This window comes from Sturnus vulgaris, chromosome W, assembly GCF_052056855.1.
Source record: "Sturnus vulgaris isolate bStuVul1 chromosome W, bStuVul1.hap1, whole genome shotgun sequence".
Lineage (NCBI taxonomy): Eukaryota > Metazoa > Chordata > Aves > Passeriformes > Sturnidae > Sturnus > Sturnus vulgaris.
This window is the reverse complement of record NC_142282.1, coordinates 63,465,950-63,538,038: the sequence shown is the minus strand read 5'-3', so window position 1 is coordinate 63,538,038 and position 72,089 is coordinate 63,465,950. Positions and strand designations below refer to the sequence as shown.

Below are 72,089 nucleotides of genomic sequence, written 5' to 3'. Positions count from 1 at the left end.
TTAGAGATAATTAGGAACTGGCCAGAAAGTGAAAACTTCGGTCTTGCTGACAAAGAGGAAAAGGAACCAGTGACCCGGGCCAAAGAAGCCCCACCATATAACCAACTGCCAGCAGATGAAACAGGCTATTCTGTTTTCACCGATGGTTCCTGCAGCATCGTGGAGATAAACTAGAAGTGGAAAGCAGCCGTATGGAGCCCCACATGACAGGTTGCACAAGCTACCAAAGGAAATGGTAAATCAAGTCAACTTGCTGAACTAAAAGCTGTTCAGCTGGCCCTGGACATTGCTAAAAAAAAAAGGTGGCCAAAGCTCTACCTTTACACTGATTCATGAATAATAGCCAATGCTCTGTGAGGTTAGCTAGAAAAGTAGAAAAAGGCTGGCTGGCAACATAGAGAAAAATCAATTTAGGCTGCTAACGAGTATAAAGACATTGCCACTCGGGTAGAAAAGCTACCTGTGAAAGTCCGTCATATAAATGCCCATGTCCCCAAAAGTAAAGCTAATGAAGAGCATCAAAACAACAAGCAAGTAGATCAGGCTGCAGAAATAGAAGTGTCAAAGATAGACTTAGACTGACAGCACAAAGGAGAGTTGTTCCTGGCTCAATGGGCCCATGATGCCTCAGGTCACCAGGGTAGAGATGCTACCTGTAAGTGGGCACAAGACCGAAGAGTAGATCTAACCATGGACAGTATTTCTCAGGTTATCCATAACTGTGAGATGTGCGCTGCCATCAAGCAGGCCAAGCAGGTGAAGCCCCTCTGGTATGGGGGCCAATGGTCCAAATATAAGTATGGGGAGGCCTGACAGATTGATTACATCACACTGCCCCAGACACGCCAAGGTAAGCGCTATGTACTGACTATGGTGAAAGCCACCACTGGATGGTTAAAGACCTACCCTGTGCCTCACGCCACTACTCGGAACACCATCTTGAGCCTTGAGAAACAAGTTTTGTGGAGGCATGGTACTCCTGAGAGAATTGAGTCAGACAATGAGACTCATTTCAAGAATAACCTTATCAGCACCTGGGCTAAAGAACATGGTATTAAGTGAGTGCACCATATTCCCTACCATGCACCAGCTGCAAAAAAAGTAAAAAAGTACAATAGACTGTTAAAAAACACTTTAACAGCATTGGGTAGGGGATCTTTTAAGAAGTAAGAGCAGCATTTAGCAAAGGCCACCTGGTTAGTTAATACCCAAGGTTCCACAAATCAAACAGGCCCTGCCCAGTCTAAGTCCTTGCATACAGTAGATAGAAATAAAATCCCAGTAGTGCATGCCAGAAGTTTGTTAAAGAAGTGCGTTTGAATCAATTCTGCCTTGAATACAAACAAACCCATTCATGGGATTGTTTTTGCTCAAAGACCAGGTTGCACATGGTGGATAATGCAGAAGGATGGGACAACACAATGTGTACCTCAGAGAAATCTAATTGTTAAGTAAAAACCATATGTAAATATTACTATTGAATATCACTGTCATTGTCTGTCTATAGCTGTATCTTGTATATATATGTGTATGATGTATGTGTTTATAGAACTAGAGTGTGTATCAGATATGGTAGTAAGCTGACGATATGGGGATAAGGGGTGGAATGTCTTGGGGTGACTGTATGATGCCTATATCCCCAAATCGTCTGTTCTGTTGGTGTTAAATATTAAATTCTGCAACTTTAAGACTGGTTCCAGGAGTAAAGAGATGGAAAGAAGAAGTGCAGAGTTTGTTATCAGAGACTGCACTGTCTCCCCCGCATTCCTGCACACGGACTGTGTTGTCTGCGGTGGACAGCAAGAGAGAGCTCTCCTTTGCTCTTGGTTAGTTTTCTGGCTAGCTGAGGCAGAGAAGCCCCCTGGATTGTTTTTTTTCCTTTTTCTGTTTTAAACCAGGACAAAAGGAAAACAAACATTTTAAAGCACATTAAAGGTCGTTATTTCTGCCGGAATGTACCCAGATTTTAGGAAGGTTTTCTCTCCTCTTTCCGTCAGCGTCTTCTTTTTGAAGCAACTGCTACTTGCTTCTTATCCCCTTCTGCTGGAGCTGGATTTTTGGGGACAAAAGGTTTTACCCACTTTTGGGGTATCCAACGTGGCCCTGAGGGGGTGGATAGCATGCATAGTCACGCCCCCAGGTAACAAGTTCATAAGGGCCCTTGGTCTCCCAAGTTTCTGGGTCCCTAATTAGGACAGGTGGACGCTGGGACAACTTAAACTGATCACTGCTCTTCAAGTGATGTACCACCCGAGGACTCATATTTTCAAATGAACAATTTAGAAAATTGATGGTAAACATGGCTTTGCAGAGCTTTTGTTGTGGTGACATGCACGCTGTTGAACTGTTCTGTCTAGCCAGGACTTGCTTGAGCGTCTGATGGGCATGCTCAACCACGCCTTGGCCTATGGGAGAGTGGGGGATGCCAATTTTATGTTCCACTCCCCACTGCTGGACAAAGTCTAGGAACTCCTTGGATTTATACACTGGGCCGTTATCGGTCTTGATTTCCCTAGGGATCCCCAGCACTGAAAAGCCTTGCAATAGGTGTTGTTTGGCATGCACAGCCCTTTCTCCTGTGTGGGCAGAGGCATAAACCGCACCTGAATAAATGTCAATGCTTGTATGTACATACTTGTGGCGACCAAAACTGGGAATGTGTGTTATGTTTGCCACACTTCGCAGCTCCCAAGGCCTCGGGGGTTAACCCCAACACCCAGCGATGGCATGGCCTGGAGCTGGCAACTGGGACAGGTAGCCACAATGGCCTGGGCCTGACTCCATGTTAGTTGGAACTGCTGGATCAGACCTGGCACATTCTGATAGTATTGCTGGTGACTCAGCTTTGCCTGTTGAAAGATGTCTGGGAGGTGTGCCTTTTCATCTAGGTTAGCAAGGGAGTCTTCTTTATGATTCCCTTCTGCAATTTCACCTGGCAAATCGGTATGTGACCTCACATGCATGACATAGAACAGATGCTCTCTATGCAAAACTAAATAAATTAGTTTCGAGAGCAATCTGGAAAGATTCTCGTTCTCGATGTCTTTGAGAACTGCCTGCTCCGCCCTGGACACTACCCCTGCCATGTAGGCTGAGTCAGTGTAAGAGTTGGTCCGATGTTTCCCTCGTTTTTGCCTCACGACCGTCGCAGGAAGAACCCGATGACCCCACCAAGGTTGGCTTTGGACAGTGGTTTTCTGGCCTGGTCGAGGTGGATGCAGATTGTTATGTTCACTGGACTGTGCTGTCATGGTACCAACTGAGGACTGCATGTACTGCACGTCTGCACCTGCCTCTCGGAGCACCTCACAATGGTCCATAAATCTCCCTATCTCTTGGCCAGAAGCTACTCGCATTGGAAAAGGACTATAAAAGAGCGACCCTCTGGAAAAGCTTTTGGGATCTCCCCATGAATGAAGACCCGTCTATTGGCTGGTCCATGAGGACGTCCATCTCATCTGTTGGTAGCTATTCCCCCATCCCCCTCTCTTTCTCTCTCTACTTTCTTTCCTATATCTCTCCCCTCTATCGCAAGTGAGTTGTTAGCATTCAATAAAAATGCATTGCTGTGAGTAAACTGATTTGTCCCCTGCTGTTTGCCTTTTGCACCTCCGAGATCCAAAAACAAACCATAACGACCCCTGGCTTGTATTAAGCGAATTGTGACAGTCAGTTACCAAAGTAATTGGCTCTGAGAACTTCTCAAAGGCTCACACAAACTCAACATCAGCTTCCCAATGCTGAGTCTGGGGCTTTCTCCAAGTCATCACCGACTTGTGGGATTCCCCAGACGCATCACTGAACACTGTGAGAGCTTTGAGCAGCCTACGACTCCTTTTCTCATGAGGAATAAGGTGGAATTCCTCATTAAATAGCCTATGTGATAGGGTGTGGACTGATATGTGTCCACTGTAGCTGTCCAGAGATAACTGGAGGTTGACATTGCTCTGGAGCAGGTGCTCAAACATCTCCTTGGTCAACTTCTAGGGAGAATTCTTTCCCTCCTCAGAAAGTTTGACTGGGAGGTGAATACACACAAAGTCACAACCAGCCAGCTCACGCAGTCTTACCTGGGCTTTCCTGATCAGCTCAGCCATCAGCTCTTGTGGCTTGGTGATGGTCTTGAATCATTGATGGGCGAGGAAAACCCACTCTAAGATGAAGAGTGGATCTTTCTGCCCTTTGATCCATTGGAATATTAAACCATGCAAGTGTGGCAGCTTTCCCAGGACAATGAATTTGAAAGGCAGCTCTGGTTGATAAGTGAGCCTTCTTCTCAGCCAAAGCCTTCTGTGCCTTTTGGATTGCGGCTTTTGCCTCTGGAGTTACTTCCCTGGGAGAGACCAGCTCTCTCTCTCCCTTCAATAAATTGAGGAGGGGGCCTAGATCCTCATTGGTGAGACCTAACCAAGGCCTGACCCAGTTCAAAGACTCACACAGGGAATGGAGATCTGCTAGGGTTTTGGGATCACTAACGATTTCCAATTTCTGCAAAACAACAGTCAGCACAGTGATCTCCAAACCCAGGTACTTCCAAGGTGGCATCCTTTGGACCTTGTCTTCCTGCAGTTGGAATCCAGCAGAGGTTAAAACTTTAACCACTAGGTCAAGTGTGTGTTGGAGTATAGAGTCATCGGGGCCGCAGACAAGCGCATCATCCATGTAGTGGAGGATGATGGCCTCCGTTTTTGGGCATGCCCCGGGGACAGCAATGAGGCCACATACCACTGGCAGATGGAAGGACTACACTTCATGCCCTGCGGCAAAACTTTCCATTGAGGCTTCTCGATTGATGGTAGGAACCGAGAAGGCAAACCGTGGGGCATTTTCTGGGTGTAGGGGCATTTTGAAGAAACAGTCCTTGATGTCCAGGACAGCCAATTGCCAGTTTTGGGGAAGGAATCCCAGGTTGGAGGGACCCTATGTCATCAATTACTTTGTTTATTTCCTGGAGATCATGGAGGAGCCGCCATTTATCCTTCCCTGGCTTCTTAATCACGAAGACCAGGAAATTCCAAGAGCTAGTTGTCTCTTCTATGTGGCCTTCGGCTAATTGCTCCTCCACGAGCTCCTTGAGAACCTTAAGCTTTTCCTTAAGCACCTTAAGCTTATCCTTTCTTAATGGCCACTGACCTACCCATCTTGAAGTGTCATCCAGCCATGTTAACTTGTGGGTAGGGCGCTCCACAGTGGTCGCCTCTTAAAATCCTGGGGAGTCTTAGGGGTAACTAATTTGACCCCTCCACTGGGACATGGTGTCTCTCCGCCACAGGAGGCACTTGTAGTCAGTGACAAAAGGAGGGACACTGGCCAATTTCCCGTCCAGCCCTTTGATTTGCACAATGCTTTTTGAAATCTTTGCCAATTTGATACCTCCTATACCTTGGATTTTGCCAGCCACGGGTTGTAACTCCCAATATGACGGCCACATCCTTTCAGGTATGATCATCACATCTGCCCCCATGTCAAGCAACCCTTCCACGAAGAGATGGTCTGACCCATGGGTTAGGTTGCATGCCATAGAGGGTTTGTCCTCTCCAACCACTTCTGCCCAGTCGACTTCAGGTGCTTTTTCATCTACTGGGACCTCAGCTGGAATAGGAATGGCTTGGTCAAGGATTTGCCCCTCGGCCAAATAGAAGGGTGACTGAGGGCAGCGCACCAGGAGAATGAGGTGAGTTATGTCTCCTTTGATGGTCATGGGAGCCACCTCAATCTCCAGGGTTGTGTATGCAGTGTCCCCGATAACAAAATACTCACTGCTGTCTAGTCCTGTGTGGTTTATCATCACGTCCTGTGAATTGTCCAGCAGGTCCACTGCAATGACCCTTCAACCAGTAGATCTGAAAAGAAAAGCTTTGGAAGACATGAGCCTGAAACGCCTATGAGGCTTCTAAATTTTGTTCAGTAAAGGTTTGTAATTTATATTTTCCAGCTGTCCTGTACCCTGCTTCCCTTCCTCCCCGTTTTTTGTTAAGGGAGAGGCTTTCCCCACTGTGGAGTCCGCTGTATTTATATTATGGCACTGGGCGGGTCCATGCTCAGGTCTTAGTTTTTTTGTTTGTTGGTGTCTCCTTCTCTTTGATTTTTCTTCTTGTGTTTCTGGCTTTCAGGACAGTCTCTGGCAAAGTGTCCTGGCTTCTTGCACTGGAAGCAGATGACATGTTGGTGCTGCTCTGGGGACATTGGTTTCCTCTTCACTCCTGATGTTACAGCTGCTGCAGTCTTTGGGTTTGCCAGTCCAAGCCTTTTCTATGGTGCACAGAACAGTTCTGCCTTCTTAGCACAGGCTCCGATCATCTGTGCTAGTGTAGGCCGAGGATTGATAGGCAGACCTAGGATTACCCCACGGCAGGCTTCGTTGGCATTTCTCTGAGCCATCTCCTAATAAGTTCTGCCTGTTCCACTGGATTGTCTACTTGTCTTTCCACCTGTCCATGAAGCCGGTCCAAAAAATGCAAGAAACCTTCTGAGGAATATTGTTTATTATTAATATAACTACCTTTAGTTTCAACCATTGGTAATTGGTTAAAAACCTTTTCTGCCATCCCATAGATTTTATCCAGAATTAATTTGGGTAACACCCAGGCTTGGTCCTCGGGGTTAGCCCACTCCCCTTCACCACATAGATGTTCATAGGTGATGTTATTCCCATCAGCATCTGTTGTACCCTGGGTGCTTTGCTTAAGTTCCCCCAGGAGTCCGTTCAGAGATCTCTTCCAAGTGTTTTCCCAGAGGTCAAACTCTGAGGGGTTTAGGAGACACTGGAAGAGATCTCAGAGGTCGACCGGGACTAATTCGTGGGATGTTAGGGTAGCTTTCAACATTCCCTTAAAGATTCCACTACCTCGGCCAAACTCCCTTTGGGTCTTACAAATTTCCTTTTTGTTTTGGTAGGAGAAATCCTGATAGCTTCTAATTCCATTTCTCCTACTGATACAGGGAAAAGACTATAACTCGTAGAGAGTTATAAAGTAGGTATGCATTTATTCAGCGCTGAGGTGCACAGGGATAATTCCTCCCAAAGCATGCACACCGAAACTTCAAACTTCTGCTCTACTTATTCCCTAAAAGCTTAGGATTACACAATACACCTAATACATATTTATGTCCTAGCCCCGCCTATTCTCGCTTCATATTCAAATGAACCAAAAGTCCTTTTACGCTTGCGCTTCCCCAATTCAGGGGTCGTCAGGGGTCTCTGATGAAGGCTTCTAAACTCTTCATCACACTTGAACTTTTCAACTTTGTCTCCGGAGCATGCGTCTTAGCCTTTAGGGCACGTTCCAGACCTTGAGATTAGTTCTTGCTGGTTTAGGGTTTTGGATTTCTCACTTATCACTGGTAGCCTTGCACACCTCACCCTGTTTGCAAGTCCTGGCTCCATTTATCACAAAGCAGTCTGCCTCTCCTCCTGATTTTTGCAAGTATGTAAATGTCAGGCATTCCTCATTGCCTTGGTTTTTGATGAACTATTCCTTACTTTTCAATTCCCTGTCTCACTACCAGTATATATGACAGGAGCAGCTGAGGGTATGGCTTCCTCTACCTGGCTTTGATCCCCAGGATACCTTCCCCGGGGGTTCCTCCTCCGCCCCCACCACCGCAGGGGCCAGGAAGGGGCCCTTCATTCCCGCGAGAATGGGGAGGCTGCTCCGCCCCCCCTGCACTGGGATTAGGAAAGGGTCTATTCCCCCCTGCACTGGAGAAGGGAGACAGGCTCCCCCATCTCCCCACCGTGTGGACCGAGAGACAGGGTATCACCTACCCCTGCCCCCACATGGGAATCAGGAGGCCCCTCGCCCCCCCACCCCCTGTTGGAACCAGGAGGCAGAGCGCCGCACCCCCTACCCTCGTTTCTGTGGCAACCCGGAGGCAGGGCGTGGGGAACTGGAACAGGAGAAGGGGTGGAGCCACTCGGGAGGGAGAGGCAACCGTGGGAACCAGGATTGCAACACATGGGGGAAGGGGTTGCAGGATGATGTCATGCAGGGCGGGAACATGGAGGAGGGAGGGGGCGTGTTCAAGGGGAGGAAGGGGTTATGAGAGGGGAAAGAGTTGGGGACAGGGACGAGCGGGTAAAAGCGATTGTGGGAAGAAGAAAGGTAAGATGGAGGATCAACCATGTGACCGGCGCCATTTTGGACCCCCGCCATGTGGTTGGCGCCATATGGGTAGAGGGGTTCATGTTTACGCTGAAGCAGGGGTGTAGGAACTGGGGTAGAGGGGTGCAGGGAATGTATTCTGTTAGTCTGCGCACAATTGCCAGAGTCAGGGTGCTGGGCGGGAGGCGAGGCACCAGGAAAGCTGCGGCTTTTCCGGGTTCCCTAGGTTTCTTGGGGTGTCCCGCATCTCATCCAGCTCAGGGACTGAGGGCTTTGGAGGAGGGTTAGGGGAAACCAGGGTTATTTGCTGTGGCTGTCTCTTTATTTCCCTTTTTATCAATTCTTTTCGAATTAAAATAAACAAAGGAAAATATTTTGATACTGTTTTGTCTCCCTGCTCCACTTTGAGATTAAGAAGTTTCCAATTTCATCCCAGGAAAAGATCGAAGCTACATTTTGCAGGGTATCTTGAGGGAAATGAAGAGATAACCAGCACACAAATCGCTTTAACTGTTTCCTAGAGATGGTAACATTCCCACTATTTGAGAGATCCCGAACTTGGGAATATATGCTCCTTTGTTGTGTAGAAAGTTGAGAGCCCATTTTGATGTTAAAAACAAACTACGCAAACTGGTTTACCTTTCTTTGCAGTACAACCAGGGCAGGGACGGGTTCGCCGCCTTCCCCTCCCCCCTATCACGTGGGGGAGACACTACACTAGTGAGCGCACTAGTTTTAATTGGCAACTGGCAAAACGCGTGCTGCCGCTGTTGATGCTTGCGCTCTGGTGCCACCGCCACTTGTAAGTGCATGCGCTGCTGCAGCTTGCTACTGCTTGCCGCTGCTGCTGCCAGCAGCTCCCGGCGCTGGCTGCACCGCATCACCCGTGCCGCTCTGCGCCGCTGTGGGTGCTGCCTATAGCTGCGCACCCTGTGTACCTGCCGCGCTGGAACCCACTGTGCTGCACTAACTCTGAACTCACGCCGCTCTGGCCCCATGCCGCTTTTGTCTTCCGTGCGGGAACCCACTCCCGCTGCAACCGAGGGCTATTTCGGGGTCCCCACTACCACTTGCAAGGGATACTCACCCCTTCCTGGGGTCCTCGGCATTGCAAAGTCATTGCAAAGAAAGTCCCCATCTAGATTGACCCGCCTCTGGGCTCAGGCGAGCTACCGGTCTCATCCCTGTCAGTAATCGCTGCGGAAAAAGCAGCTCCTCGCTGCCGGGGTCGCTGTACAATCTAAAGGCTTATAATTCACAAGTGGAATCCAGCCATTCTCGTGGGCCTCTCACCTTATGGGAAGCCTCACGTTGGAGCGCCAACTGAGGCAAACCCCTTTTTCTCTCCGGTCCTCTGGCTAGCTCTGGACCAGAGAGGGGTGGGAAATCCTCATAGACAAAGGCAAAAAACCAAAGAAGGCTCTTTTCTCACGTGGGAAGATGATCCACACTTTATTGTGTCTCACACATGGCGAAAGGAGAAAGAGAGAGAGAGAGAGAGGATGGCAGGCACTTTTAAACTCAGGGAAAGGGGAGGGGAGGAACAGACCCGCAACCAATGGGACACTGCCAACGGGGAGGGGTTAAGGGAGGGCTGAACCAACTTCTCAAGCTCCGGGGGATACAGAGCAAACCATTTTCTCAGTTCAATATAAAAACATAACAGTGTGAGATAGAACCATGAACAGTGCAACTTACAAACAAACAATGCAATACAACAGTGTCCATCTCGACATAACTGCAACACCCCAGTGCTTCAGAGGCAGATGAGCATCAGCTCTCGAAATTCCAAGGTCAGCCAGACCTGTCAGGTGGCCAGCTAGCCGCACCTGTTCCATGTTCTCTTGATTCCATGGGGTCCCGTAGTGTCACAATAGTCTCCTTACTTCTGAAGTGTCACAAAGTTCCCTTGCTTCCATAAGGTCTTGCCGTGTCACAATGGCCCCTCATTTCCACGTGGTCTCATTGTGTCACAATGGCTCCTCTGTGACACTACAGGCTCCACAGTGTCACCCTGGTCTCTTGGTTCCATGAGGTTCTCTATTGTCAGCAATGGTCTCCTTGGTTCTTCAGTGTCACAATGGCCACATGAAGGCCCAGGGGTTTAAAAGACGGAGAACAAGTTCTGCCCCTGGTCTGGACCCCTCCTTTTCCTGGGGTTTGTGTTTCACACACACTGGAACTCTAAAAGTTGGTAGCCATGTGTGTGTCTCTCCATAGATCTTCTGACTTTGTCTTTCTTTATTCTCCTTCTAATCCTATTTACCGGAACATTTTTGGGTAACCTAACATATTAAGTTTTTAAAGGTTTCCAGCTGTAATGCCTTAAGTTAATGAAGTTACTGCTCTACATGTTTTATGTTGAGTTGGATGTTGTAATAAATGCTTTATCGAAGTTCCTTTGTTATCTATTTTTTGCCAGTAGAATTTTTTGTCATTTTGACCTCTTGAGAATATCTGGCTGGGGTTTCTCCTGTGCACCAAACTCAAGTAAAGCAACCTTTGATGGCCCCCAGCATTTCAGTGTTCTGAGGTGTTACAGCCCTTCAGACTCACAGTGGCCTTTTATTTCTATGAGGGCCTGCTGTGCCACACTGGCTCTTGGTTCCATGAGCAGCTGGAGTGTCACACAAGTTTATGACATTTGTCCTTGTTGCCCCTCACATCCCACTGCCCCACAAACAGCCCCTAGTCACTCGTGAGAGACAGGCCCTGTTGGCCCAGGCCTGGGCTCAGGGCTTGGCCTTTCTGCTTCCTCCAACCAGCCCAGGCCTTGCTCAGCATTGCAGTTCCCTGCTCAGAGCCTTTGGCTCCTGCAATCCTGGCCTCAAGGATCTGCTCTCATGAGTCCCTGGGGAAGCTTTGGCAGTCCCTGCCCTCAGTGGGGCCATTAATGCTCCAAGGGACTTGGAGTTTTGCTTCTGACTCTTTGAGCAGCTTCTTCAGCTTTCTCTCAGTGCCTGGGGGTCCTGGACTCAGCCCCAAATCCACCATGGGACTCATTAAAATACAGAAAGCCCTCAGGAGCTCTTTGTTTTCTTCCAATTTTCTTCAAGTCTCCAGGGCTTGTGCAGCTCATTGGAGTCAGTTTGGAGTCCTGTTAAGGAGGAATATTTAAAACTGTACCTCATGATTTTTGTTTTTAATCAAGGGCATATTATTATGCTTTTTTCAGTTCATTGCAGAGGTGACTGAAGCATTCTTTAAGTGATCTTGATGCTGAATGTCTCCTTAGGATGTCTGGGCATGGAGCAGAATGAGGCCCTTGCAAGCTGACCCTGTTTGGGCAATCTGTTCCTCACCCCCAACCTCAACATGTCTGACATTGCCCATCTGGGACTGACATCCTGAAACATTAAAAAAATGCTATAAATTTCTCTTTATAATTAAATTTTAATTAAATAATAAAATTAAAAATATTTTTTCTTTTTCTAATAATATAATTTTTATTACCTATTTTTTATTTTTCTATTAAAAAATCTATGCATTTTCAGCAACCAGAAAAATTATCAGTCATTGGTTCTAAGTAACACAATTCTCTTCGTTAATTAATTGACCAGTATTGGCAATTGATTTCTCCCTCTTTATGATAAGTCCTATTTTTAGTCCCTTTGTCATCTTTTTTACCATTTTCTCAGACAGGGTAAAAGGGACCACTTTGGAGTCCATGGAGACATTTCTAAGGTACATTTGGGGCAGTTTTGGGTCTGGGGAGGTAAATTAGAAAGAACTTGGGGGTCTGGAGGACACTTGGGGGAGCTGGGTGGACACTTGGAGGGGCATTGATGGATTCTGATGGATACTTTGGGATCCAGGGGAACTCTTGGTCATCCAGGGGAGCACTTGGAGGTCAGGGAGGGGAATCTGGGGCCCTTCAGGGTCTGGGAGGGCACTTGGAGGGCTCTAACGGGGCTCTCTGGGGTGTGGGGGATGATGGGAGTTGTAGGCGTGGGTATAATATGGTTTAATAGAGCTGCAGAGCATCATAGGAGTTCTAGGTGCAGCTACAATGTCTCTTAGTGGGGCATGACGGGAGATGAAGTCATAGCTGGAATAGTGCTCCACAGGAACCACAGAGCATTATGGGAGCTGTAGTTCCAGAAGTTGCTTGGACGGGGCGTTCTGGGGTCGGGGAAGGCACTTGGAGGATGCTTTTGCATCCGAGCCACAACTTGAGGTTCTCGGAGGGGAACGTATATGGTTCGGGAGCACTTGGAGGGAGTTTGGTGAGCTCTAACCGGACTCTTTAGGGCGTGGGGCACAGCAGGAGTTTTAGGTGCAGAAACTGTCTTATGAGGGACTCTGAGGCCGTGAGGGATGACAGGATATGAATTCCCAGAAGTGGCTGGAACAGGCATCTAGGGAATTTGGAGCATTCAGGGCATCTGGAGACACTTTTGTGGGGTCCCGAATGGGCGCTGAGGGGGCACTTAGGGATCCTAGAGGGTCCGAGGGACACTTATGGGACATGTGGGGGGAAGATATCGGGGTTCTCTGGAATGTGGGATATGATGGGCGTTGTAGTTCTGGCTCCAATGGGGCTCTATTGAGCCACGGAGAACAACGGGAGTTATAGGCAAGAAGAAAAGGTGGTGCCCCAGGCACCACCCCCAACGCCCCGATCCCCAGGGCTGATTGGCTGCGGGCAGTGATAGGTGGAAGTGTCGGCAAATGGGAGGCGGCTGAGGCCATAACAGCCCCTTAAACACCTCCAGTCTCTCCCAGTACAGCCCAGTACAACCCCAGTGCCCCTCCAGGCCCTCCCAGTATAATCCAGTCCCTCCCAATACACCTCAGTTCATTCCTATTCCCTTCCAGTTCCCCCCAGTGTCATCCATAGTATGCCTCAGTGTCCCCCAGCCTTCCCCACAGTGTTCCAAGTGTCCCCAGGTTTTCCCAGTGTTGCCCAGTATCACTCCCAGTATGTCCTGGTATGTCCCAGTGTGTGTCTGTGTACCCCAACAGTCCCCCCAGCATTCCCCATGTTCCCCAGTACGTCCCAGTCCTCCCCAGTATCACTCCCAGTATGTCCCAGTGTCTCCCATAACATTCCCAGTGTTACCCAGTATGTCCCAGTCCTCCCCAGTGTTTCCAAGGAGACTTGAATTTCTCACGGTTGCTGTGGCCCCCAAACCCAGCAGTAGGGGTCAGTGCCCCTGGCAGTGGCCCAGTGCAGGTTGGGATGATGATCCACCCTCACAGCTGGCCCAAGGCAGCTCTGGAGTGGTTTTGGTAGCACCATGGACTGGCACACACCTGAGGAGCATGTCTATTTTCAGTGGGGGAAATTAGGAGTTTTAGATTGCTTAAAAAAAAAAAAAAAGGTAAAACATCTCTTTTCCTGAGTGCAACTAGTTGTCCAAGCAAAGCAGGTCCCAGGTGAGTGTGGACAGACAGGATGAGGTTGGGGAATGTGGAGCAAGGTTGCCCACACTGAGTCAGATCTCAAGGCACAGCTTCTCTGAGCAGGCCAGACCTCCTGAGCAGAGACCCTTGATCAATATAAATCACAGAATGCTGCAATCACTTCTTCTCCAAAGAGAACAGTAATAAAATACACCCTTGAAAATAGGAATGTGTATTTCTTAGAAGCTCTTTGAAATATTTATCCATAACTGGAGTTGAAAACCTTCCTGATGAACTGCACCAGACCAGCAGGAAATCAAGGCAGAGCCATGGTTTGTTAGGAAACCTCTCAGGAATTAATTCATAATTGAACTCCAAAGTTTCAGATACCGTTCATGGGTCCCACTGAGGGACATGACTGAGAAAGTGTCCCCAGGTTCCAGTTAGAGCAGGAAATTGGAAGCAGAGATGACAGGTGGGGACAAAGAGAAGCCAAGTCTTGGTGCCCTGGGGCACAGCAGCATCTGTGCCACCAAGGGCTGTGAGGAGAGACCTTGTCCTGAGGCACTGGGGCCTCCTGGCACAGCCCCACCAAGGCTGGGCACTGTCACCCCTTGTCCTGCCCTCAGCATCTCACACACATCCCAGTGACCTCAGGGATCTGCTGGGACAAGTCCCTGAGGAGCCTTGGTCAGGAATAGCCCTGGGGGCTCCTTAATGCTTCCAGGGACTACAGGTTTTTCAGAGGACTTTGGGTTCTGCTTTTGCCTTGGAGTCTCTGAGAGCTTTGTGCAATCACAGCCTCCACTTATCTGCTTTAATTAGTCTCTTGAGAGCTTCTGTCAGTAACAATACTCAGTGGGGCTCATTAATGCTTCAAGATTCTTCAGTTTTTTAAGGTACTTTGCTTTTTCCTTTCCTCTCTCAGTCTCTGAGAGGTTTTTGGGCAATCAGCCCCCATTCTCTCCTCCAAGGAGTCCATGAGGAGCCTGTGTTGGGGATGGACCTCAGTGAGACCCATTAATGCTTTGAGACACTTTGGATTTTTCTTCTGACTTGGACTCCTGGAAAGGTTTGTGCAATCTCCTCTCAGGCCCTGAGGTTCAAGGGCTCTGCACCAAATGCAGCACAGGGCTCATTGGGATCAAGCAAGTCCTGACAAACCATGGCTCTGCCTTGATTTCCCTCTGGTCTGGTGCAGTTCACTAGGAAGGTTTCCTACTGCAGTTATGGAGAAATATTTTTAAGACCTTATTAGAAATACACTTTCATATTTTAATGGATGTATTTTATTACTGTTCTCTTCGGAGCAGAGGCGATTGCAGCATTCTGTGACTGACATTGATCCAGGATCTCTCCTCAGGAGGTCTGGTCTGCTCAGAGAAGCTGTGCCTTGAGGTCAGACCCAGTGTGGACAACCGTGATCCACATTCCCCAACCCCATCCTCTCTCTCCACACTCACCTGAGACCTGCTTTACTTGGAAAACTGTGGCAGTGAATATTGCAGATTTTTTAAAAGATGCAATTTGAAATCTAGCCAGCCTGTTAAGCAGGCAAGTACCTAGGTGAATATCCCAGCCCATCTATTGGACACTAAGTGCTAATGTATCACTGATTGAGGAAAAAAGTGACAGAAACTGTAACCAAGCACGTGTGTGAGCCCGGGAAAGCTTAAAGACCCTATTTAGGTGTGCTCAAAAATAATAAAGTTGCTTAAGTCTTGTTACAGTGAACCACAAGTGCCGTGTCTTTGTCTCCAACCCGGCAACTCCCTGACAGCCCAACCGATGCCACAACAGAAACTACTCTAACAACTGTAGCAGAAGACTGTTTGCATTCACGGAAACAGGGGTTTTCCCTTCTTTGTTTTTGAAGCAATCTAAAACTCCTAAGTTTCCCCATTGGAAACAGAGACACTCCTCTGGTGTTTTCTAGCCCACAGTGCCACACAGTAGGTTCCCCTTCCCCAAGGCAGAACCCTGCAAATAATGTTTGAGACCTTTGGACTCCTTGGTTCCCTGAAGCCTTGAAGTGTCACAAAGGCCCCTTGGTTCCATGACGTTCCATACTGTCACAATGGAGATTTGGGATCCATGGGGCCCCACGGTGTCACAATGCTCTTTTTGGTTCCATGAAGTTCTATACTCAACAATGGTCTCTGTAGTTCCAAAGTGCCACAATGGACCCTTGGTTCCATGAGGTTCCTGCAGCAGGACTTCCCCTATGGCACAGCAGAGCTCATCTGTTCTGTCCATCAGCTGGGGCCATCACTCAGGGCATCTTCCCCCTCTCAGGAATTGGTGAGATAAGCCAGGCCGGACATCTGTCCTGTCCTGAGTTATCTCTGGTGCCAGGGAGGTGGAATTCCCAGCTGACCATGAACATCTTGCCTTGAGAGCAGACTGAAGGGAGATAAGCCTTGAATGTCTGAGTGACACACACTTCACTTTGCAAACTATAAAAGCTACACAAAACTTTCACAAAGTCTTCTGCATAGTCCCTGCAAATGGGTAGGGCTTGTCCCACAAGTCTGGATGCATCTTTGTGGTTACGTCTCTGGAAGCTGAGGGAAAGGGCTCCATGTGTACTCCCTCATGAATTCAGTGGTAAGTTACATTGACTCCTAATCTATGCTATTTCTTCTATAGCTGTAATGTAGGTAACTTTATTGTGCAGTGTGTTTGTATCTACCTGTACTTCTTTTGTTTATCCTGTGTAGTGAGTAGTCCATTTAAAGTCTCTTGTCTGTTAATCTTGACTCCATTCAGTAAGTAATTAATTTTATAATAGACCTAATCAGCTGTTCTTACAAACTTGTGAGCAAGAGCTATTTGGGGTGCAGGTTGCCTGAAACAGAGCTACTGCCAGAAACCTGAGCATAAATCAGGACTTGTCTAAGCTTTCACTCCATGTGTAACAACACATTACCTAAAAAAAACCCAAAAAACAATGAGAGAAGAACTTTCCCCCCATTTATTCTTTTCCTGTTTATCCTCCTATATCAGAAATCTCTAATTGATATTGATCCCCAGCCCCTCCTAACCCAGTCTGAATTGAGATGAAAATCAAGACCCTTTATGGCTGACAATCAATCACACTTTGTCCCTACCCCCACCCCACCAATGCCCTCATCCAGCCCCTGGGACTCAGAGCAGCCTTGTTCAAATCTGAGCTTACTCCACTCCAGGCTGTGCCTGCAGCTTTCAGCTCCTTGGCACCAACTCCCACCTGCTTTCCTTGGAGGAGGAGCTGCCCAAGACACAGAGGGATGTTCATTTATTGTCAGCAAACAAAACCAAGGGCAGGCACAGCTCCATAAAAAACAGACATCCATCCCAAGGAGTGCTGGGCAATGGAATCACACCCAGGGGTGTCCCCAGGGCTCAGGATTGGAGCCAGGTCAGTTAAATCTCTTTATTGCTGATCTGGGCAAGGGCATCGAGGGCACCCTCAGTCAGTTCCCAGGTGAGCCCAAGGTGGGTGGGAGTATGGCTGTGCTGCAGGGCAGGAAGCTCTGCAGAGGGATCTGGACAGACTGGAGCCATGGGCCCAGGACAATTGGATGAGGTTCACCAAGGCCAAGGGCCAGGTCCTGCCCTGGGCTCACAACCACCCCAAATCCCTGTCCGTGCTCTGCCCCTGATCCCCACAGCCTGTCCTGTTTCCTTCATGCCTGCATTGCCAGAGACTTTCTGGGACAAGGGAGCTCTGCTGTGGGTATGGAGGGAGGTCTAAGTGCCACCACTGCAGTGGGCACCACAACTCTTCAGGTTTGTGTTCTTTGGGGGTCAGGAACTTGTAAGACTCAGAGGCACAGAAGGTTTCTCTTAATGACCAAGATAAAAAACTGTAAATATCATAAAATTTTAAAAACATCAAAACTCTTCCCTCAGCAATATGAGATGACCCAGCAGCATCTGACGTGCCCACAATCCACAAGGGATATCCATACAGCAACAATTTTATATAAAGACAAAGGTAACTGTAAAAGACATAAACACAATTAAGATGTTGACTAATGTGTTACTTAAAGTTCTGAAAGACTGGGCAACTCCCTGAAGCGCAAATTGGGAAACTACTCAATTGAGAAACATTGGAATGCCCAGAGTGGAGCTAGAGGACGAAATCTGGGAGCAATAGGAAGGACATAGATACAGCTGGTCTAGTTAAGAGATGTCCTTAGACATGGCCATTTAAACAGGACAGGTGGAAACTCATGAATGAAGAAGAACATGAAATAATAGACAGAATATTGGTGATGCAAATAGAGGGAAAGATCAATATTTCTTGTCCTGCCATTGTACAATGAAATTGTCCAGGAAATTCTTGCTCTCTCTTGGTGGGAAAACTTTGATGTTTCTTAAAATTACTCAAATGACCCAGCTAAGTACCTTGCAAGCTGAAGGTCCTGTACAGCCCTGGAGGCCTCCTGTCCCAAAAATATTTACTCCTATCTAAAATGGGGACCAGCATTGTCCCAGGATCATCAGAGAGTGGAATTGGAAAGGACCTCAGCAAGTCAGCAGCCCAACCTGTAAGAAACAGTCCCAGACCAAGTGTTTCAAGGCTTTATTTGGTCTGAATTTGAAAATCCCAAAGGACAGGGACAGGGAGCCGCATCTCAGAACCTGTCTGAGCCCATGGGAACAAAGGTTTTCCACATGTCCTGTCTGATCTCCCCTCATTCCCATTCCACCCATTGTCTTTTGTCTCCCCCGAGGCCCCCTGGTGAAGAGGCTGGCTCTATGTTCTCCATCACCTCCTGGGTGGCACTGCCAGGCTGGGATGAGGAGCCCCTCAGCCTTCCCTGCTCCGGGCTGGACAAGTCCAGCTCCCTCAGCCTCTCCTCACTGCCAAAGGGCTCCAGTCCCACCTTGGAGGCCCTTCCCTCACCCTGCTCCAGCTGCCAGACATCTTTCCTGCTCTGGGGAACCCAAACCAGACCACAGTGACCTCTATAATCTATGTCCTTGATGTCCTGGTCACACAGCCCTGGGTGCACCTGGCCTGAGTTGCTGCCAGGGCACACAGCTGCCTCCTGCCCCGCTCCTTCCAACCAAGAGTTTTCTGCCAGGGCCTGGTGGATGCAGCTAGGGCTGTGGATGTTGTCTACTGGAACTTTAGCCTTTGACACCATATCCCAGAGCATTCCCTGGAAAAGATGAAGCCTGTGGCTTGGACCGGTTCACCCTTCCCTGGACTAAGAACTGGCTGGATGTCCGGGCCCAGAGAGTGGTGGGGAATGGTGCCACATCCAGCATACGTGCAGTGGTGTCCCGCAGCGATCAGTGTGGGCCCAGTTCTGTTTAACATCTTTACTGACGATCTGGAGAAGGGACTTGAGCGCACCATCAGTAAATTTGCAGATGAAACCAAGCTGGGTGTGAGTGTGGATCTGCTGGAGGTCAGGAGGGCTCTGCAGAGGGATCGGGAAAGGCTGGATCCACGGCCCAAATCCAACAATGTAAGGTTTAGCAAGACCAAGTGCTGGGTCCTGCACTTTGGCCACAACAACCCCTGCAGTGCTACAGGCTGAGGAAAGAGTGGATGGACGGTGGCCAGGCAGAAAAGGGATCTTGGGGCACTGATGGACAACAGGTTGGACATGAGCCAGCAGTTTTCCCTGGTGGGCCACTGGCACCTGGCCTGGATCAGTCATAGTGTAGAGCAGAACTGCTGTACCAGCAGTGATCTGCCCCTAGCTCTGCACACAGACATTGCTGCTGCAGCTCCAGAGAAGGGAACAAAAGGGGAGTCTCTGGAGAAAACTTTGTTAGGAGAGAGATCCTTTCGTTCGATTAAAGCCACCAAGAGTGCATCCCCTCATTGACACAGTCTGTGGCCACAGCAAAGGTGGAGAGAAACAAAATGCGGAATGGCACAATGACATTTCTTTATGGACAATATTAAAAAAGTAAAACAAAGGAATGAAAATTTAAAAAGCCACCATCAAACCCAACAAGAAGTATCAAAGTTGACTTTTATTACAAGTGATTTGCAAAAACTAGCCCACAGTTTAATGTCCCTGAAATCCTCCAGTCATCAGTCTCCACAAAGCAGCCTTGAGCTCCTGGTTCCTCAGGCTGTAGAGAAGGGGATTCAGGGCTGGAGGGACCACCGATTACAGAAGTGACAGTGCCAGATCCAGAGATGGGGAGGAGATGGAGGAGGGATTCAGGAAGGTAAATATACCAGTGCTGAGGAAGAAGGAGAGCATAGCAAGGTGAGGGGGGCAAGTGGAAAAGGCTTTGTGCTATCCCTGCTAAGACGGGATCCTCAGCACAGTTCTGAAGATCTGCACATAGAAGAAAATAATGAACACAAAAGAGCCAAACTCTAAACAGAAAGTGACCACAAGAAGCCCAACTTCCCTGAAGCTGGAGTGTGAGCAGGAGAGCTTGAGGATGTGTGGGACTTCATAGAAGAACTGGTCCAGGGCATTGCGCTGGCACAGGGGCAGGAAAAATGTATTGACCGTGTGCAGCAGTGAAAAGAGAAAGCCACTGGCCCAGGCAGCTGCTACCATGTGGGCAAAAGCTCTGCTGCCCAGGAGGGTCCCGTAGTGCAGGGTTTTGCACAAGGACGCATAGTGGTCATAGCGCATGATGATCAGAAGGGAAAACTTGGATGAAATGGAAAAGACAAAAAAATATAGTTGGACTGCACATCCTGTGTAGGAGATGGTCCTGGTGTCCCAGAGGGAGTTGTGCATGGCTTTAGGGATGTTGGGGGTTGAATTTTTCCCTTTTCTTCCTGTGGAATTTCTCCCATTGTTATGCTAAGAAGTTGTGGCTACACCTTCAAACGATAGAAAATGTTCTCTCGTAGGGGGTGGGTGGAGGGGGAGGGGGGGGACCGGAAAAGGAAAGATGGGACAGGGGTCTGGAGCGAGCTGGACTCTCTCGCTTGGCTCGTGGAGGGAAAGGACGCTCTGTGCTCCTATCTGTCATCTCCCCTGCCATCCCAGCACTGAGATCCACGTTCCCTGCCGTTGGACATTGCTCTGCTGCTCTCCCACCTCACCCTACTACCTCCGGACACTCTGCCGAGCACCACGACCGACACCGTGAGGGGGAGCCACTTCCCCATCCGTCTCACCCCTGGGCCTCTGCCACCATCACTCCAGCCCTCTTCAACAGCGCAGGACCTGCCCTGCCCGCAGCATCGGTAACTGAGCGCAGGGAAAGAGGGCCTTGGTTAAAAGGGACTGGAACTGAGCTATACTGTTCTGTTTTGTTGCCAATTTTTGTAACTGTTGTTGTTTTCTGCTATTTTGCCTTGTTAGATATCAGTAAAGAACTGTTATTCCTATCCCCACATCTCCTGCCTGAAGGCCTCTGATTTGAAACTAAAATAATTAAAAGGGGGGGGGTTGCACTCTGCATCTCAGGAAAGGGGCTCTTGCCTTTCCTTAGAAAATATCTGTCTTTCAAACCAAGATAGATTTTGGCGCCCAGAACGTGGAGCATTGCCTGAGGGCATTGAGAGAGGGGTAGAAAAGGGAATAACAGTTCTTGAATTACCCAAGCTTGTGGTAGGTGACACCATGCTGTCCAGCTTACCCTGGATTGGCCTCCATGTGGTCACTGCTATATCTCTCCCATTTGCAAGCCCTTTTTTAAACATGAGTCTCATAACCAAGGTTACTGTGGCTATTATCCAGTTCATTTTGTGGGTTGATCAGTTGAGGAATTCATGGATTTTTAATTTTCTCTGCCAGATGGCCACATGGATTCAGAGCTATCGCACTCTAAGTGTGTGTTTCTGGGGCTACTTCAATAATGGTACTTACTGTGAGGAAGTGGCAGCAGGTGAAATTTTCTCACAACCTATTAAACGGTTTTTGAAGTTCACCCCACCAGTCTTCAAGGGATTCAAATCCGCTCTAAATGCTAATGACATTATACTGTGGCTGGTGTTGCTGATATCCCTGTTAAACCTGTTCTATTTAACATTCAGAGATAAAGGGAGATTGACTTGGATAACAACCCTGATACCTACCCCAGGGATTAGTGATGTTACTCCAGAGCCTGACCCTGTTCCAAAGACTAGGGATATTAACCCAGAGTTTGACCCTGCCCCACAGCCCACCTCGGAAAGGAACCACCCAGAATGGGTGGGGGTGCTAGCGAAGGAGATACATGAGATGCTGAAGGAGTACCTTTCCCCAGCTGGTGAGAAACCCTCCCCCTGCCTTAAAGAGGGAGACTCTGATGGTGCAGCAGTGGGACCCACAGACATTACATCTGTCCAGGTTCCAGCTGAACTGCAAGGGCACTCAGCAGCAGGAGTTGCCCCTGTGGAAACTAGGAAGTCTAAGATGAAAACAAGGCACCTAGATAATAAGGGTCAGGAAGGGGGCCCCTCACAACCAGCAGGGGAGCCAGAAGTTGAGATCATCACCGAGTCCCTGTCATACGAGAGTCTCCGTAACCTGCGAAAAGACATTGTACGACGGAGCCGTGAGGCTTTTACAACCTGGTTACTGCGGGTCTGGGACCTTATGGGTACAGGTGTGCAAGTGGGTGGTACTGAGGCAAGGAATTTGGGAGCCTTGACCCAGGACTCAGGTGTGGACCAGGTATTTTTAAGGGAGCCAGGTCTCCTTTCCCTCTGGGAGCAACTTTTAATGAGTGTGAGAGAGAGGTTTGTCCACAGAGAGAGAATGCAGGAGCACCACCATAGACCCTTGAGGAAGGGATCCAACAGCTGAGAGAAGTAGCAGTACTGGAGGTGCTCTTGGGGAGGGATGGACAGCATGACAATGACCCTGATAAGGTCAGGTGCACAGGGCAGATGTTGCAGAATCTGGCAAACATAGGGCCAGCTCAATACACCTCTTTTATTGCAACAATTAAGGTTGATGATAATCGAGAAATAGTGGGCTCTGTTGCTAACAAGCTTAGAAGTTTTGACAGTATGATCAATGGCCCGATGCCGGCCCGTGACTCTATCATAATTAAGACCCTCCAAGAGGAAGTGAGGTAGGTGAGGGAGGAGGTGAGGAGGAAGAATTCCCATGCAGCACCAGTGCGAGTCACAGACCCCAGGTTAGAGACCAACGTCCCCCAGTTAGAGTGACAGGGTACACCCCACGAGCTGACCTGTGATTATTTTTTCACGACCATGGGGGAGACATGAGAAGGTGGGATGGGAAACCCACTTCTGCCCTAGCAGCATGGGAGCATCAAATCAGGGAGGTAAACACTAACCAAAGATATTCCACTAAAGTGAAAGTAGCCTCCAGCTCCACTGACCAAAGTGCTGGGTATTGCAGAAGGGAGGATGATCTGTCGGATCCCCTTGAAGGAAGATCCAGTATGTATGCCCAGGAGAGAAATAATAACCAGGGCTAGAGGGGCCCTGCCTCTAGCCAGGTAGAGGCACAGGAAAACCGCATCTTTTGGACGGTGTGGATCCGATGGCCTGGCGCATCAGAGCCACAGAAATATAGGGCGTTAGCACAGAAATATAGGGCGTTAGTTGATACTGGTTCACAGTGTAAACTAATGGCATTGGGACATGTGGGGGCAGAATCTGTTTCCTTTGCCAGCATAATGGGGGAATCTCAGGAATTGACTTTGATGGAGGCTGAGGTGAGCCTGACTGGGAAACAGTGACAGAAACATCCTACTGTGACTGGACCAGAGGTTCTGTGTATTCTAGGCATAGACTTCTGCCAGAACAACTTTTACAAAGAACCAAAGGGACTCAGGTGGGCTTTAAGAATTGCTGCTGTAGAGACAGTGGGCATTAAGCAGTTGAACATGTTGCCTGGACTATCAGAAAACCCATCTGCAGTAGGACTCCTGAATGTGGAAGCATAACAGGTACCAATTGCCACCTCGACAGTGCACCGCCAGCAGTACCAGATGAATCGAGATGCCGTGATCCCTATCCACAAGATTATCCATCAGATGGAAAGTCAAGGGGTGGTCAGCAAAGCCCATTCACCCTTCAACAGCCTCATCTGGCCTGTGTGCAAATCTCATGGAGAATGGAGATTGACTGTGGACTATTGTGCATTGAATAAAGTGACTCCACTGCTGAGCGCTGCTGTGCCGGACATGCTAGAACTCCAGTACGAGCTGGAGTCCAAGGCAACAAAGTTGCACGCCACCATTGACATGGCCAATGCATTTTTCTCCATTCCTCTGGCAGCAGAATGCAGGCCTCAGTTTGCCTTTACATGGAGGGGGGTGCAGTACATCAGAAACCGACTGTGCCAGGGGTATAAACGCAGCCCCGCCATCTGTCATTGACTGATCCAGACTGCACTAGAGAAGGGTGGAGCTCCAGAACATCTACAGTACATTGATGTCATTGTGTGGGGGAAAACGGCAATGGAGGAATTTGAGAAAGGCGGGAAGATCATTCAGATTCTGCTGGGAGCTGGCTTTGCCATTAAAAAGAGCAAAGTCAAAGGGCCTGCCCGAGAGATCCAGTTCCTGGGAGTCAAGTGGCAAGATGAGGTCATCAATAAGATCACTGCAATGTCTCCACCAGCCAGCAAGAAGGAAATATAAGCTTTCCTAGGTGCCATAGGTTTTTGGAGAATGCACATTCCTGAGTACAGCCAGATTGTGAGCCCTCTCTACCTAGTCACCCGCAAGAAGAACGATTTCCACTGGGGCTGTGAACAGCAACAAGCCTTCACCCAGATCAAGCAGGAGATCACTCACGCGGTAGCCCTTGGCCCAGTCAAGACCAGAAGTGAGGAATGTGCTCTACTCTGCAGCCAGGAACCATGGTCTCTCATGGAGCCTTTGGCAGAAGGTGCCTGGCGAGACGTGAGGGCGACCTCTGGGATTCTGGTGCCAAAGTTACGGAGAGTCTGAAGCCAACTACATTCTAACAGAGAAGGAGATCTTGGCTGCCTATGAAAGAGTTCAAGCTGCCTCAGAGGTGGTTGGCACAGAAGCACAGCTCCTCCTGGCACCCCGACTACCAGTGCTGGGGTGGATGTTTAAAGGAAAGGTTACCTCTACTCACCATGCCACCAATGCCACATGGAGCAAGTGGATTGCCTTCATCATGCAACTCGCCTATATTGGAAACCCAAATGGCCCTGGGATTTTGGAGATAATTACCAACTGGCCGGAAGGTGAAAACTTTGGTCTCGCTGAAGAAGACGAGCAGGAACAAGTGACTCGGGCCGAAGAAGCCCCACCATATAACCAACTTCCAGCAGATGAAACATGCTATGCTCTTTTCACCAACGGTTCCTGCTGCATTGTGGGGATGAAGTGGAAAGCAGTCGTATGGAGCCCCACACACCCGGTTGCACAAGCTGCTGAAGGAGAAGGTGGATCAAGTCAACTTGCTGAATTCAAAGCTGTTCAGCTGGCCCAGGATATTGCTGAAAGAGAGAAGTGGCCAAAGCTCTACCTTTACACTGATTCATGGATGGTAGCCAATGCTCTGTGGGGATGGCTGGAAAGGTGGAAAAAGGCTAACTGGCAACGTAGGGGAAAACCACCCTGGGCTGCAGATGAGTGGAAAGACATTGCCACCTAAGTAGACAAGCTTGTTGGAGTCAGTAAGTCAGGAGTTTCTCTGATTTCTTCAGAGAGAGATCAGAATGCAGGGATTGAGTAGAAACCTTTAGATGAATTGAAGTATATTAGGTCTCTCACTTATATGGCAGAGGTGAAGATTTAGGCTGTAACATAAGTGAGAGAAAATAAGTCAGTAAATTGAATAAGTTTTAAGTGCTTTTAGTAAGCAAAAGGTCTTATATGCCTGAGAAGTAGTACATGTTCTAGTGAAGGTTGGAAAACATGCTCGTGTTTTCTTAGAGGCTCCAAGAACCTAGCTTCAGACATAATAGAGTTAAGAATATTGCTTACATTTTTCAGTTAGAACAAGATAGGCCATGAACGTAGTCTATATGTAGCCTGGCGTGCTAAGAAACCAGAATTCTAATAGGTTAAGAAGTAGTGGTTCGAGTTGGGTCTTAGCTAGCTGGAAAGTTTCTATAAAAGAACATGCATCAGGGAGAGCTGGTGCTCTATGCCATGGCTTTATGCCATGTGCATTTTGCCATTGCATTTTGCCACTGCAGGTTTGCCATTGCTTTAGCCATTGCTTTGCCTTGCTTTGTATTTGCTTTTGAGACTGATGTGCTTCTGCAATAAATAACTTTATAGCAACTATTAGCCGCTTCGCTTTATAAACAATAATAGAAGAAGTAGCCCGACAGTGTGGGTGCACAAGAGGCACCTGGAGGTTCCCCGAAACCTCACAGAAGCTACCTGTAAAAGTCCACCATGTAGATGCCCATGTCCCCAAGAGTTGGGCTAATGAGGAACACCGCCACAATGAGCAGGTAGATCAGGCTGCACAGATAGAGGTGCCAAAGATAGATTTAGATTGGCAACACAAGGGAGAGTTGTTCCAGGCTCGATGGGCCCATGATGCCTCAGGTCATCAGGGTAGAGATGCCACCTATACGTGGGCACGAGATCAAGGGGTAGATCTAACCATGGATGGTATTTCTCAGGTTATCCATGACTGTGAGATGTGTGCTACCATCATGCAAACCAAGCAGGTGAAGCCCCTCTGGTATGGGGGGCGATGGTCCAAATATAAATATGGAGAGGCCTGGTAGATTGACTACTTCACACTGCCTCAAACCCACCAAGGCAAATGCTACGTGCTGACCATGGTGGAAGACACCACTGGATGATTGGAGACCTACCCTGTGCCTCATGCCACTGCTCAGAACACCATTTTCGACCTGGAAAAGCAAGTCCTGTGGAGACATGTGTAAGAGTAGGTCCGATGTTTCCCTCATTTTTGCCTCACAACCATAGCAAGAAGACCCCGAGGACCCCCACCCGGGCTGACTCTGGACAATGGTTTTCTGGCCTGGTCGAGGTGTATGCTTGCCAAGGGACTGTTTGCAGGTGTGTTGTTCTCACTGGACTGTGCTGTCATGGTACCATCTGAAGCCTGCACGTACTTGACGTACGCACCTGTCTCTCCAAGCACCTCACAGTGGTCCATAAATCTTCCAACTTCTTGGCCAGAAGCCACTCGCTTTGAAAAAGGACTATAAAAGAGCGATCCTCTGGAGAAAACCCTTGAGTATTCCCCATGGATGAAGACCCGTCCATTGGCTGGCCTATGAGGACGTCCGTCTCATCTGTTGGTAGGTATTCCCCCATCCCTCTCTTTCTCTATATATACTCTGTTTCCTATATCTCTCCAATCTATCGCAACTGAATTGTTGGCATTCAATAAAAATGCATTGCTGTGAATAAACTGATTTGTCCCCTGCTGTTGCCTGTTTGCACCTCTGAGATGAAACGGACCATCACGACCCCCACCCTGTGTTGGCGGATTGTGACAACATGGTACATCTGAGAGAATTGAGTCAGACAATGGGACTCATTTCAAGAACAGCCTTATAAACACCTGGGCTAGAGAACACGGCATTGAGTGGGTGTACCATATTACCTACCATACACCTGCTGCAGGGAAAATTGAACGGTGCAATGGCCTGCTTAAAACCACCTTGAAGGCACTGGGTGGGAGAATTTTCAAGAACTGGGGGATTAATCTACCAAAGGCCACATGGTTAGTGAACACCTGAAGTTCCAGTAATCAAGCCGGCTCTGCCCAATCTGGGCCCTTGGGAACACCAGATGGAGATAAGCTTCCAGTGGTACACATGAGAGGCATGCTAGGAAAAACTGGATGAATTTTGCCTCCAGCAAAGACAATTCCATCCCTGGGATTGTTTTTGCTCAAGGACCAGGTTGCACCTGGTGGGTGATGCAAAAGGATGGAGAGACCCGATGCATACCTCAAGGAGACCTTGTTTTAGGGTGAACTACCTATGATACTGTGCCTGTATCTGTAACTGCATGTATGCATATAATTTAAAGGTTTTAATTTGATGTAGTATATTGGTATGGGAAAATTTCAGGGGCGGATAATGTTGCGGGTTGGGTCTCTTAGTGGAATTTTCCCCATTGTCATGTTGAGAGGTTTGCAGGCTACACCCTGGCACAGGTGGATGGTGATGGGGCAGTGGGGCAAAAGAGGAAGAACACCGCGAGATCAGGGGGGCAGCTGTGCCCTCTTGCTTGTCTGGCTCGGGGAAGGATGGTTGCTAGAAAACTCTGCTCTGCCATATCGACGTAGGGGAGCTGCTTTCCTTGGCTGTGGGATGCCACACCGGCCTGCTCGGACGCTCTTCCACATCTCCTGCTGACTCCAAGCCTCCTGTTTGGCACACCGGGACCGACACTGCCCTGGGACCCGTTAGCATCATCTCTCTCCTCCGCCCTTCTGATCTGGGACACAGACGCCATCACCGCAGAGCCCCTGCAGCCACGTGGGATAACCGCATCTCTTCCCTGCTCACCAGGAGATGGCCGGCACTGCTTGCCAGCTGGGACGGTAACTGCATCACACGGGAAACATGTCCACAACCGAGAGAACTGTTGCTGTGTTTCTGCTCTGTTATTGTTAATTTTGTTGTTATTGTTATTGTGGTTTGTTTGCCTTGTTATATATATATATATATATATCTGGATTTCTCCAGTCAGATTTCTTATCATATACCAAGCCACAGACTGCTTACGTTAAGTGGGGAGGCTGCACTATCTCTTAAACCTCTCAGTAGCCGCACACCCCAAAGAGTATTACAGTGTTCACAGATGGCTCTGGGAGAACAGGAAAAGCCATTGTAACATGGAAAGAGGGAAGTGATTGGCAAACCCTAGAGGGATATGAGAGTGGATCACCTCAAATGGTAGAGCTACGTGCTGTAGCTATGGCTTTCCAACATTTTCCCCACACTCCTTTAAATGTGGTAACTGATTCTGCATATGTAGCCAATATCACTCTGTCCCGGGGTACAATGCAAAAATGTGTATTCTATCACCATCTGTTAAAATGTGGGAGGGGTGGTGATCCTTATCTCTGTGGGAGATATCCTCTCCTAATGTGCCATCTGATAAGATCAGGGGGGATGATCATCGTTATCTTTTCACAACCCATCCTTCCTCCAGAAGATATATTCTGTTAATGGGCCAATAAGTCCTCTTGTGTGACTGATAAGATTACATCATCCCATTGGGAGATGCCCCAGCCAGGGGCAGGAGCCAAGCTTTTCCTACGTAGAAAAAAACCTGGGGTTTGGGACGCGAAGGCAGACCTTTCCACTGAATCCCAGAGGAAAGTCGGATCATTTCCACATCATTGCTGGACCTTCGGAGGAAAACTGCACTTTCTACAGGAGCACTGCTTCAACGGAACCACATCTGTCATCCAGGAGGACTGCAGCCACCATTTATACGGACTGCTACCAACACCCTGACTGACAGGGTGTCAGGTTGTATTTCTGACTGTGTTGGTGGTTGTTTCTTTTATATTATTGCATGTATTTTATTTTTTTCTCTTTTCTCTTATTAAATTGTATTACTGACTTGGAGTCTTGCACTGGGTTTACTTTCAAACCAACACATTTATTGGCGCCCAACGTGGGGCATGAAGGGTACTGAGAAAAGTCAGTATTACAATTTAGTTTTCACCATGATTCTCAACATGCTTACATGGGTTTTATATCTTGCTCTCTATATTTTTCCACACATGGGGAACTATCTGCCAGCTGTAATGCTCCTGTGTAGACCAGGATATGGTATAAAAATTGCTTTATTGGCCTATTATGTCTACTGCATGATAACCTCTGAGGTAATGAACATAATTCGGAATATATACTCGACTTTGTTTGCTTGTCCTAGTCTAGGTTGCTACATCCGGGGTTTTAACAATCACACACAGCCCTTGGGGGGAGGGGTAAAGGATGATTTTTTCCAATCTTTCTGGCCTGATACAGTAGTTTTTGGAAAGGTTGAGTTCCCGCTGGATGCTAAGGACAGCATAATATTGTTGTTAGTTCTGCTTTGTCTCCTCTGCACAGCCTACAACATGCTTTGAAACAAAACACTATATGGTGTACTGCAGCATATTCTTGAGGAAGAGGAAAAAAGAAACAAATCAACTTCGTCCACGTCTGCACAGAATGTCACAAAGAGGAGAAGAACCAAACAAAAAGCAACAGTGCCCATGTCTACGCAGACTGCCACAGAGGAGAAAAAAGCCAGAAGCGCCATCAGCATCTCCACACAAACCATCACTGAACCAGAAGAGCCTAGACCAGTAGCAGTTGCCCCCGTTCAGAAGAAGAAATCAAAGAGCAAATCAGTCCGCATAGTGACAGACGAAGACGTGGCAGGACCTCCGCACCCCGCGGAAGTGACAGATCCAGAAATCATCACTCGCTCTCTATCCCTGGGTGAGCTGCGTGACCTGCGGAGGGAATTCACCCGCCAGACAAATGAGTCCATCTTGACCTGGCTGCTCCGCATCTGGGACGCTGCAGCCAATGACACCATTCTGGATGGAAGTGAGGCCAGGCAAGTGGGATCTCTGTCCCGGGATGTGGTCATTGACCAGGGGACTGGGAGAACCCAAGAAACTCTCAGCCTCTGGCGGCGACTGCTGACAAGTGTGAAGGGCAGATACCTTTGTAAAGAAGATCTTCAGGTGCACCAAGGAAAATCGAGCACAATAGAACAAGGTATCCGATGCCTGAGGGAACTGGCCGTACTGGAGATCATTTTCTCAGAAGATGAGATATTTCCTAAGAGCCCAGACTGTGTCCAGTGCACGTCACAAATGTGGTTGAGATTTGCACGGCTCAGACCAGAGATGTATTCCCGTTACCTGGCAACACTGCAGTGGAGGGAAGGTGAGGACATGGTAGGCGTCTTGGCCAATAAACTAAGAATTTATGAGGACACTGTCACAGCCCAATTTCGTACCCATGTCTCATCCATGGAAACAAGGCTGGTGGAGCAAGTCCGAAGCTTGATTGAAGAGGGCCATCAGAAACTAAAAAAAGAACTTAAGGAAAACAACTACCAGATCTCTCCTGAACCAACAAGAGTTTCTGCCATTAGGAGCCAGCGTTCCTCAGGCAGGGAGAGAGGACACACTCCACGAGGTAACCTCTGGTTTTTCCTTCAGAAGCATGGAGAAGACATGAGGAAGTGGGATGGAAAACCCACCTCCTCCTTAGCAGCCCGGGTACATGAGCTGAAAAGAGGGACACCTACCCCAAGAAGTTCATCTAGAGTCAATGCTGCTCCAGTCTCTCGTGTACAGAACTCCAGACAGTATCAGAATGATGATATGACTGATCCTCTTGAAGGAACCTCAAGAACCTATTTACAGGGAGAGAGCAACGTGTAGCAAGATCAGGAATAGAGGAGCCCTGCCTCTAGCCAGGTAGAGGAGAGGGATAATCAGATCTATTGGACTGTGTGGATCCGATGGCCTGGCACATCCGACCCACAAAAACATAAGGCTTTGGTTGACACCGGCGCTCAGTGTACTCTGATGCCATCAAAGTATGTAGGAGAAAAATCCGTCTCTATTTCTGGGGTAACAGGAGGATCCCAGCAGCTGACTGTAGTGGAGGCCGAAGGGAGTTTAACTGGGAACAGGTGGCAGAAACACCCCATCGTGACTGGCCCAGAGGCCCCATGCATCCTTGGCATAGACTATCTTAGAAATGGATACTTCAAAGACCCAAAAGGATATCGCTGGGCATTCGGGATAGCTGCTGTAGAGACAGACGATATTAGAAAACTGAGCACATTGCCTGGTCTTGCAGATGACCCCTCTGCTGTGGGACTACTGAGAGTTGAAGAGCAACATGTACCAATCACCAGAACAACAGTATACCGCCGGCAATACCGTACTGACAGAGACTCAGTGATTCCCATCCATGAAATGATCCGTAAACTGGAGAGTCAAGGGGTGGTCAGCAAAACCCACTCACCCTTCAACAGCCCCAACTGGCCTGTGCGTAAATCTGAAGGAGAATGGAGATTGACAGTGGACTATCGTGCATTGAATGAGGTGACTCCACCGCTGAGCGCTGCTGTGCCAGACATGCTGGAACTCCTGTACGAGCTGGAGTCCAAGGCAGCAAAGTGGTACGCCACTATCGATATCGCCAATGCATTTTTCTCCATTCCTCTGGCAGCAGAATGCAGGCTTCAGTTTGCTTTCACCTGGAGGGGCGTGCAGTACACCTGGAATCGTCTGCCCCAGGGGTGGAAGCACAGTCCCACCATCTGTCATGGACTGATCCAGGCTGCACTGGAGAAGGGTGAGGCCCCCGAACATCTACAGTATATCGATGACATCATTCTATGGGGGAGCACAGCAGGGGAAGTCTTCGAGAAAGGAGAGAAGATTATCCAGATTCTGCTGAAAGCTGGTTTTGTCATTAAGCGAAGTAAAGTTAAGGGACCGGCTCAGGAAATTCAGTTTCTAGGAGTCAAGTGGCAAGATGGACAGTGTCAGATCCCAACAGAGGTAATTAATAAGATCACCGCTATGTCTCCACCTACCAACAAGAAGGAAACACAAGCTTTCCTAGGTGCCATAGGCTTTTGGAGAATGCACATTCCTGAGTACAGTCAGATTGTGAGCCCTCTTTACCTGATCACCCGCAAGAAGAACGATTTCCACTGGGGCCCTGAGCAGCAGCAAGCCTTCTGCCCAGATCAAGCAAGAGATTGCTCATGCAGTAGCCCTTGGCCCAGTCAGGACGGGACCAGATGTGAAGAACGTGTTCTACTCTGCAGCCGGGAACCATGGTCTGTCCTGGAGCCTGTGGAAGAAGGTGCCGGATGAGACTCGGGGTCAACCACTGGGATTCTGGAGCAGAAGCTACAAAGGATCTGAAGCCAACTATACTCCCATAGAGAAGGAGATCTTGGCCGCCTATGTAAGGGTTCAATCTGCCTCAGAGGTGATTGGCACAGAAACAAAACTCCTCCTGGCACCCCGACTACCAGTGCTGGGCTGGATGTTCAAGGGAAAGGTGCCTTCCACACATCACGCCACTGACACCACATGGAGCAAGTGGATTGCCCTCATCACTCAGCGCACCCGTATCGGGAATCCAAATCGCCCTGGGATTCTGGAAATAATTACAAACTGGCCTGAAGGTGAGACTTTTGGATTGTGTTCTGAAGAAGAAGAGGAGCAAGTGGCACGTGCTGAGGAAGCCCCACCATATAATGAGCTACTGGAGACTGAAAGACGATATGCCCTCTTCACTGATGGTTCCTGCCGAATTGTAGGCACTAACCGGAAATGGAAAGCTTCAGTATGGAGCCCCACACTACAAGTTGCACAAGCTACCAAGGGACAAGGTGGATCGAGTCAGGTCACAGAGCTAAAAGCCGTCCAGTTGGCTTTGGGTATTGCTGAACGAGAGAAGTGGCCAAGGCTCTATCTCTACACTGACTCATGGATGGTAGCTAATGCTCTGTGGGGATGGCTGGATGGCTGGAAAAAGGCCAACTGGCAGCGCAGAGGGAAACCCATATGGGCAGCTGAGATTTGGCAGGACATTGCTGCCCGAGTAGAGAAATTGACCATAAAGGTTCGACACGTGGATGCACATGTACCCAAAAGCCGGGCTAATGAAGAACATCACAACAACGAGCAGGTGGACCGAGCTGCCAACGTGAAAGTATCACAGGTGGATCTAGACTGGCAGCACAAGGGAGAATCATTCCTAGCTCATTGGGCCCATGATGCCTCTGGTCATCAGGGGAGAGATGCAACATACCGATGGGCCCGTGACCGAGGGGTGGACCTTACCATGGACAGTATCTCACAGGTCATCCACGACTGCGAGACCTGTGCCGCAATCAAGCAGGCCAAGTGGGTGAAGCCTCTGTGGTACGGTGGACGATGGTCAAAGTACAGGTATGGGGAGGCCTGGCAAATTGACTACATCACCCTTCCCCAAACCTGCCAGGGCAAACACTACGTACTGACCATGGTTTAAGCAACTACAGGATGGTTAGAGACCTACCCTGTGCCTCATTCTACTGCCCGGAACACCATCTTGGGCCTAGAAAAACAAGTCCTTTGGAGGCATGGTACCCCTGAGAGAATTGAATCAGACAACGGAACCCATTTCAAGAATGGCCTTATCAACACCTGGGCCAAAGAACATGGTATTGAATGGATATATCATATCCCTTACCATGCGCCAGCTGCCAGGAAAGTTGAACGGTGTAATGGACTCCTTAAGACTACTTTGAAAGCACTTGGTGGTGGAACCTTCAGAAATTGGGAAATGAACTTGGCCAAAGCCACCTGGATGGTTAACACCCGAGGGTCAATCAATCGAGCCGGTCCTGCCCACTCTGAATCCCTGCACACTGTGGATGGGGACAAGGTGCCTGTGGTACACATGAAAGGTATTTTAGGAAAGACTGTTTGGATTAATCCCACCACAGGCAAGGGCAAACCAATCCGTGGGATTGTTTTTGCTCAAGGACCTGGTTGCACTTCGTGGGTAATGCAGAAAGATGGGGAAACCCATTGTGTACCACAAGGAGACCTAATTTTTAGAGAGAACTGTATGTAAGGTTTCATTTTGTATTATATATATATCTGTAAGAGGGTATTGGTTTGGGTGTGATGTAGATGGTAATAGAATAAGGGGTGGATTATGTCCTGGGGTACAAAGCAAAAATGTGTATTCTATCACCATCTGTTGAAATGTGGGAGGGGTGGTGATCCTTATCTCTGTGGGAGATATCCTCTCCTAATGTGCCATCTGATAAGATCAGGGGGGATGATCATCGTTATCTTTTCACAACCCATCCTTCCTCCAGAAGATATATTCTGTTAATGGGCCAATAAGTCCTCTTGTGTGACTGATAAGATTACATCATCCCATTGGGAGATGCCCCAGCCAGGGGCAGGAGCCAAGCTTTTCCTACCTAGATAAAAAACTGGGGTTTGGGACGCGAAGGCAGACCTTTCCACTGAATCCCAGAGGAAAGTCGGATCATTTCCACATCATTGCTGGACCTTCGGAGGAAAACTGCACTTTCTACAGGAGCACTGCTTCAACGGAACCACATCTGTCATCCAGGAGGACTGCAGCCACCATTTATACGGACTGCTACCAACACCCTGACTGACAGGGTGTCAGGTTGTATTTCTGACTGTGTCGGTGGTTGTTTCTTTTATATTATTGCATGTATTTTATTTTTTTCTCTTTTCTCCTATTAAATTGTATTACTGACTTGGAGTCTTGCACTGGGTTTACTTTCAAACCAACACACACTCAAAGATTAGATCGAGCGCTGTAAAAAGGAGTTGAAAATGCACAGCTATTTAAGTTGCTTAAAACTCTATGCCTTGCTATCCAAGCCAGAAATTGTCCTTATTATATATTGCACATTAGAAGTCACACAAATTTCCCGAGTTTAATCACAGAAGGCAATGCTTGAGCAGATAAGTTAGTTGCTCTTGCCTGGACAGCACCACAGCCAGATATGCTAACACAAGCAAGAATGTCAAATGATTTCTTCCACCAAGGCGTCCGAGCCTTGCAGCGGCAGTTTCAGCTGTCAAACGCAGGAGCTCATAACTTTGTTAACACTTCCACTGACTGCCAAGGCCACACTGCAGCACTGCAGATGGGGGTAAACCCTCGTGGACTGCATGCTTTGCAAATCTGGCAGACTGATGTGACACATATTGCTGAATTCGGCCGTTTAAGGTATGCACATGTCTCAATTGACACATTCTCATCAGCAATATGGGCTACAGTTCACACACAGGAGAAAAGGGTTGGGATGCCATTGCATATTGTCGATCTGCCTTTGCTGCTTTAGGTATTCCCCATATCATCAAAACCCATAATGGTCCTGCATACATTTCACAGAAAACAAGGCATTTCTTACAGCTCTGGGGTGTGTCACACTGCACTGGCATTGCAAAAATAGCACCCGGACAAGCCATCATGGAAAGACCACATGGCACCTTAAAAATTACACTTGAAAAACAAAAGGGAGGAATGTGTGGTGAGACCCCACAGAGCAGGATAGCAAAACCTGTTTACACACTAAATCATTTGAGTGTAATAGAAAATTCCCAGAACCCAGTTATTTTAAATCACTTCCTATCACTACAATCACCTGGTGATGAACAGTTACCAAAACCCAAGGTGATGGTGGGAGACCTTGACACCAATAAGTGGGGGGGTCTGTGGAATCTCATCAGTTGAGGATGGGGATACGCATGTGTAACCACGGACACAGGTACACATTGGGTGCCTGCCAGATGTGTTCTTCCTGCACAGAACCACAGACAGTGTCCTCCTGAGAGCTCCTCGACAGACATGGGCGAGCAAGATGCAGAACAATAATTGGAACAATTTACTCACCTACCTCACAGAATTACAGGACATTGAAATAATGGGATTGTTTGTTAACAAAATACTTTCCTGTTTACAAATTGTCTGTTTTGCAAAGTTGGAATTTTGCACAGTTCTAAAGTTGAATGTTTTATTAAGTTATAATTACAAAATAAGAGGTTTAAAATTTTATGGTTATAGAGTTAAGTTATAATTCTATTTTCAAGCAGTTAAATTGTGACATGTAGAACATGCAAAACATTTACCCAAATGCTCCTGAACATAAGCACTGCAGTTTCAGATACATGGAACTCATCACCATCTAAGAAAGTCAAATATATTAAGCTAGGTAAAAGCCTCATTCAAATTGACCTTATGTTGTCTATGTCATCTTGCATGCAAAAGGGCCCTTGCAGGTAAGATAACAGAGAATAAACTGCACATTTGCATTTTGAAATTTATTTTTTTTCAAATTCATAAAAAAGAAATAGGGAATTGTCACAGTACAAGCTGGCTTGTTGCTGGGCAATTGATTCGGCCATAAATGGGAGAAGCAGCCTGGTCTGATAGACAGGCCTCTAGGGAACAATGATAGGACAGATTCAAAACCAGACAGGGATTTTACCCAATGAGTTACAGCTTAAGCTGCAGAAGCTATTGGTCAGAGAGCTGAGCAGTCTAAACTTTGAACCAATCATAAGTACTTGCCCAGGAACATTAAGATGGGTATTTAAGGTGAAGTTGAGAACAATAAAGTGCTTTTTGTCACATGGATCATAGAGTGCCATGTCTCTGTCTCGGCACCAGTTGACGTTACAGTCTCCATGTTCCTCAGCACTGCAGTGTTTTCTCACCTGAAGCCCGCCTCAATTCCCTCCCCATCCCTGGATATGGAACTGTCTGTTCCGTACTTGGTGGCGCCTCCAGCCCTGAACTCCCTCATCGACAGCCTGAGGAACCAGGAGCTCAAGTCTGCAGTATTGACAATGATAACTAGATGGTTTCAGAAACATTAAACTGCTTTCCAATTTCTGCAAATCACTTGTAATAAAAGTCATCTTCGATACTTCTTGTTCGATTTATTTTGGAGGTTCTTCTTTGTTTTACTTTTTTTATATTGTCCATAAAATAAAGCCATTGTTTGTACCATTTCTCATTTTTTGTTTCTCCACCTTTGCTGTGGTCCCCGACTGTGCCAATGAGGCGCTGAGCTCTTGGTGGCTTTAAAGTAACTAAAGGATCTCTCTCCCAGCAAAGTTTTCTCTGGAGATGCCCCTTTTGTCCCCTTATAAGGAGCTGCAGCAGTAATGTCTGTATGCAGAGCTGGGGGCAGATCAGTGCTGGCAAAGCAGCTGTGCCCAGCAGCAGCAGCACTTGGTGTTGCCAGTGCTGCTCCCATGCCACTGCCCAGATGCCCTCCTGCCCCTCGTGTTGCTGTAGGGCCTGAGTACTCTTGGGGCCGGGCACAGCCCTGGGGGTGGCAGTGCCGAGGCTGCAGCAGGGACAGGCCATGGGCACTGCTGGGGCAGTGCTGACGCCTCAGGGCAGGCCCTGGGGCCTCGAGCCTCCTTGCCCAGGGTCTCTCAAGAACAGTTGTCCAGGCCAATGCTGAGCAGAGAAAACCCCTGTGAGCAGCCCCAGGGTGGACGTGGGCAGGCTGGGGGCAAACAGCTACTCTGCATGGTCCCTGAAGGAGATGGGAAGGAGCAGCAGAGCAGGGACTGACCCATCCCCACTGTGCTGGACACCCCAGGGCAGCGTCCTGGAGCGTCCTCAAGCACCTGCAAACAACATTCACCCTCTGCAGCTCTGGCCTCTCCCCTAGCTCACAGAGGTGCCAGATCCTTGTAGGCAGAGACATGGCAGGACTGACTGGCTGGGCTGCTGGACCTTGTGAAGTGGAGGCCCAGGGCTCATCCTTCAACTGCTCCAAGGATGGTTTCAGAGAATCACAGAATCAGCCAGGCTGGAAAAGTCATTGGAGATCATCAACTGCAACCTGTGCCCTGACAACACCTTGTCTCTCCTGAGCCTCCACTTCTCCAGGATAAACATCCCAGCTCCCTCAGCCACTCCTCACAGGACTTGTGTTCCAGATCCATCACCAGCCTTATTGCCCTTCTCTGGACATGCTCCAGCCTCTCCACGTCTTTCCTAAATTGGGGGGCCCAGAACTGGACACAGCACTCGAGGTGCTGCCCAACCAGTGCCAAGCACAGGGGAAGAATCACTGCCCTGGTCCTCCTGGCCAAACCATTCCTGATCCAGGCCAGAAGCCATTGGCCTTCTTGGCCACCTGGGCACACTGCTGGCTCATGTCCAGCGTGCTGTCCATCAGTCCCCCCAGTTCCCTTTCTCCCTGGCTGCTGTCCAGCCACTCTGTCCCCAGCCTGGAGTGCTGCAGGTTTTGTTGTGCCAAAGTGCAGGGCCCGGCACTTGGTCTTGTTAAACCTTACATTGTTGGATTTGATCCCTGTATCCAGCCTGTCCATGCCCCTCTGCAGAGCCTTCCTACCCTCCAGCAGATCCATTTTCGCACCCAGCTTGGTGTCATCTGCAAATTTGCTGATAGTGGACTCAATGCCCTCATCATGATCATCAATGGAGATTTTGAAATCCTCGCTGGCTGGCTCTGATCCCTCAGCGATCCTGTAGGTGCTCTGTGATGGCACTCAAGGTTATCTCTTTCATAACCTTGCCGGGCACCGAGGTTAGGCTGACAGGCCTGGAGTTCCCCAGATCCTCCTTCCAGCCCTTCTTGGGGATGGGGTCACATTGATACCTCCAGTCCTCTGCGACCTCCTCGGTGAGCCAGGACTGAGGATAAATGATGGAGAGCACCTTGGGGAGCTCATCCAGCAGCTCACTCATCCCCCTAGGATGGATTCCATCTGGTCCCAGAGACATCTGTGAGCATCTGAGTGGCTCAGCAGGTCCGCAACTGCTTCCTCTTGGATTACAGGGGGTCTGCTCTGCTCCCTGTCCCCATCTACCAGCTCAGGAGAACACTTGTCCTGAGGACAACCTGTCTTATTGTTGAAAACTGAGGCAAAGAAGGGGTTAGGTACCTCAGCCCTTTCCTCATCCTTGGTAACCATAACCCCCCAATAAACAATGGAGGTTGTCTTTGTCCCTCCTTTTGCCATTAATGTATTGATAAAATAATTTTTGTTATCCTTCACAGAAGTGGCCTGATTAAGTCCTAATTGAGCTTTCACCTCTCTAATTTCCTTTCTGCATGACATACCAACATCCTTAAACACTGCCTGAGTTGCCTGCCCCTCTGTCCAAAGGTGATGCATCCTCTTTTTTCCCGAGTACCTGGAAAAACTCCGTGCCCAGCCAGGCTAGTAATTTTCCTCACTGGCTCATCTTTTGGCACACAGGGACAGGCTTCTCCTGCTCCTTCAAGATTTCTTTCTTGAAGTATATCCATCCTTCTTGGAATCCTTTGTTCTTAAGGACTGTTATCCTTAAAAAAATCAGTACCAGAATGGTACTTTCCAAATCTGCATCCTGAATAGGCTGAATATTTAAAAACTCAATAATTTCATGGTCACTGTACCCAAACAGCCTCTGACCCCCACATCTCCCACCAGCCCTTCTCTGTTTGTGAACAGCTGGTGACAGAGCTTTCCTTGGGAGAAAGAAGAGAAGGAAACCTCGCCAAAGTGTGGCCTGGAAGGTTCATCCTGGAGGTTAGGAAACAAAAAAGTCCCTCCCAGGGTAGAATTTTGGTGGCGGAGGTGTCCCAGCATGAGTCTGGGCCATGCCATGGCTCTGTGTGCCAGGAGCCGGCAGCACTGGGTGCAGGGAGCCCAGGGAGGGCACAGAAATGCTGGGCTGAGACATGCTGAGGGGGACAGCGAGATGGGTGTGTGCAGCCAGCCAGGGCAGAAGAGCAGAACATACAGGGGGCACAGCCTGCAGAAGAGATGGCCAAGGGCTGGACAGGGCTGTCAGGGCCAGAGGCACCCAGGCCTTTGTCCCCTGGGCTTGGGCAGTGCCTCTGGACGCCCCACAGAAGGAACTTTCCTTTCAGAGGCTGCACTTTGGTTCTGCCTCGGCCCTCCTTGAGGAGGCTGGCAGGGTTTGCAGTATTATGACATTTGTCCTTGCTGCCCATCACATCCCACTGCCCCACAAACAGCTCCAAGCCACCCGTGAGGGACAGGCCCTGTTGGCCCAGGCCTGGGCTCAGCCTTTCTGCTTCCTCCATCCAGCCCAGGCCTTGCTCAGCATTGCAGTTCCCTGCTCAGAGCCTTTGGCTCCTGCAATCCTGGCCTCAAGGATCTGCTCTCATGAGTCCCTGGGGAGGCCTTGGGAGTCCCTTCCCTCAGTGGGGCCATTAATGCTCCAAGGGACTTGGAGTTTTGCTTCTGACTCTTTGAGCAGCTTCTTCAACCTTCTCGCCGTGCCTGAGGGTCCTGGACTCAACCTCAAATCCACCATGGGGATCATAAAAATACAGAAAGCCCTCAGGAGCTCCTTGTCTTCCTTCGATTGTTTTCAAGTCTTCAGGTGCAGCTCATTGGAGTCAGTTTGGAGTTCTGTTAAGGAGGGAGATTTCAAAGTGCACTTCATGATTTTTGTTTTTATTCAGTGGATTTTTTTTATTTTTCAGTTCATTGCAGAGGTGATAGAAGCATTCCCCAGGTGATCTTGATGCTGAATGTCTCCTTAGGTCTGGGCATATAGAAGAATGTGCCCCTTGAGGGCTGAACCTGTTTGGATAGTCTGCTCCTTACCCCCGACCTCACCATGTCAGACATCGTCCACCTGGGACTGACATCCCAAAACATTAAAAAATATTTGTGACTTTTTCTTTGCAATTAAAATTTAATAATTAATTAAATTATAATTAATAATTTTCTTTTAAAAATAATATTATTCTATATTTTTATTACCTTACTTTTATATTTATGTAAAAAAATCTGTACATTTTTAGCAATCAAAAAAAATTTTTTATTGGTTCTAAGTAACACAGTTCCCTTCATTAGTTAATTGACCACTATTGGCTTTTGATTTCTCCCTCTTTATGCTTCTTAGTCCTATTTTTAGTCCTTTGGGGTTTTTTAAAATAATTTTCTCAGACAGGGTAAAAGGGGCCACTTTGGGGGATCCAGGTGGGCATTTGGTGGGGCACTGAGGGATTCTGCTGGACACTTCAGGGTCTGAGCGGGTACTTGGAGGGCTTTAACGCGGCTCTCTGAGGCGTGGGGGATGATGAGAATAGAGCCACGGAGCATCACGGGAGTTCTAGTCACAGCTACAATGTCTATCGGTGGGGCGCGGGACATGACGAGAGATGAAGTCATGGCTGGAGTGGCACTCTATGGGAACCGAGGAGCATGATGGGAGATGTAGTTCTGGAAGTGGCTCGGACACTTTTGCGTCCAAATCATTACTTGAGGTCCTCGGGGGAAAACGCATACAGTTCGGGTGCACTTGGGGGGAGCTTGGGGAGCTCTAACCAGGGTCTTTAGGGCGTGGGACACGGCAGGAATTTTAGGTGGGGAAACTGTGTTATGAGGGACTCTGAGTCCGCAGGGGATGACAGGATATGAATTCCCAGAAGTGTCTGTAATGGCCATCTTTGGGGTTGGGAGCATTGAGGGCATCCAGGGACACTTTTGGAGGGGTCTCGAATGGGCACTGAGGAGGCACTTAGGGATCCTGTAGGGTCTGGGGGACAGTTATGGGATATATGGGGAGTGGATACTGGGGTTCTGTGGAGTGTGGGGCATGATGGGCGTTGTAGTCCTGGCTCCAATGAGGCTCCATTGGGCAGCGGGGCATGACGGGAGTTATAAGCAAAAAAAAAAAAGATGGCACTGACACCAGGCACCGCCCCCAAAGCCCCGATCCTCAGGGCTGATTGGCTGCGTGCAGTGATGGGTGTGAGCGTCAGCAAATGGGAGGTGGCTGAGGCCATAACAGCCCATTCAACACCTCCCGTCTCTCCCAGTACAGCGCAGTCCATCCCTAACAGATTCCAGTACATTCCTCGTGCCCCTCCAGGCCCTACCAGTACAGCCCAGTCCATCCCAATAGACCTTAGATCATTCCCAGTCTCCTCCAGATCCCCCCAATGTCATCCACAGTATGTGCCAATGTCTCACAGACCTCCTCACAGTGTTCCCAGTGTCCCCAGTTTGTCCCAGTGTCCCCCAATACCACTCTCAGTATGTCCCGGTATATCCTAGTGTGTCTCTATGTACCTCCACAGTCCATCCCAGTCCACCCAGATTCCCCCCGAGCATTCCCTGTATTCCCAGTTTGTCCCAGTCCTTCCCAGTATCACTCCCAGTATGTCCCAGTGTCTCCCACAGAGTTCCCAGTGTTCCCAGTATGTCCCAGTCCTCCTCAGTGTTTCCAAGGAAACTTGAATTTCTCACGGTTGCCATGGCAGCCAAACTCAGCAGTGGGGTCAGTGCAGTGTCCATGGCCACAGCCTCTGGCAGTGGCCCAGTGCAGATTGGGATGATGATCCACCCTCAAAGCTGGCCAAGGACAGCTCCGGAATGGTTTTGGTTGTACCTTTGAATCATGATTTTAAATAGTTAAGATTTTGGCTAAGGGTAGAAGTGTAAGGATCTGTGAAGCTAGGTTTGAGTGGAAGTGAGACAAGAAGCAAAGGACAAGATAATAAGAATTAAAACAGAGTACTAGTTTTGTTAAGGAGTGATGGGAACTAACCAGAATAAAGAGATCTCTAAAACTAGTCCTTTAGGGTGTATTTTGGCACATTGGAAGGAACTAGTATGCTATGGTGGTACAGAGAACAAAAAGACCCTCGTTAAGTTTAGTACACAGTGGTGGCCACTTTACAGGCTTGAGGAGGGCGCCAGGTGGTCCTCAGTTGGATCTTTACATTATGAGACTTTGTTACAGCTTATGTAATTTTTGAGATGAGAACAGAAGTGGGAGGAGGTGACGTATGCTGGCATGTTTTTCTCCCTCCAAAATCACCCTGAGTGGCAGAGAGACTGTGGACTCAAAGCCCCCTCTGACCCCTTGGTATTGGCCTTAGAAAAAGATAACGAGGCTAAGTTAAAACGATGTTGCAGTACATGCTCCATAAATCAACACTGCACACACCCTGATAAGGTGTATCCAGCTGACCCTCTGGAGCAAGAATTGGGGGATTTGTTTGAATCACCCCCTAGAAGGCAAAGGGGGGTGAGGGAGAAGTAAATTTGGGACGGTTATTAACCTCAACTCCCACTTTACCTTCTACTTCTGAAAAGAAGCCAACTCCAGTTACTCCAGCTCCAGCTCCTATTCCACGTCCTGAGATTTCTATCCAAACTCCAGCTTATGTTCCATCCCTGTCACGATCCGCTATTAATACAGAGCGGGGGTCGTGATGGTTCTTTTGATCTCAAAGGTGCAAACAGGCAAAATGCAGGGGACAAAATCAGTTTATTCAACAGCAGAAAATCAGTTTATTCAACAACAGCAATGCATTTCATCAAATGCCAACAATTCAGTTACGGTAAGGGGGAGAGGTATAGGAAACAAAGTATAGGGAGAGGGGAAGGAAAGAAAGGGATGGGAAAATAGCTACCAACAGATGAGACGGGCATCCTCACGGGTCATCCGATAGACGAGTCTTCGTCCATTGGGAGATCTCAGGGGTCTTCTCCAGGGGGTAGATGGGTCTTCATCAGTGGAGAGATCTCAAAGGGTCTTTTCCAGAGGGTCGCTCTTTTATAGTCCTTCTCCAAAGCAAGTGGCCTCTGGCCAAGAGGTGGGAAGATTTATGGACCATTGTGTGGTGCTGCAGGAGACAGGTATGGTCAAGCAGTCCTCAGTTGGTGGTACAACACAACCTCTGGTTGGTGCCATAACAGCACAGTCCAGTGAACACAATACACCAGCACACATTCACGAGCATCCACTTTGGCCCGGCCAGGAAACCATTGTTCGGAGTCAGCCTGGGTGGAGGTCCTCGAGGTCTCCTTGCGATGGTCCGGAGGCAAAATTGAGGGGAACTTCGCACCGACCCTTACACCACCCCATGACTCACGATCGTCGTCAAGAGCACCCCTTTGTAGAGTTGTGGTGAAGTCTTCAGTTGTGGCATCTTCAGGACTCGTCCAAGTTGGTGGCATATCCTGGAAAACAGAAACAGGAAAGTAGGAAAAAGATAAGGGAAAGGATAAGGAAAAGGAGAAAAAAGGAAAACAAAGGAAATCAATTAAATTCAATTTTTGATTGCTAACAATTTAAAACAATTTGTTAAATTCTTTAATTTTTCAATTTTTGATTAGAAATAAATCAATTTTTTCATTACAAAGAAAGCAAATTTTTGATTAAACAATTTTAATTACCATTAGAAGATAATAAATTCTAGTTAAAATCATATTTTATCCTATTTAAAACCTTGTGTCAATAACCCTAGGGATGTCAACAGTGACCGATCTGGATACATCTATCACAGATGTCAATTGTGCTAACTGTTTCATTATTCTCCAACTCATAATGTATAGGATTGCTGATAAAACAAAACCAATTAAAACCAAAATCAAGAGAACCATGATGGGATGACACAATTTGTTCAGGACACCTGTAGCAGTAGGTGAACACCCAAATAGAGTATCCCACCACCTGTGTTCAGCATCTGTCTTTACTCTTTCCAAAACACGATGTATTTTTTCCACATTGTGATGAACAGCTATTAGAGTTTTCTGTCTGTTTTTCTTGATCCTCTCCAAAATTTCGATCAGATCTTGGTGGAGCAACAATTGCTTCACCAGAGAGAGGTTCATTCCAATTGGAGTGGGCAATAGATGGTGGATCAGTGTGTAATTTGACTGCAAAAGATGGTGAGAAGTAACTGGGGCTACATAGGAAAAATCACATCCTGAAATCCTAGTAAAGTTACAGACTCAAAAGTTTGAATGATTTTTAGTATTCACTACCAAATTTTCTATGAAAACACTATCACAAGCAGTTCTAAAGCATGCACATCCATTGCCTACATATACCAGTACTGTTTCAGGAATCTCGTTTGGATGAATTTCAAAATTGCAAACATTCTGTTCTGTATCCAAGCAGACATCTTGAGCTCTGATTGCATTACTTTCACAGATAACCCTTGTTGTTCCCGGACAATACAAGTTTCCAAATTGACAGTTTGCCACCTCCCACCAATTTGACGGGCCCATTCCCTGTGCTCGAAAGGATAGAGAATAGCTCCGTCATGGTTCAACCCTAATGCAATGATGGGGAATATTGAATGCACTGAAGCATTACGTATAGTCAGTACAAAGGCTGTGGCTGTGTTTGTGCTGGGATCATAGGTAAAATTTACTAAGTTCCACCAGGACTGGAATTCTTTTTCAAAATCAGTGGCACTGTCCCAGACTATTTTTCGAATTTCAGTGGGAAAAGTGCCTTCCTCACCTTCTCTTATAATTAAAGCAGCAACCAACTGCATCCACAACTGGGCCTGGATACAACTGAGAGCCAAAGAGATGTTATTTTGTGTAGCACCAAGTGCATCGATTATCAATTTGTGGTCATTTACATTTACCTTTTCCCAACTTGGTAATATGTTTGATAACAACCACTGTTGGGTCCCCAAAGCTGTTAAGGATGTTTGCAGGGGCCGTTGTAATTTGGTTACATCTCCAGCTGTGGTAGCCAATTTATTCATTAGTACTTCTGAATCGATGCTATTCAAAATTCCCAATCCTGTTCCCACAACACTGGTTATGTCTCTTGCCATTCGTTTTTTAGAAGGATTCCGTTTTCGCAACCAGGTTGTCCATCCCTCAAAAGAAGTCTGCAGAAAGGGTGAACAAGCTGGCTGAACTTCTGAGACATTGCATTGCATCAACAATTTGATCTGTTTGAGAGACCATGCCGGATTAAACAATATTTGTTGTTGGCCAGTTTTTCTAATTACATATGGTCCAAATTGAAAAATCGTAGGACTCAACACAAACGGTGGTTGGGTGGTAGGTGTTACAACATTAACATCAAGTTCCCCCGAGTATTTTGTATTGTTTTTTCCACACATGATTTTATAGGAAAATTGTATAGCAGTTAAATTTAGCCAACAGTCTTGATTTTGGGTTCTACAATATAAAGTCTGGCCATGGGGTCCTATGCCATAACTGTATGCAGGTTCGGTGAGGGATCCAGCCACTAATTTACAAGTTATTGTGACATCATCACCTTGTGTCACCAAGAAAGGAGGAAAAACCTGTTTTTTGTCATCCAACACTAAGGGAGTGCTTGCACCATGGTATATAACTACTGCGGTCAGTGTGGGTTTTTCTACAGCATTTATTTTGAATCTATTGGTCAGACCTTTCAAGCTGGACTCATCTGTTGTGTCATTCTGCCAGGAGCATGTTACATAGGTTGGTCTGGTTAAAGTTATGCCAACAGTCAGTAAGTTCATCCGCGCAAAGCTTTGTAACTTCGACATTGTTGGCGTCAGGGTCCAAGGTATAGTTACCAACCTTCCTTTGGCGACAGCACAGTATTAGGGGGACTTTTTTTTTACATGTCCATACTGTCATGGGGCAGAGACTTGCCGTGATGTTAGGGTGCAAGCTACTAGTTATATCTGATTTTAAGTAATTCCCGGCGATTGCAATGGTGGTGGCTTTCTCATGAAGGGATTTTTCCACTTTTCTGCATCCTACATTAGTTTCTTCACCAATTGTTCCTGTTAGTACCCTAGCCTAGTCGTTTTTGTCCCAACCCCAGTCACTTGAACGGTATACCTCAGAATCGTGCAGTACTACGGTCGCAAGGCTTGGGTGACGATCTCTGGGGTAGGGTCCTAGAGCACTGGTATACCTGATGGAAGCTTCAGACCACAGCCACTCAGCCGAGTTTTGGCCATGGTGTTGTGGTAGGATGCAGAGAAGTATCAAAAAGGTGATCATGGTTTGTCCAGTTCCCATGTCCCTTGGCGTTCTTCTGTGAAAAGTAAACACAACAGAGTCTGCCACCAAGAGGCAGGAGGTCAAAATGATGGAACAATCCAACGGGTACTTATCCGATGCTCCTTTCCCAGAGCATTGGTGGCTACCCATGCATATTTATTCAGAGGAGTTTTTAGTACTAGTGGTACTTCTCCTACAGTAGGGAGGTTTACTAAAACAGGTTGCCCAGCGTAATGGGCTGGATTTTTAGGATCATTAGGTCCCTGTAGTGCAGGAATGATACTTGGGGCTTTTGGACAAAAACCAGTCATTTTGGGACACTCGTTTACCCCCCATCTATCATTTATACCTTTTACAGTTTGCCATAATCGAAGATCCCAACTTCCCTTGTGTGGTTTTAGGAGTCACTTCAGAAGACCATTTGTCCTTTCTACAATCCCGTTGGCTTGAGGGTAATAGGGGGTGTGAAAAGTCCACTTTATTCCTTCCTCCCTTGCCCATTCCTGTACTACTTTAGCAGTAAAGTGAGACCCATTATCAGATTGAATCTCCTGTGGCTTTGGGAAAGTTCCAAACCATCCTTGTAATGCCTTAACAGTGTTTTCTCCTGTAACTCTATTAAAGGCTTCAGCTTGAACTAACCCTGAAATTATTTCCACTCCTACCAGCACGAAATGTTTACCACCAGACTTCTTAAAGGGACCGATATAATCTACCTGTCACGCGTCCCATAAGCCTTTACCTTTCCTTAAGTGCAAAGGGTCATCTTCCAAAGGATGCCTTTCTAGTCATCTGCGGGGTTGCTCACAAGCTGATATGCATGTTTTACACATTTTCCTGGTGACAGGCCAGCCACGAGCAAGGGCTTCTTTGTACAAATCTTTCGCACCTGTGTGTTGTCTTTTTATATGCCGTCATTCTAACAGGTGCTCCCAATCCTCTGTAATTTGTTCCTTTTTCAGGGGACTTAGTTTTGCTAACTCATCAGCAGCATTATTCCACTCACCAGCTAAATTTCCATCTGTCTGATGAGAAGCCACCCACCCCACAGCAAAGTTCCCTTGACTTGCTATATCTAGAATTTCTTGCCATTTTTCCTTGTGCCATACTGGGATTCTGTTGACTTCCCAATCATTTTGCTGCCAGAAAGGAAGCCACTTTGTACATCCTTTAAACACAGCATAGGAGTCAGTGTAAATACAAACAAGAGAGATATTATGTGCCTCGTGCTTGAAAACACTCCAAACAGCAATCAGCTCACCAGCCTGAGCACTGCCTTCTCCCTCAGTAATAATTCGTTCACCAGATGAAGTATGAAGAGCTACTGCCCTGTATTTCCACACCTTTCCCTCTCGTTTAGCAGAAGCATCAGTAAACCAAGAATTCACTGATTGTTCAGGGGAGAAAGGAGGGCCCACTTTAATTACTGAGGCAGGTTTATCGTGGCTGCTAGACAAGTTCTCAGTTTCTTGTATAGCCAGATTTTTTTACAGCTCCTTCTGTTACAGAGAAAATATTACAGTAATGTTCTATCTGGGCATACCACTTCCTAACTGAGGATCTCTGGGCCACCCTGTCAGGGGGAGGCTCCCACTGGTGACTGTTTTAATAACTTTGAAAGGGCCTCTTAATACAATTGATTGCTGACGTGTAATTTTCTCCACTTCTATGAGAGCTATGCTAACAACAAAAAGCCCCTTTTCACAGGTTGTGTATCTTTTTTCAGCATCTTTAAAACCACGGGAATAAAAACCAACAGGCCTTGTAGGGCCTTCTGGGCCCCGTTGCCATATGTGCACTTATAGGCCCGAGGTGGCAAATCCCCATTCTACCTGGAAAGGATCTGTGGGATGAATAGGGCCTAGAGCTTGATGTGCAGTTGCTTCAAAAATCAGCAGTTGTAGTGCTTCCTCCTGAGGAGTCCAATCCCATTTTACCCCTTTCCTCAGCAAGTCATAAAGAGGTCTGGCAATAATTGAAAAATCAGGGATGTGTTTTCTCCAAAACACTAATAATTGCAGAGCATGTTGAAGCTCTTTCCTGGATCCAGGCATTTTAATTTGATCCAGGGAGGTTAGGGTATCAGGTGGAATACATGTCATACCTCCTTTCCACCAAATCCCCAAAAACTTCACCTCCTGAGAAGGTTTCTGAATTTTCTCTGGGGGAATTTGTAAGTCAAGGCTTTCCAGATGAGAGATTATTTTCTGTTGGGTATCCCCCACTACTTCTATTTCATCTCCCCCCACCAGAATATCATCAACGTATTGATAGACAGCTACATTGTCAGGTTTGGGTATCTTTTCTAATTCCTGTGCTAAAGCATGGTGGGCCAGAGTAGGGGAGTGTTTATACCCTTGAGGAAGCCTAGTGAAGGTGTATTGCTGTCCTTCCCATGTGAAGGCAAAACAGTCCATGTCCTCTGGCTGTATAGGTATCATAAAGAACATGTCTTTGACATCTATAGTTGCCATGACTGTATGAGCCTTCTCCTGAATTGAAGTTATAAGTTCAGCTAAATTTGGGACAGCTGCTGTGAGAGGATCTGTGTTTGCATTTAGTCTGCAAAAATCTACTGTCAGCCTCCACTTTCCGTTAGGTTTACGGACTGGCCACACTGGAGAGTTAAAGGGAGAATGAGTGTCAATTATCACTCCCTGATCTCTCAAGTCCTGAATAACCGGCTTAATTCCTTCTTTGGCACCAGTGGGAAGTGGGTATTGTTTTACATTAGTAATTTTACTGAAAGGTAAGGAAGGTGCGGTTTGGAGCAGACTAATATTAAAACGTGGTGTGCCAAAGGACCAGAGACAACCCTCCTCGTCTTCCCACTGTCTCCCAGCAAGGACATCCATTCGTAATAAATCATTTGGAATGTCTCCAATTACGATTTTAATAAGTAACAAATTCTCCTCTCCAGGTAGTAAGATTTTTATCAGAGCTATATCCATAGCTTCTGTGGTTCCCAAGGCATTGAGAACAAAGCATTGTCTCCTTGTTGGAACAACTCCACATTTCTGCGCAGCTTTTCTTGTTAGTGCAGAAATTTGGGCTCCAGTGTCGACCACAAAGGTGACAGGTGCCCTTTTAGGACCAACTATTGCTGTTATCAGGAGGTTCCCAGTATTAGGATTTCTGGTGAGCGTTCTAATGAATAACCAGTTTCCCCCCCCATCCCTCTGCCCACCCACGAGAGACCGGGTTTCTAGTTTCCCTGCTTCTGAAGCCGTTTCAGTTCCATTCCCAAACACTGAGAAGGAGAAAACTCTGACTCAGTTCCCAGAACCTGCGGAGGGGATTGATTTGGTTCACTGCCCAGAATCTGTGGAGGGGTTAAGTTTGACTCACTGACCACAACTGGTGGAGGAGGAGGTGCACTAGGCTGGACAGTAGGAGAGTTTGATGTAAGGATCTTAGGGCAATGCCAATTCACAACAATTTTTATCAACTTGTCAAGTGGTAAGCCATCCATAACATCTTTAGGAATTTGTTTCTTTAACCCCAATGACCACCAGTACTGATGGGGAGTATTCAATTTTCCCTTTTCTGGCTTATCACTAGGAGAAACAATGTGTCTAACACCTTTAGTTTTCTCCACTTTATCCTCTGGGACTTTTACGGGTCCATATTTCCTGCTGTAATTCAACAATTCCTCTGCAACTTCGCTCCATGTCCAAACTTTACGGTTATTGTCAGGAGACTCTGGAGTCCGTCTAGAGGGGGATTCATAGGGAGGGAAAGAGTCCACGGAACCAGATCGCTCATGTGAGTTTCCAAGAAATCTATCTAATCTTTCTACAGGTGTCATGGATGCGATAGTTTTTTGAAGGATAATTGCGGTAGATTTGAGTGTTTCTGGGAGACCACGAATTAAAGGGGTCATGATTTCAGGCATCACAGGCAATTGCATAGGTGATTCATAGGTGGTGGTCAATTTTCTCTCGTGTATCATTTGCAGGCAAGCAGCTTTGTGAATGTTTTCCAAGAGTTGGTCGGGAGTACCAACTAAAGCTATAGGGTCTCCCCTTTCCAAGGGATTAAGCCCCCCGGCCCAAAAAGCTGCACGTTGGGTCAAGGACCATGGGTAGCTCTTATCTCCGGTTGTTAAGAAAACCCCATGTCCCCAATACCCACTAGCTTCGCTTTCTGATAATTTAATCTGATCTCCCCCAGTAAGAGACACTCTAAATACATATTCAGTCTCTGTTTCATGAGGGAGTCGCCCATATTCGTTTTTCAGTTTTGCTAATTCAGTGGCAGAATATGGGATTTCTTTTGTAGATATGTTTGGTTCAAAATCATCAGGACCAAGATAAGTATATCGTGTTTTAACCACAGGTCTCAATTTCGGACAGCAGTGTTCCCCAAGATTTTTCATTATAGTTAACTCCTTTTGGGGATAAATTTGATTAATGTGAACAATTTCCTTCTCCTCTGTTTCTGTGTGCGTTTCATTCTGCTTTGATTTTTTTGCGCGTTCTTCACTTAGGGCAGCCTGTAGCAAATGATTTTCATCTCGCAACAAACGGTTCTCATTCCTTTCTTGATCTAATTGTTTTTGCAGAATTTGAACAAGATTTTGCAAAGAATCTATAATTGTACTTTCTTCACTAACTCGCTTAGAGCAAGTTTCTATGGCTGCCGTAAGACAAGCTCCCAAAACTGAGCAGAGTATGGTTTTATTTTTGCCTAGTTTAAACCTTGACTCATGTTGCAAAGAATATATTCTATCAATCACATTTTCCAGATTAAACCAATTATTGCTCGCCCATTCCTCCCCACCTTGGGACGGTCTGGCGCTATACTTAGCTAATAGAGCATAAAATGCAGCTTTATCTGTTACACTGGAATTCTCAGTCATTTTGTGAAGGGATAGGTAAAAACCACAACAGGGAGGTCTATTGCTTAAGTTACCACACACAACGAAACAGCTTTTGCTATGTGCCCCCCCCCCCCCCTTCACTTCCCTGTGTGGGTGAAGAGACCAAACTACTTGGGAGGCACTCCTTAGTTAGAAAACACCAGGTTGTCTCTTCACTACACCAAGTAGTCAAACATCATAAAAAACAACAACAACAACAACAGTGTCCCGCCTTTTGCACCAGTAGATCTTTTGCGAAATTCTGACGACAGAGCCCTCAAGCGAGTCTGGGGATGCTCCACACCAAGGTGTCTGCAGTCTGCGGGAAATCAGAAATACCCCCCCTTGCTTTCTAGACAGGCTCACCCATTCAAGGTGGCCAGCTAGGGGCGGCTGGAGTAAGACTTCCTTCCCCTGATACAGACTACAGAGAACCTTGCATCCCTTCTGTCTGTCAGAAAATCCTGTCCGTGACGCCAATTTAATGTCACGATCCGCTATTAATACAGAGCGGGGGTCGTGATGGTTCTTTTGATCTCAAAGGTGCAAACAGGAAAAATGCAGGGGACAAAATCAGTTTATTCAACAGCAGAAAATCAGTTTATTCAACAACAGCAATGCATTTCATCAAATGCCAACAATTCAGTTATGGTAAGGGGGAGAGGTATAGGAAACAAAGTATAGGGAGAGGGGAAGGAAAGAAAGGGATGGGAAAATAGCTACCAACAGATGAGACGGGCATCCTAACAGGTCATCCGATAGATGAGTCTTCGTCCGTTGGGAGATCTCAGGGGTCTTCTCCAGGGGGTAGACGGGTCTTCATCAGTGGAGAGATCTCAAAGGGTCTTTTCCAGAGGGTCGCTCTTTTATAGTCCTTCTCCAAAGCGAGTGGCCTCTGGCCAAGAGGTGGGAAGATTTATGGACCATTGTGTGGTGCTGCAGGAGACAGGTATGGTCAAGCAGTCCTCAGTTGGTGGTACAACACAACCTCTGGTTGGTGCCATAACAGCACAGTCCAGTGAACACAATACACCAGCACACATTCACGAGCATCCACCTTGGCCCGGCCAGGAAACCATTGTTCGGAGTCAGCCTTGGTGGGGGTCCTCGAGGTCTCCTTGCGATGGTCGGGAGGCAAAATTGAGGGGAACTTCTGACCGACCCTTACAATCCCCCACTCCAATTAAAGCAATTTCTATCTCAACTCCAGTTCCAGCTTTAACCAAAGCAATTTCTATTTCAACTCCAGATCCAGCCTTAAGCACAGATGAATCAACTCCGGTCTCTCCACGAGGAAGAGAGAATTCATGGACTGTTGATGGGACCTATGGGGTCAGGAGGTATTGTCCTCACTGGCCAATCCTTGGTCATTGTTGTAATTCTATAAATAGACATGAAATGTAAATAAAGTGGTTCTTCTTTTCCTGCTTGATTCCTTGGAGTCAGTGAGTGTGTCTCTCTCTCTGCATCATTTGGTGACAATGGTGACCTCGAGTGAAGGGACGAAGGTGGGTGAGATTTCCTTCTCTCTCCCTTTTCTCTGATTCGGTGGTTTTTAGCTATGGAGGCCTCTGTGGTTTCTCCGGAGGATGCGTTAGTTCTTAGCCTCTGGGGGGACCTCCTGATCAGACGTCAGGCTTCCATCTCCCTGATGGAATTCGAGCGGCTGTTTTTGTGGGCTTGGAGCCAGGGTTTCTTTTATAAGCCTGAGGAGGCATTCTCTAGGGAGGGGTGGTCTCTCTTGGGTGAACATTTCTGGACTACTCTTTCTGCCTATGGGGCAGAAGGGGTACAGTTTTTGCTGCAGCGGAAAAGGATTGATAGCCTTCTGGACAATGGTTTTCGTCCCCGCGGATCTGTAGAGGATCTCCGTGGCGAGACCCCATCTCCCGCTTTGGAGACGGACAGCGAATCTGACGAGAGTTTTGAGTTTCTGCCCCAGTGGGGACTTTCCCGTTCCCTCCAGGCTGGGGGCAGGGGGACCGTCCTTGGCCAGCTGCTTTCCAGCGGAAATCGGCGATGCCAGCCCAGGCCCTCCCCAAACCGCGGGGGCGGTCGGGAGCGGGGGGGAACCGCCCTCCCTCTGCGCATTCCCGGCACTCGGGGGATGCGAGGGGCCTCGGGTCCAGCCACTGCCTTTTCTGGACTCAGAGTCGGTCACGACACTGTGCCCGAACTGCGGGGTGTCCACCCGTTATCCCCTGGACACGACGGGACCGGAGCCGCTCGCCCCGCCGCCTCTAGCTGCGGGGGACTTCGGGGCGGCTGGCCGTGCTGTGACGCAGTCCGCTGGGCGTGCGCAGGTTCCTGAAGCCGTCAGGGCCGGGGCGTTGATAGATCTCAGGTCTGATCCCGCCCCAATGGAGAGGCGGGTGGACCCGCTCCGCCCGGGGGGATGGTGGTGCCCCCCGTGGGCCGGCTGGCCACAGGAAGTACCCTCCTTGGGGAGTTCCCGGCCCCCCCTCTTTGCATAGCCTCCGCCTGAAACGGTGGGGGCTGCCGGGGGCGGGGGGGACGGCCCCGGCCCCCACTGGCCCTGCGCAATCTCTGCCGCCGGCGCAGCCCGTGGCTGGGGCGCGGGAGGGCAGCATGGCTCCCTGGGTGTCAGTCTTTCCTGCGCCCTACCCTTCCCCCGCCCCAGGTGGGAGTGGCCCCCCGCAGCCCCCTCCGTCATGCGGGATGCACCCCCCATCAGGGCCGGCCCCTGTGGCCGAGGTGCAGGGCAAAGACGCGACTCCCCAGGAGCCTGATTCCTCTGCACTCCGCCCCCCCCCGTCGCGGAGGGGGTTGAGCCTGAGGCGGCTTCTTGCCAGTTCGCGCCAGATTCGCGAGCCGTGCTGGCTAACACGGGCTCCTCTGGGGCTGGGGCGACCCCAGTGGAGGCCGGGTTGGCTGCGCCGCCTCTGCCTCCCGCGAAAGCGGACGGGAGACCAGGGATTCCGGAAGGAACACGGATTGCTCGACTTGTCCCTTTTGAGTCTTGTGTTGGCAGGGTAGCTGACCGGTCGCGAGGAGACGGCGGCTTTGGGTCCACTGGGCCCCTGACGTTCACTGGCCAGCGGTCCTGACTAAAGAATGTCCCGAGATGCTGTGTACCGCGTCCCTCACTGGTGGGATACCGCCGGAGATCCATCTCCGCGGGCTTCCTGATACTGGTGCGGACATCACGATCCTTTCCCTAGCTGCCTGGCCCCCAGAGTGGCCCTTGGATCCGGTGGGGGCGCCTCGTGCGGGACTGGGCAGAACGAAGCAATGCTACGAGAGCCAGCGGTCCATGATGATCAAGAACCAGGAGGGCCAAACGGCCAGGATTCGGCCTCACGTTGCTTCAACTCCTACTAACCTCTGGGGGAGGGATATTCTGTCCCCGTGGGAGGTGCGCATTGGGACGGATTTTTAATGGGAGCCACTGCGGTGTCGGAACAGATGGGGGCGCTGCAGTCTGGTATGCCGTTGCCCACCATGCTTCCTGCAGACTGGCCACGTTTCATAATTGACTTGGAAGATTGTTTCTTTTCGATTTCTTTGCTTCCTGATGATAGACCAAAATTTGCTTTCACAGTGCCAGCTCTCAACACTGATGAACCTGCACAGGGATATCAATGGAGGGTTCTACCCCAGGGCGAGGACGTTCAGCAAGCGATTTATGCTTGCCAAGTTTGTCGCATTGATCCCTCAGTTGATGTCACTGTTTTCATTATCGCTTCAGATCAACAACCTACAGGTATCATTGGCCAATGAGACGACAAATGGTCTGATCCCTTGCACGTTTTGGAATGGGTCTTTTTGCAGCCCAAACATAGTCAGGAGCCAGTGTAAGGACCCGCTGTCTTTACTGACGGCTTGGGAAGAACAGGAAAGGCCATTGTTACTTGGCAGAATGGATCTGAGTGGCAGGTTCTGGAAGGTCATGAGACTGGCTCAGCCCAATTGGTTTAGGTGAGGCCTGCTGTCATGGCATTTGAGAGATTTTCTCAGGAACCTTTCAATTTGGTCACAGATTCCGGCCAATGTGGCTGACATTGCACAGCTGTTGGGTTATTCAGTTTTGAAGGAGGTCAGTAATCCTGCCTTGTTTCATTTACTGAAGACTGTGATGTGCCATTCAGGCCAGGGTTCATCCATACTACCTTCTGCACATAAGGAGTCACACCAATTTGCCAGGATTTATAGCGGAAGGTAACGCAAGGGCTGACAAGTTGGCTAAACCAGCATGGGTAGACCTCAGACTGATACACTCGCACAGGCGAAGGCATCACATGGGTTTTTCCATCAGAATGCACATACATTGCAGAAGCAGTTTCAGCTGTCGCCAACTGAGGCTTGTGACATTGTTGAGGTGTGTGACAACTGTCATGCCCTGGCTTCACCTTTTCCGGCAGAGGTAAACCCCAGAGGCCTTACGGCCTTGGAGCTTTGGCAGACCGATGTCACCCAGATTGCCGAGTTTGGCCGGCTCAAGTACGTGCATGTAACGGTGGACACGTTCTCCTCTGCAATGTGGGCTTCTGCTCACACTGGAGAAAAGGCCCGCCATGTCATTTCCCACTGGAGGCAGGCCTTTGCCTCTCTAGGCATATCCTCTGCTGTGAAAACTGACAATGGTCCTGCTGACACATCGCAACAGGTGCGGCAGTTCCTACAGTGGTGGGATGTATCACACAAGTTTGGTATCCCTCATTGCCCGACTGGTCAAGCTATTGTAGAACACACTCACGGTACTCTGAAGCGGGTTCTTGAAAAACAGAAACAGGGAATGCAGGGTGAAATCCTGCACAGTCGGTTGGCAAAAGCTTTGTACACCATCAATTACCTTAGGTGCTGCAAAACTCAAATAACCCTGTCATTTTGAATCACCACTTCTCATTACAGGCTTTGGACGAGACGCATCTGCCTCGAGCCAAAGTTCGGGTACAAAATCTAGTCACCAAACAGTGGGAAGGTCCTTATGACCTTATTGCTTTGGGGCGTGGGTATGCATGTGTGTCCACAGATACTGGGGCGCGCTGGGTATCTTCGAGGTGTATCTGTCCTGACCTGCAACTGCAGAGACCGAATCCGGTGTACAGGCAGGATGGAAACGGTGACCAAACTGAAAGTCATCAAGTGGACGACTCATTGAGTGAGGACTCAGATGCAGACGAAGCAAGTTATCACTGATCAGACGACCACGAGCAGAGACTGATCATTGTTCATTTTCCCTTTCTACATTGTTAATTTTTCTTTTTTCTTTTTCTTTTTTAAATGGTAAAAGGGTGAGATGTTGCCCTGGTGTTTCAGCCTTCTGATGTTGACAGATTTCTTTTACACTTTCTCACACTCTTTCTGGTAAATAGTGGATGTTTTGCATTCCTCCTTGGAGGAAGAGAGAATTGAGGGACATGTGATGAACCAATGGAGTCAAGAGGTCTCATCATCATTGTCCAATCTATGCTCATTGTTGGAATTCTATAAATAGACATGTAATGTAAATAAAGAGGTCTTTTCCTGCTCAACTTGCTTGGAGTCAGGTGTGAGTCTCTCTCTCTCTCTCTCTGTGTCGTAACAGTGACACATGTGGAATATTGTGGCAATGGAATGATGAGTGGGAAAATAAATTGCATATTTTGGAATGTATATTTTTGCCTTTCAGATCCCTGAAAACAGCTCCAGGGTTTTACGAATTTTTTGCAGACATTGTCATCAGAGGTTGAAGACATTTTTATGAGGTCTTAGGCCATGATCCTGTAACTATTGTGATATCTGTACAACATTTTGAATGGGGTTTTCCGAATCATAATGAATTGCAATATGTTTTATCTTATTTTACAGGTCAAATAGCATATCATTTGCCTTCTCATCCTATTTTGACTTTGACCAGAAATATTCCTTTCCAGGGGAAGCAAATTTGTTCTCCTGCCCCAGTGGAAGGTATGACAGTTTTTACAGATGGATCAGGGAAAACTGGAAAGGCTGCTGTGGCCTGGAAAAAGGATGATCATTGGGAATATGAAGTGATGATTCAACACGGGTCTCCACAATTAGTTGAACTTTGTGCTGTACTTTTGGCATTTACCTTGTTTCCTAATCCTGTAGATATAGCGACTGATTTGGTTTATGTTGCTAATTTAGTTAAACATTTAGATCAAGCTGTGTTGTATAACATCAGAGAGAAGCCATTATTTGTCATGCTGTTGAAATTGTGGACTGTTATTCGTAATCGAAGGCATATCTATTTTATTATGCATATTTGTAGTCATACATCACTACCTGGATTTTTTGTTGAAGGTAATGTTTATGTGGATTCCCTTGTGGCTGCTATACCAGTCAAAACAGTACCTCATGTGCTATAATAGACAGTTTTCTCTCATCAATTTTTTCATCAAAGTGCCCAGGCTTTACGCAACAATTTAAGTTATCATATCATCGTATCATGAAGCAAAGTCCATCATTTCTTCTTGTCCTGATTGCCATATGTGTTGGTTTGAAAGTAAAACGAGTGCGAGACTCCAAGTCAGTAATACAATTTAATAGGAGAAAAGAGAAAAAAAAATAAAATACATGCAATAATATAAAAGAAACAACCACCAACACAGTCAGAAATACAACCTGACACCCTGTCAGTCAGGGTGTTGGTAGCAGTCCGTATAAATGGTGGCTGCAGTCCTCCTGGATGACAGATGTGGTTCTGTTGAAGCAGTGCTCCTGTAGAAGGTGCAGTTTTCCTCCGAAGATCCAGCAATGATGTGGAAAAAGGTCCGACTTTCCTCTGGGATCCAGTAGAAAGGTCTGCCCTCGGGTCCCAAACCCCAGTTTTTTATCTAGGTAGGAAAGGCTTGGCTCCTGCCCCTGGTTGGGGCATCTCCCAATGGGGTGATGTAATCTTATCAGTCACACAATAGGACTTAATGGCCCATTAACGGAATATATCTTCTGGAGGAAGGATGGGTTGTGAATAGATAACGATGATCACCCCCGATCTTATCAGATGGCACATCAGCAGAGGATATCTCCCACAGAGATAAGGATCACCACCCCTCCCACATTTTAACAGATGGTGATAGAATACACATTTTTGCATCGTACCCCAGGACATAATCCACCCCTTATTCTATTACCATCTACATCACACCCAAACCAATACCCTCTTACAGATATATAATACAAAATGAAACCTTACATACAGTTCTCACTAAAAATTAGGTCTCTTTGCGGTACACAACGGGTTTCCCCATCTTTCTGCATTACCCACCAGGTGCAACCAGGTCCTTGAGCAAAAACAATCCCACGGATTGGTTTGCCTTTGCCTGTGGTGGGATTAATCCAAACAGTCTTTCCTAAAATACCTTTCATGTGTACCACTGGGACCTTGTCCCCATCCACTATGTGCAGGGGGTTCAGAGTGGGCAGGACCGGCTCGATTGATGGACCCTCGGGTGTTAACCATCCAGGTGGCTTTGGCCAAGTTCATTTCCCAATTTCTGAAGGTTCCACCACCAAGTGCTTTCAAAGTAGTCTTAAGGAGTCCATTACACCGTTCAACTTTCCCGGCAGCTGGCGCATGGTAAGGAATATGATATATCCATTCAATGCCATGTTCTTTGGCCCACGTGTTGATAAGGCCATTCTTGAAATGGGTTCCGTTGTCTGATTCAATTCTCTCAGGGGTACCATGCCTCCAAAGGACTTGTTTTTCTAGGCCCAAGATGGTGTTCCGGGCAGTGGCATGAGGCACAGGGTAGGTCTCTAACCATCCTGTGGTTGCTTCCACCATGGTCAGTACGTAGCGTTTGCCCTGGCGGGTTTGGGGAAGGGTGATGTAGTCAATTTGCCAGGCTTCCCCATACCTGTACTTTGACCATCGTCCACCATACCACAGAGGCTTCACCCGCTTGGCCTGTTTGATTGCGGCACAGGTCTCGCAGTCGTGGATGACCTGTGAGATACTGTCCATGGTAAGGTCCACCCCTCGGTCACGGGCCCATCGGTACGTCGCATCTCTCCCCTGATGACCAGAGGCATCATGGGCCCAACGAGCTAGGAATGATTCTCCCTTGTGCTGCCAGTCTAGATCCACCTGTGATACTTTCACTTTGGCAGCTCGGTCCACCTGCTCGTTGTTGTGATGTTCTTCATTAGCCCGGCTTTTGGGTACGTGTGCATCCACGTGTCGAACCTTTATGGTCAGTTTCTCTATTCGGGCAGCAATGTGCTGCCAAATCTCAGCTGCCCATATGGGTTTCCCTCTGCGCTGCCAGTTGGCCTTTTTCCAGCGATCCAGCCAACCCCACAGAGCATTAGCTACCATCCATGAGTCAGTGTAGAGATAGAGCCTTGGCCACTTCTCTCGTTCAGCAATATCCAAAGCCAACTGGATGGCTTTTAGCTCTGCGACCTGACTCGATCCACCTTGTCCCTCGGTAGCTTGTGCAACTTGTCGTGTGGGGCTCCATACTGCAGCTTTCCATTTCCGGTTAGTGCCTACAATTCGGCAGGACCCATCAGTGAAGAGGGCATATCGTCTTTCAGTCTCTGGTAGCTCATTATATGGTGGGGCTTCCTCAGCACGTGCCACTTGCTCCTCTTCTTCTTCAGAAGACAATCCAAAAGTCTCACCTTCAGGCCAGTTTGTAATTATTTCCAGAATCCCAGGGCGATTTGGATTCCCAATACGGGCGCGCTGAGTGATGAGGGCAATCCACTTGCTCCATGTGGTGTCAGTGGCGTGATGTGTGGAAGGCACCTTTCCCTTGAACATCCAGCCCAGCACTGGTAGTCGGGGTGCCAGGAGGAGTTGTGTTTCTGTGCCAATCACCTCTGAGGCAGCTTGAACTCCTTCATAGGCGGCCAAGATCTCCTTCTCTGTGGGAGTGTAGTTGGCTTCAGATCCTTTGTAGCTTCTGCTCCAGAATCCCAGTGGTCGACCCCGAGTCTCACCAGGCACCTTCTGCCACAGGCTCCAAGACAAACCATGGTTCCCAGCTGCAGAGTAGAGCACGTTCTTCACATCTGGTCCCGTCCTGACTGGGCCAAGGGCTACTGCATGAGCAATCTCTTGCTTGATCTGGGCGAAGGCTTGCTGCTGCTCAGGGCCCCAGTGGAAATCGTTCTTCTTGCGGGTAACCAGGTAGAGAGGGCTCACAATCTGACTGTACTCAGCAATGTGCATTCTCCAAAAGCCTATGGCACCTAGGAAGGCTTGTGTTTCCTTCTTGTTGGTAGGTGGAGACATAGCAGTGATCTTATTAATTACCTCTGTTGGGATCTGACGACGTCCATCTTGCCACTTGACTCCTAGAAACTGAATTTCCTGAGCTGGTCCCTTAACTTTACTTCGCTTAATGGCAAAACCAGCTTTCAGCAGAATCTGGATAATCTTCTCTCCTTTCTCGAAGACTTCCCCTGCTGTGTTGCCCCATACAATGATGTCATCGATATACTGTAGATGTTCGGGGGCCTCACCCTTCTCCAGTGCAGCCTGGATCAGCCCATGACAGATGGTGGGACTGTGCTTCCACCCCTGGGGCAGACGATTCCAGGTGTACTGCACGCCCCTCCAGGTGAAAGCAAACTGAGGCCTGCATTCTGCTGCCAGAGGAATGGAGAAAAATGCATTGGCGATATCGATAGTGGCGTACCACTTTGCTGCCTTGGACGCCAGCTCGTACAGGAGTTCCAGCATGTCTGGCACAGCAGCGCTCAGCGGTGGAGTCACCTCATTCAATGCACGATAGTCTACGGTCAATCTCCATTCCCCTTCAGATTTACGCACAGGCCAGATGGGGCTGTTGAAGGGTGAGTGTGTTTTGCTGACCACCCCTTGGCTCTCCAGTTTACGGATCATTTCATGGATGGGAATCACTGAGTCTCTGTCAGTACGGTATTGCCGGCGGTGTACTGTTGTTCTGGCGATTGGTACCTGTTGCCCTTCAACTCTCAGTAGTCCCACAGCAGAGGGGTCATCTGCAAGACCAGGCAATGTGCTCAGTTTTCTAATGCCGTCTGTCTCTACAGCAGCTATCCCGAAAGCCCAGCGATATCCTTTTGGGTCTTTGAAGTATCCATTTCTAAGATAGTCTATGCCAAGGATGCATGGGGCCTCTGGGCCAGTCACGATGGGGTGTTTCTGCCACCTGTTCCCAGTTAAACTCACTTCGGCCTCCACTACAGTCAGCTGCTGGGATCCTCCTGTTACCCCAGAAATAGAGATGGATTCTTCTCCTACATACTTTGATGGCATCAGAGTACACTGGGTGCCGGTGTCAACCAAAGCCTTATGTTTTTGTGGGTCGGATGTGCCAGGCCATCGGATCCACACAGTCCAATAGATCTGATTATCCCTCTCCTCTACCTGGCTAGAGGCAGGGCTCCTCTATTCCTGATCCTGGTACACGTTGCTCTCTCCCTGTAAATAGGTTCTTGAGGTTCCTTCAAGAGGATCAGTCATATCATCATTCTGATATTGTCTGGAGTTCTGTACATGAGAGACTGGAGCAGCATTGACTCTAGATGAACTTCTTGGGGTAGGTGTCCCTCTTTTCAGCTCACGTACCCGGGCTGCTAAGGAGGAGGTGGGTTTTCCATCCCAATTCCTCATGTCTTCTCCATGCTTCTGAAGGAAAAACCAGAGGTTACCTCGTGGAGTGTGTCCTCTCTCCCTGCCTGAGGAACGCCGGCTCCTAATGGCAGAAACTCTTGTTGGTTCAGGAGAGATCTGGTAGTTGTTTTCCTTAAGTTCTTTTTTTAGTTTCTGATGGCCCTCTTCAATCAGGCTTCGGACTTGCTCCACCAGCCGTGTTTCCACGGATGAGACATGGGTACGAAATGGGGCTGTGACAGTGTCCTCATAAATTCTTAGTTTATTGGCCAAGACGCCTACCATGTCCTCACCTTCCCTCCACTGCAGCGTTGCCAGGTAACGGGAATACATCTCTGGTCCAAGTCGTGCAAATCTCAACCACATCTGTGACGTGCACCGGACACAGTCTGGGCTCTTAGGAAATCTCTCATCTTCTGAGAAAATGATCTCCAGCACGGCCAATTCCCTCAGGCATCGGATACCTTGTTCTATTGTGCTCCATTTTCCTTGGTGCACCTGAAGATCTTCTTTACAAAGGTATCTGTCCTTCACACTTGTCAGCAGTCGCCGCCAGAGGCTGAGAGTTTCTTGGGTTCTCCCAATCCCCTGGTCAATGACCACATCCCGGGACAGAGATCCCAGTTGCCTGGCCTCACATCCATCCAGAATGGTCTCATTGGCTGCAGCGTCCCAGATGCGGAGCAGCCAGGTCAAGATGGACTCATTTGTCTGGCGGGTGAATTCCTTCCGCAGGTCACGCAGCTCACCCAGGGATAGAGAGCGAGTGATGATTTCTGGCTCTGTCACTTCTGCTGGGTGCGAAGGTCCTGCCACGTCCTCGTCAGTCACTATGCGAACTGATTTGCTCTTTGATTTCTTCTTCTGAACGGGCGCAACTGCTACTGGTCTAGGCTGTTCTGGCTCAGTGATGGTTTGTGTGGAGATGCTGATGGTGCTTCTGTCTTTTTTCTCCTCTGTGGCAGACTGCATAGACACGGACACTGTTGCTTTGCTTTTGGCTTTTTCCTCCTCTGTGGCAGTCTGCATAGACACGGGCACCGTTGCTTTTTGTTTGGTTCTTCTCCTCTTTGTGACATTCTGTGCAGTCGTGGACGAAGTTGATTTGTTTCTTTTTTCCTCTTCCTCAAGAATACGCATCAATACGCCATGTAGTGTTCTGTTTCTAAGCATGTTGTAGGCTGTAAAGGCTGTGCAGAGGAGACAAAGCAGAACTAACAACAATATTATGCTGTCCTTAGCATCCAGCGGGAACTCAACATTTCCAAAAACTACTGTATCAGGCCGGAAAGATTGGAAAAAATCATCCTTTACCCCTCCCCCCAAGGGCTGGGTGTGATTGTTAAAACCCCGGATGTAGCAACCTAGACTAGGACAAGCAAACAAAGTCGAGTATATATTCCGGATTATGTTCATTGCCTCAGAGGTTATCATGCAGTAGACATAATAGGCCAGTAAAGCAATTTTTATACCATATCCTGGTCTACACAGGAGCATTACAGCTGGCAGATAGTTCCCCATGTGTGGAAAAATATAGAGAGCAAGATATAAAACCCATGTAAGCATGTTGAGAATCATGGTGAAAACAAAATTGTAATACTGACTTTCCTCAGTACCCTTCGTGCCCCACGTTGGGCGCCAATTAATGTGTTGGTTTGAAAGTAAAACGAGTGCGAGACTCCAAGTCAGTAATACAATTTAATAGGAGAAAAGAGAAAAAAAAATAAAATACATGCAATAATATAAAAGAAACAACCACCAACACAGTCAGAAATACAACCTGACACCCTGTCAGTCAGGGTGTTGGTAGCAGTCCGTATAAATGGTGGCTGCAGTCCTCCTGGATGACAGATGTGGTTCTGTTGAAGCAGTGCTCCTGTAGAAGGTGCAGTTTTCCTCCGAAGATCCAGCAATGATGTGGAAAAAGGTCCGACTTTCCTCTGGGATCCAGTAGAAAGGTCTGCCCTCGGGTCCCAAACCCCAGTTTTTTATCTAGGTAGGAAAGGCTTGGCTCCTGCCCCTGGTTGGGGCATCTCCCAATGGGGTGATGTAATCTTATCAGTCACACAATAGGACTTAATGGCCCATTAACGGAATATATCTTCTGGAGGAAGGATGGGTTGTGAATAGATAACGATGATCACCCCCGATCTTATCAGATGGCACATCAGCAGAGGATATCTCCCACAGAGATAAGGATCACCACCCCTCCCACATTTTAACAGATGGTGATAGAATACACATTTTTGCATTGTACCCCAGGACACCATATGACTCCTGTCTCACAATAATATGGTACTAATCCTAGGGGTTTACTCCCTTTGCAAGAATGGCAAACTGATGTTACAAATGTGCCTGAATTTGGTAGTTTTAAATATGTTCATGTTACGGTTGATACCTTTTCTCATGCTATGGTTGCATCAGCATTTGCAGGTGAAACAGCTCGAGATGCTATTCGTCATTTTTGTCATGCTTTTTCTATTCTAGGTGTTCCGTTGCATATAAAAATGGATAATGGTCCATCATTTGTTTCACAGAAATTGCAAACATTTTTTAAATTCAAAAACAAAAAAGGGGAAAAGTAAAGGGGAACTACCTCAAGTGAGATTGGATAAAGCTGTTTATGTGCTAAACTTCTTGAGTCCTTCTCCTGATTTACAGTTGTGTCCTATATTTTATCATTTTTCTTCTCTAAATTCTAAACAGCAGAATTCTCGCAAGGATGTTAAAGTATGGGTTAAAGATTTAATTACTAGAATGTGGACTGGCCCAGTCGAATTAATAACATGGGGATGAGAGATATGCTTGTGTTTTGACAGAGAATGGTCCTTGTTGAGTTGCTGCTCGTTGTGTTTAGCCATATTTGGAGCACCCCAGAAGGAACAGGATGGATGGTCCAATAACCGAAGTAGAATGCGTGGAAGACACCGACCATCAGGTGGATTGAAGCATGGACTCTTAGCGAACACGCTGTGAAGATGATCACTCAGGGCAAATAAATGGGGACATTTGGCAAAAGCTAAAATTTAAATTGGTGAATGTTACCATTACTTTGGGTTTTTGTTCTCCTCCACAGAGAGGTTGGCAGTACTGAGTAATGTGTCTTGTACCATTTCCTTTCACATAGCATTTACTATCCCAAAAGACAGGAACTTAATGTACCTAGGGGAAAGATATTGCTTTTGTATAAGGGTGTTGAATTAATAGCTGAAAGCTCATACTTTGAGCAACTAGGTTTGCTTGCATTATGATAGCAGCGGCCAGTTGTAAAGTTAAGTGGACGTTGCTTAGTTCTGATTGGTGACTGGACAGATGACTTGGTCTTTTGGCCACAAAGTGTAACTCTATATGGAGGAAAATTTATTTAACTAAAAGTGAAGATATTGTTCTGCCAAAAATGTGTCATCAAGGGATTGTGGACCCTGTAATAGTGTTTGAAAATTTATCCTTTATGTGCCTTATTAATGTATCCTTTTTATTATTAGCCCATAGTTGTGGATGCCTGTCTCTACCGCGCTAGAGAAAGCAATGATAGCAACATGGACCTCCTTGGGGAAAAGAAGGCCTTTTATTCATATTTATAGGTTGTTCTGCTGAACTAAGACAAGACAGTAGTTCATTGGATAATTGGGAAAAGGCCTCTGGGACAATACTTCAGGACGGGTCCCACGGTCAGCACCAGGTGGTAATCTATGTTATTAATTCGTTTCTATTTTGACAAAACTATTGTCCTGGGAAAAAACCTCCCTGCTGGAGATGAACATGTTTTCAGCTTGGGAATGGATCTGAGAGAACCAGGTGAGACTTCAGCCTGGGAATGATTTTCCTGGCTGTAATTTTCCTAGACCTATAGCAGTGTGTCCACAGATGCCAGGATTTTGAGAGTATATATTGTAAGGACTTGTTATATTGCAATGGGTCAGTTTACGAGAATGTTTTAAGTTGAAGATGAGAAAAATCAAATGGGTTTTTTGTAAGTTAAAGTACTGTTTTGTCCCCTGCTGTCTGCTTGGATTTTTGCAAGGGCCCTGCAAAATCATCATCAGCATTTTTTTTTTAGTTTAAATAAGAAAAAACAGGGAGTTATTGTAGGACCCCAGCTGGTCTGTGGGTTAGAGAGGGTTAATAAATGAGAATTGTTTTGAGAAGTATTCTCTGACCAAGGCTGTTTTGGCCCCCAGAACATGGGGCATTGCCTGAGGGCATTGAGAGAGGGGTAGAAAAGGGAATAACAGTTCTTGAATTACCCAAGCTTGTGGTAGGTGACACCATGCTGTCCAGCTTACCCTGGATTGGCCTCCATGTGGTCACTGCTATATCTCTCCCATTTGCAAGCCCTTTTTTAAACATGAGTCTCATAACCAAGGTTACTGTGGCTATTATCCAGTTCATTTTGTGGGTTGATCAGTTGAGGAATTCATGGATTTTTAATTTTCTCTGCCAGATGGCCACATGGATTCAGAGCTATCGCACTCTAAGTGTGTGTTTCTGGGGCTACTTCAATAATGGTACTTACTGTGAGGAAGTGGCAGCAGGTGAAATTTTCTCACAACCTATTACACGGTTTTTGAAGTTCACCCCACCAGTCTTCAAGGGATTCAAATCCGCTCTAAATGCTAATGACATTATACTGTGGCTGGTGTTGCTGATATCCCTGTTAAACCTGTTCTATTTAACATTCAGAGATAAAGGGAGATTGACTTGGATAACAACCCTGATACCTACCCCAGGGATTAGTGATGTTACTCCAGAGCCTGACCCTGTTCCAAAGACTAGGGATATTAACCCAGAGTTTGACCCTGCCCCACAGCCCACCTCGGAAAGGAACCACCCAGAATGGGTGGGGGTGCTAGCGAAGGAGATACATGAGATGCTGAAGGAGTACCTTTCCCCAGCTGGTGAGAAACCCTCCCCCTGCCTTAAAGAGGGAGACTCTGATGGTGCAGCAGTGGGACCCACAGACATTACATCTGTCCAGGTTCCAGCTGAACTGCAAGGGCACTCAGTAGCAGGAGTTGCCCCTGTGGAAACTAGGAAGTCTAAGATGAAAACAAGGCACCTAGATAATAAGGGTCAGGAAGGGGGCCCCTCACAACCAGCAGGGGAGCCAGAAGTTGAGATCATCACCGAGTCCCTGTCATACGAGAGTCTCCGTAACCTGCGAAAAGACATTGTACGACGGAGCCGTGAGGCTTTTACAACCTGGTTACTGCGGGTCTGGGACCTTATGGGTACAGGTGTGCAAGTGGGTGGTACTGAGGCAAGGAATTTGGGAGCCTTGACCCAGGACTCAGGTGTGGACCAGGTATTTTTAAGGGAGCCAGGTCTCCTTTCCCTCTGGGAGCAACTTTTAATGAGTGTGAGAGAGAGGTTTGTCCACAGAGAGAGAATGCAGGAGCACCACCAGAGAACGCGTTGGAATACCCTTGAGGAAGGGATCCAACAGCTGAGAGAAGTAGCAGTACTGGAGGTGCTCTTGGGGAGGGATGGACAGCATGACAATGACCCTGACAAGGTCAGATGCACAGGGCATATGTTGTGGAATCTGGCAAACCTGGGCCCATCTCAATATACCACCTTTATTGCAATGATTAATGCCGATACCAACCAAGTGACAGTGGGTTCTGTTGCCAAGAGAGAGGCTCAGGAATTTTGAGAGTATGATGGCTGGCCCAGTGCAGGCTCATGTCTCTGCTGTGGTTAAGGACCTCAAAGAGGAGATGAAGGAGATAAGGGAAGAGGTGAAGAAGATCAGTGCAGCACAAGTGCGAGTTATGCACCCCGAAATTAGTGCCCAACGCCTCCCAGCAAGGGAGAGAGGGTACACCCCACGTGCTGACCTGTGTTTTTTTCTACGTGACCATGGGGAAGACATGAGAAGGTGGGATGGGAAACCCACTTCTGTCCTGGCAGCACAGGTGCGCCAACTCAGGGAGGGGAACAATAACAGAGGGAACTCCACTAAAGTGAAGGTAGCCTCAGCCTCCCATGACCAAGGTGCAGGGTATTACAGAAGGGAGAATGATCTGTCAGATCCCCTTGAAGGAACCTCCAGTATGTATGGCCCAGGAGAGAAATAATAACCGGGACTAGAGGGGCCCTGCCTCTAGCCAGGGAGAGGCACGGGAAAACCGGATCTTTTGGATGGTGCGGATCCGATGGCCTGGCACATCAGAGTCACAGGAACACAGAGCATTGGTTGACACTGGTTCACAGTGTACATTAATACCATCGGAACATGTCGGGGAAGAACCTGTTTCAATTGCCGGGGTTACGGGGGGATCTCAGGAATTGACTTTGCTGGAGGCTGAGGTGAGCCTGACTGGGAAAGAGTGGCAGAAACATCCAATTGTGACTGGCCCAGAGGCACCATGTATACTAGGCATAGACTTCCTCAGGAACAGCTATTACAAAGACCCAAAGGGACTCAGGTGGGCTTTTGGAATAGCTGCTGTGGCGGCAGAGGGCATTAAGCAGTTGAACACCCTGCCTGGGCTATCAGAAAACCCATCTGCAGTGGGACTCCTCAGGGTGAAAGAGCAACAGGTGCCAATTGCTACCTTGACAGTGCACTGCCGGCAGTACCGGATGAATTGAGATGCCGTGATCCCCATCCACAACATGATCTGTGAGCTGGAGAGCCAAGGGGTGGTCAGCAAAACCCACTCACCCTTCAACAGCCCCATCTGGCCAGTGTGTAAATCTGCAGGAGAATGGAGATTGACTGTGGACTATCGTGCATTGAATGAAGTGATTCCACCACTGAGCACACCTGTGCCGGACATGCTGGAACTCCAGTACTAGCTGGAGTCCAAGGCAGCAAAGTGCTAGGCCACCATTGACATCACCAATGCATTTTTCTCCATTCCTCTGGCAGTAGAGTGCAGGCCTCAGTTTGCTTTCACCTGGAGGGGTGTGCAGTACACCTGGAACCGACTGCCCCAGGGGTGGAAACGCAGTCCCACCATCTGTCATTGACTGATCCAGACTACACTAGAAAAGGATGGAGCTCCAGAACATCTGCAGTACATTGATGACATCATTGTATGGGGGGACACGGAAATGGAGGTATTTCAGAAAGAAGAAAAGATCATTCAGATTCTGCTGGGAGCTCACTTCGTCATTAAAAAGAGCAAAGTCAAAGGGCCTGCCCAAGAGATCCAGTTCCTGGGAGTAAAGTGGCAAGATGGACGGCGCCAGATTCCCAGTGAGGTCATCAATAAGATCACTGCAATGTCTCCACCTACCAACAAGAAGGAAACACAAGCTTTCCTAGGTGCCATAGGCTTTTGGAGGATGCACATTCCTGAGTACAGCCAGATTGTGAGCCCTCTTTACCTGATCACCCGCAAGAAGAACTATTTCCACTGGGGCCCTGAGCAGCAGCAAGCCTTTGCCCAGATCAAGCAAGAGATTGCTCATGCAGTAGCCCTTGGCCCAGTCAGGACGGGACCAGATGTGAAGAACGTGCTCTACTCTGCAGCCGGGAACCATGGTCTGTCCTGGAACCTGTGGCAGAAGGTGCCTGGTGAGACTCGAGGCCGACCATTAGGATTTTGGAGTCGAAGCTACAGAGGGTCCAAGGCCAAGAATACTCCAACGGAGAGGGAAATCTTGGCTGCCTATGACGGGGTTCAAGCTGCCTCAGAGGTGATTGGCACGGAAACACAACTCCTCCTGGTACCAGGACTACCAGTACAGGTGTGGATGTTTAAAGGAAAGGTTACCTCAACCCACCATGCCATTGACGCCACATGGAGCAAATGGATTGCCCTCCTCACACAATGCGCCCGTATTGGAAACCCGAATCGCCGTGTAATTTTGGAGATAATTACCAACTGGCCGGAAGGGGATGACTTTGGCCTTGCCGAGGAAGAGGAACAGGAACAAGTGACCCAGGCCGAAGAAGCCCCACCGTATAACCAACTGCCAGCAGATGAAACATGCTATGCTCTTGTCACTGATGGTTCCTGCCGCATCATGGAGATGAACCGGAAGTGGAAAGCAGCCGTATGGAGCCCCACACGACAGGTCGCACAAGCTACCGAAGGAGAAGGTGGATCGAGTCAACTTGCTGAATTCAAAGCTGTTCAGCTGGCCCTGGACATTGCTGAAAGAGAGAAGTGGCCAAAACTCTACCTTTACATTGATTCATGGATGGTAGCCAATGCTCTGTGGGGTTGGCTGGAAAGGTGGAAAAAGGCTAACTGGCAACGTAGGGGAAAACCAATATGGGCTGCAGATGAATGGAAAGACATTGCCACCCGGGTAGAGAAGCTGCCTGTGAAAGTCCGTCACTTAGATGCCCATGTCCCCAAGAGTCAGGCTAATGAGGAACACCGACACAATGAGCAGGTAGATCAGGCTGCACAGATAAAGGTGTCAAAGATAGACTTAGACTGGCAGCACAAGGGAGAGTGTTTCCTGGCTCGATGGGCCCCTGATGCCTCAGGTCATCAGGGCAGAGACGCCACCTATAAGTGGGCACGAGACTGAGGGATGGATCTAACCATGGACAGTATTTCTCCGGTTATCCATGACTGTGAGATGTGTGCTGCCATCAAGCAGGCCAAGCAGGTGAAGCCCCTCTGGTATGGGGGACGATGGTCCAAATATAAGTATGGAGATGCCTGGCAGATTGACTACATCACCCTGCCTCAAACCCGCTAGGGCAAGCGCTACGTACTGACCATGGTGGAAGCCACCACTGGATGGTTGGAGACGTACCCTGTGCCTCATGCCACTGCTCGGAACACCATCCTGGGCCTGGAAAAACAAGTTCTTTGGAGGCATGGTACCCCTGAGAGAATTGAGTCAGACAATGGGACTCATTTCAAGAACAGCCTTATAAACACCTGGGCTAGAGAACACGGCATTGAGTGGGTGTACCATATCCCCTGCAGGGAAATTTGAACGGTGCAATGGCCTGCTTAAAACCACCTTGAAGGCACTGGGTGGGGGAACTTTCAAGAACTGGGAGATTAATCTACCAAAGGCCACCTGGTTAGTGAACACCCGAGGTTCCACTAACGGAGCAGGCCCTGCCCAATCTGAGCCCTTGGGAATATCAGATGGAGATAAGGTTCCAGTGGTACACATGAGAGGTATGCTAGGAAAAACTGTTTGGGTGAATCCTGCCTCCAGCAAAGACAATCCCATCCGGGGAGTTGTATTCGCTCAAGGACCAGGTTGCACCTGGTGGGTGATGCAAAAGGATGGAGAGACCCGATGCATACCCCAAGGAGACCTTGTTTTAGGGTGAAATACCTATAGTACTGTGCCTCTTTCTCTAACTGCATGTATGTATATATAATGTAACGGTTTAATTTGATATAGCATATTAGTATGGGAAAAATTCAGGGGTGGATAATGTTGGGGGTTGAATTGTTCCCTTTTCTTTCTGTGGAATTTCTCCCATTGTTATGCTAAGTATTTGTGGCTACACCTTAGAAACTATAATGTTCTCTCGCAGAGGGGTGGGTGGAAGGGGGGAGGGGAGACCAGAAAATGAAAGCGGGGAGAGGGGTCTGGAGCGGGCTCTCTCGGGCTCTCACTTGGCTCTTGAAGTGGTAGGAGGACGGCCCATGCTCTGAGCTAGCATCTCCCCTGACATCCCAGCGCCAAGATCCACGGTCCCTGCCGTTGGACATCACTCTGCTGCTCTCCCACCTCAGCCTACTACCTCCAGACATTTTGCCGAGCACCACGACCGACACTGTGAGCGGGGAGTTGCTCCTCCATTCCTCTCACCCCCGGGCCCCTGCCACCATCACTCCAGCCCTCTTCAACAGCGCGGGACCTGCCCTGCCCGCAGCATCGGTAACTGAGCGCAGGGAAAGAGGGCCTTGGTTAAAAGGGACTGGAACTGAGCTATACTGTTCTGTTTTGTTGCCAATTTTTGTAACTGTTGTTGTTTTCTGCTATTTTGCCTTGTTAGATATCAGTAAAGATCTGTTATTCCTATCCCCATATCTCCTGCCTGACAGCCTCTGATTTGAAACTAAAATAATTAAAAGGGAGAGGGTTGCA

At 48.1% G+C, this 72,089-nt stretch overlaps 1 long non-coding RNA gene and 2 pseudogenes across 1 annotated transcript; 1 reads left to right on the top strand and 2 right to left on the bottom strand.

Annotated features, from left to right (window-relative positions):
* Positions 1-4,779, top strand: part of LOC148220289 (uncharacterized) — a 17,881-nt pseudogene extending 13,102 nt beyond the window's left edge.
* A 14,689-nt stretch (positions 4,780-19,468) lies between these two features.
* LOC148220288 (olfactory receptor 14J1-like) lies at positions 19,469-20,164 on the bottom strand (annotated as a pseudogene).
* A 23,046-nt stretch (positions 20,165-43,210) lies between these two features.
* Positions 43,211-53,510, bottom strand: LOC148220287 (uncharacterized). The gene is made up of 3 exons (XR_015799010.1): positions 52,208-53,510; positions 46,459-46,657; positions 43,211-43,833 (listed from the first exon to the last, which is right to left on the bottom strand). It is a non-coding gene; the product is annotated as an uncharacterized LOC148220287 (long non-coding RNA).
* Between the last annotated feature and the right edge of the window lie 18,579 nt (positions 53,511-72,089).